This window comes from Nuphar pumila, chromosome 4 (assembly GCF_984573655.1).
Source record: "Nuphar pumila chromosome 4, dmNupPumi1.hap1.1, whole genome shotgun sequence".
Classification (NCBI taxonomy): domain Eukaryota; kingdom Viridiplantae; phylum Streptophyta; class Magnoliopsida; order Nymphaeales; family Nymphaeaceae; genus Nuphar; species Nuphar pumila.
This window is the reverse complement of record NC_143252.1, coordinates 143,360,200-143,432,288: the sequence shown is the minus strand read 5'-3', so window position 1 is coordinate 143,432,288 and position 72,089 is coordinate 143,360,200. Positions and strand designations below refer to the sequence as shown.

The 72,089-nt window shown below is 35.9% G+C and overlaps 2 protein-coding genes across 2 annotated transcripts; both read left to right on the top strand.

Annotated features, from left to right (window-relative positions):
* The first annotated feature begins 24,139 nt into the window (after window positions 1-24,139).
* On the top strand, window positions 24,140-25,141 carry LOC149841441 (uncharacterized). Its single transcript, XM_090005263.1, has one exon. The coding sequence runs from the start codon at window positions 24,140-24,142 to the stop codon at window positions 25,139-25,141; it is 1,002 nt and encodes a 333-aa protein (XP_089861389.1).
* Window positions 25,142-47,250: 22,109 nt separating this feature from the next.
* LOC149841440 (plant UBX domain-containing protein 2-like) lies at window positions 47,251-71,747 on the top strand. The gene is made up of 3 exons (XM_090003837.1): window positions 47,251-48,487; window positions 49,011-49,289; window positions 71,203-71,747. The coding sequence occupies exons 1-3, from the start codon at window positions 47,591-47,593 to the stop codon at window positions 71,443-71,445; spliced, it is 1,419 nt and encodes a 472-aa protein (XP_089859963.1). The 5' UTR covers window positions 47,251-47,590; the 3' UTR covers window positions 71,446-71,747.
* Window positions 71,748-72,089: the final 342 nt, after the last annotated feature.

Genomic DNA, 72,089 nt, shown 5'->3' with positions numbered 1-72,089 from the left:
CAAAAAAAATATTAGACTTAGATTAATGGATATGGCCCTAAAAGGCCAATTACTCGAACCCGGCCTGACCCGGCACAGTGGGCAGGTGCATGCGTGTGTGATTACCATACCATCTCCTTGTTCTTGAAACAACTGATTGAATCACCAGGTAGGATATAAACTCCACCACAATTTTGTGATTCATTAATATGGGATTATTTTACATCATCAAAGTCTAAACAAAAGTACCCTATAAGAGGAGTGGTCCCCAAATTATTTTCATCTTTAAATTACTTTTCGCATCTCTTTTGCGAAAACAATGACAATGTGCATGCATGGTGGATGCCCAACGCAAGTTCATTTTGGTCATGAGCCCACGCACTACTCTCTCTCTCTCTTTATATATATATATATATATATATATATATATATATATATATATATATATATATATTCTGTTAGGAATCAGCATTGCTGAGAAAATTACAAAAAGACTCATCGTGCAACCTGGATGAGCAGATCACCAGAAATACTTTTTTTTTAATATTTACATGAAGAAACCACCCCTAGAATAACAGTCATGTTGGCTTTATCTGCCGTACTTATGATCCCAGCCCTAACGTAGAACTCTGGGGGCTTACCTCTTGCCCCAAAAGAGTCATCATGCTTCTGTTTGTGCAAGAGGCGACACCCATAGGATTTGAACCTAGACCACCTCCTTAGCCGCTTAGGTCCCATCCCAATACGCCAAACCCCTTTTGGGGCGGACCACCAATATCTAGAAACACAATAATTAAGTGATCATAAAACTTGTGTACCATAGCCAATGTGTGGTTGGTTACGGGGGTTTTTCTCTTGGACATGTAGACCTTATCGGCCATCATATTTAGTTTAAGTTCATTTGGTGAACATTATTTCTCTCTTTTTCTCGACAGAGAAAGCTGGGGTTATAAGGCAGACCTCTATCATTTGTACAATCGTACCTAGGGGTGGCAATCGTGTGGGGTTGGCGGGTTGACCCGACGGGTTGGTGGGTCAGCATACCTCAACCCGAACCCGACCCATTTATTAAACGGGTCGGCTGTGGCAAACACTAACCCGGCCCGTTTAATAAACGGGTAACCCGACACGACCCGCCAACCCATTTAATAAATGGGTTGGGTCGGGTAAACGGGTTCTCAGGTTTGTGGGTCGGGTTGACGGGTTGGTGGGTTGGGTTGGCGGGTTGACGGGTCGGGTTGGCGGGTCAGGTTGGTGGGTCAGGTTGGCAGACGGGTTGGCGGGTCGGGTTGGTGGGTTGACTCACCCGCCTAACCCGTTTATTAAACGGGTCAGCCGGGTTGGCATACCCCCAACCCGAACCCGACCTGTTTAATAAACGGGTTACGCGGGTCGACCCGTTTATTAAATGGGTTGGCTTAAGCCCAACCCGAACCCGCCTAAGAGGCGGGTTGGCGGGTCGTGTCCGGTTTTGCCACCCCTAATCGTACCACTGGGATTCAAACTTGCAACGTTCCAACACAAGGTAACGTGCACTAACTGCTCCTGCCAGACAAGCGGAACCCCGTTGGTGACATTATTTCTCTTTTAACAACACCAGGAAGGCCTCTTGTGGGGTACTTGGCTGATCATTGAATCTGCTCCTTTTTAAGGGGCTAAAGTTTTTTTTATATAGAAGTCTTTTTGGAAAAGTAGTTATTTTTACAAATGTCTTGCTCTTGCAATTAGCGTGCGAATGATTGCACCCTCTTAGCATATTGGTCTTTGTTTATCTATTTGTGCTCAATATCTTGAATAAAAGAGGTAATAAGGAAAAATATCTTGAATAAAGATTAGGTTGGTTAAACTTTAAAATTCATTTTATTGAATCAAATAAGTAAGCATAGTACCTACAAAAATCGGGCACTAAGCTGGGGTTATGCGATCAATTTGCTATGAGCATTTTTTATTGAGATGAAGTAATAGGAATGGTGAGCCCGTTGCATTAATGAGGGGGCAAGGGGTACGCCACAGGATTACACCGTCGATAAAGCTATCATAAGTATAAGTATGGCAAGCTTAGCCAAAGTAACTAGGTCTATAATCCCCAAGGTAGTTTCCCCGTCCTTCATGAAAAAAAAGTAATAAGAATGGTGGCAGTTGTTGCAGTTCAGGTAGTCACCACAAGGTTGAGGGTCAATAGCAGTGATTTTTCTCGCTGCTATTGGCCTACAACGGCGAGAATTCTTGATTTTGAGCCATTGTAAAGAAATATCCTTTGTTGACCAATAACAGTGGCATCTATAGGCAGCCATTAAAAGTGACCCAACATGAGCGAGATTACTCGTCGGAGCTCATGAGCGAGATTACTCGCCGGAGCTAAGAACACTAATAACTGCAAGGTAGCTCATAACGGCGAGATTATTTTAACAGTAACATACCCTATAACGACGAGATCTTTGTATCACCATTATAGGCTACCTATAGATTATAATATTTTTGTGTCACCATTATAGCCTATAGAGACCAGAATTAATTCATCGTTGTAGGCTATAACAGGATAATTAAATCGTCATTATAGGCTGGTTGTAACGACGAGACATTAATGTTGTTGTTATAGGATATAAACCTGCAAATTTAAAAACTACCAATTAGTTTTAAAAAAAAATTTGTATTCAAATGCATACACTTCAAATATACACTTCAACAAAAACTTCAAATACACTAAAATTAATAACGGAATCATCCATTCAACAAAAATAACATTATACTTCAAATATACGCTTCAAATATTCAACTTCAAACATATATCCTCAAACAACTATGATTTTTTTGAAATTATTAAATAGTAAAAATATAAATTTTTAATTAATGTCAATATGAAATTTAAATTACATGTTAAATTACCATTTGAGTAGAGTTTGAGAATTTGTTGGATATGAAGTTAAAATAGACATGAATTTTGCTTAGAATTTAAAGTTAGTTTAATTAATGAATTTGAGATGAATCTCAAGCTAAGAAAATATTTTGAATTGGGTTTTGAATTTTAATTGAATTTAATCTGGATTTAAGTTGGGTTTAATTTAGATCTAGTTTTAGAGTTTATTGCAATTTGAATTTTGAGTTTTAATTTAGTTCGAATTTGAATTGAGGGTGTATTTAAAATTGGAGTTTATTGAAATTGGATTTCAATTTTTGGAATTTAAATTCAGATGTGGATTTAGTTTGGATTTAATAAATACATCTCAGATATTTAATTGGATTTGAAATTGGATTCAAATTTTTATCTAAATTAGGATTTAATGGAATGTCAATTCGAATTTGAATTTGAAGGTAATTAAGAGTGAATTTATATTTAACATTTAATTTAAGTTTTAATATAGTCTAATGTGTATTTGGAGTTGGATTTTTAATTTGGTAGAATTAAGAATATAAGTTCGAGTTTGAAATACACATGAAATTGAACATTGGTTGAATTTGAAATTGGAATCAAATTTGTATTTTTTGATAATTAATAAATAATAATAAAATGAATTTTTATATTTGGGTGAAATGTAGAATCTTAATTAAGGCTAAATTGATATTTAATTTGTGTATTATGGAGAATCAAAATTAATCAAGGGTTGAAATCAAAATTAAAGTCAATGCAAAAAAATGGATTTAGATTATAATTCATTTTAATCAAATTTGCATTAAGAATTTAATTTAATATAAATTTAAGATCTGTTTGGATTATTATTTTGATATGAATATAATTTGGAATTTCTTAAATAGATTTGAATCTTGATTGGAATGGAAATCCAAAATGAAAATTTTAAATAAAAAATTTTATGGAATGAAAATTTATAATTTAATAAATTTATAACGTGTAGAAGTTTCGTAGGGTGGGACATCCACCTATATGGACCCATCCTATGTGGCACTTCTACATGGTAGAGAATTTTGAAAATTTAAGAAGATATCTACTTTAAAGCAAAGTCAACATAATTAAGAAATTTTTTATAAAATAAATCTAGGCTAAAAAGAAGAAAATAAAAGACCAGCTAAATAGAATTTTTTTTATTGTATTGGTTAAGAAAGGAGACTCCCAGGGTGGGAGACGTCCCACCCTAGTGGGCCCTCCTAATGTCTCTGGAAATCTACTTTTCAAAAATATAATAAAAAACAAAACTTTCTAAAAAAAATTTAATTAAAGCTAGAGGGTAAGAAACATGGATTTCTTAAAAGCATTTGTTTTGAAAAGTTGAAATAAGAGGAGACGTCTGGTCCGAGTGGGCCCTCCTTATTTGGCTAAAAATCTGCCTTTCAAAAAAAATTAGCAAGATTCAAAACTTTATAAAATAAATGAAAATAAGCTAGAGTGTTAAATCAAGGCATGAGTTGTAGAGATCAAATTTACAAATATAGTAAGCAATTCCACCTGGACCAAATTACCGAAAGAAAACATAAGTTAATGGAAATTAAAAGGAAAAAGTAAACATAAGAAAAAAAATGTGTCAAAGATTTAAAATAACAATATCATTTTGGAATAGTCTAGAAGAGGTGTATCAGGCTTTAACTCCACGATTGAATGAACGGGAAGACCAGAGTATAAAGAATGAAATGTTGCTGCAACAGATTTCCAAATTTAGCCGATTTCAATATAAGTTGGTTGATAAAGATAAGAACATCTCTGCAAGGTTATTGGCCAACGTGAGCTATCGATGGAAAATTGCACATGGCTTTCAAATCCCAACAACTTGTAATGTTCCTTTTTGGGTTCTTATAATACTTATATTCCATGGTTGGGGTCTGCCTCATCCCAGCTTAATTTAATATATATGTGTGTGTGTGTGTGTGTGTGTGTGAGAGTGATTGAGATTATGCAAGGGTATTATGTGTATAGGAACCAGGTTCAAGCCTTTGCCGATTTCATGAGATCGGTCTTGAAAAGGATCAAAGAACTGATCCACATGTGGATCAGTTTTGATCAGGCTTAAAAATGAACAAGACCAATTCTTTAGTGGGTTGGGTCTATTTGGTTCCAAGAAAAAAAAATCAGTAAGCATTTATTTGTTATTTGGGTAAGTAGACATGCACTTTACTACCGACCACTACCCGGTAAAATGTATATAACTCCCTCAATATAAGAAGTTTTTAAGAATGGTTTGTGATGTATAAAAACTAACAAAAATGTACATGCACGACAAAAAAAAATGAGCTCAAGTCATAATATGGTGACTATTGTAACAAGGCAAATTTTACCTAAACGGGTCCCAAACCAAATACGGGTTGGTTAAGTTATGAGAAGTATAAATCTCTGATGTTAGTGCATAGATTTGAATGCTAAATCAACATACAATTGTAACATGTAGTGTTGTAGTATTGTGTAAATGTATGTTTTAAGTTCCTAATAAGCATGACATCACATGAATTGTTATTTCATGCTAAATGAATGAATTAGCACTACTATTGAGATTTGCATATGCATGTGCATTGTAGTGTGGCATGTGATTATATGTTGATGCATGTTATTAATCATATTCAATGCCTATGAATGAATGCATGAATGAAAAATGAATGTATTATCATTTGCATGTGTGACATAAAAGCATTATTGGCATTAAATCATACACCAAGGTGCCCAAATTGGAGGCAAATCTTAGTGATAGATTTATTATATGTGTGCATGAAAAAATAATAAGGTTGATGTAATTAAAAGAATGTGTTGTAAACAATAGTTTTATTGAGACTTACAATGAAAGGGTAAGTGGTACTGCAGGCTTCATAGAACTAAGTTTTTTTAGCACAGAAGGTTGCTTTTTCCCAATCACGAAGATAGAAGAAAACTCTATATTAGCCGTGGGGTGGCAGGTTAAAGAACTCATGAGTGAAGTCTGATGCATCAGGTTGGAAGTGTTGGGAGCTCTCTCTCGACTACGTCATCCCTCACTCGAGACTAGTAAAAGATGTTGAGTCAGGGTTAAGCCACAACTTGTTTGAATATATCCCTCATGAGGTGTGGTCCTGATCAAGGTTAAGCATGTGTAGTATCTACAGGGCTAAGAAATGAAACCTTAAGTGTATGTGCATTTATATATTCATGACATGCATCACGTAAAAAGAAAACTTAAATAAAGATTATTAAAGTCACTTATGCATAAAAGATCTCTTATTCTGCAATGATAAGTTCATGCATTATCTATCTACTCATGCATAAAGTTGGTATTTGACTATGAATTGATTCATGATATGCAACTGTGATCATGCATCAATTTAGTGTTCATTTTTAATCAATTCGTAATATGCAATGGGCGTTGAAAGCATGTGTAAAATGATTGGTTGTAAAACAAATAAAGCATGTTCATGTATACTGATTCGGTTTACCTGTATTGATATTCTCTACCAAGCTTTCGTGTGTCTGACCTGTTTTATGGGTTCTCAGGTGAAGAAAGATGTATATTGAATGGCGTCGAGAGCCAGTCTTTCTCTTTCCTAGTGATAGTTTTAAAAAAATATTTATTGTTATTTTAGATTGAAAATACTCATATGAATTTAAAATTATTGAGACTAAATTAAATTTTAATAATGAATGTTATTTACATTTTAATTCAGTTATGATGATTGTTCATTTTATAATCTGCCCAAAATGTTTAATCCAAAGCAAAAACTTGTTTTCACTGATTCTAAAAGAAAAAAAATCATGAATTTTTTTGGGTAAAAATTTTGAGGCATTACACAAACACTTCAAACATACATTCAATAAAAACTTCAAATACACTTCAAAAAACATACACTTGAAAAATACAAACTCTTTTCAAGCCTGCAATAAATACACTTCAAATATAAACCCACTACATTATTTTCAAGCCAGCAATAAATACACTTCAAATACAAAGCCCTTGCACTCCATTTCTTCCTCTCCAAGGTTGCAACAAAAATATATAGTTCAAATATACATCCTCAAACTATAAACACACTTCAAACTATTGACATACATTTCAAACATGCATTCAATAAAAACTTCAAATATACTTCAAAATAAATATACACTTCAAAAAATAAATATACACTTCAAAAAATATACACATCAAAAATACAAACTCCCTCCAAGCCTACAACAAATACAATTCAAATAATGGATTTCAAACCCGATGACTCGTCACTCGACTCATCCTTGAGTGACTCGTAACTCAGCCAGGTCAACTCGGTGACTCAACCGGGTAAAGTTAAGTTTTTATTTTATAATATATATATATATATATATATATATATATATATATATATATATATATATATTATAGTATGATATCAATATATTATATATAATATGCATTATATGATGTTTTTATAATGTTTTAATATACCAAGTCAACTCATGACTAGACCAAGTTTTGTACACAAGCGAGTTATACTGGATTTTGACCTAGTACTTGAATGATCTAGGTCGAGTCAACCAAGTCATTGGGTTGACCCAGCAAGTTTTCAAACTATGCTTCAAATACAAACCCTTTATACTTTATTTCATCCTCTCCAAGCTTGCCATAAAAATACACTTCAAACATACATCCTCAAATATTCAACACACTTCAAACATACATTCAACAAAAATAACTTCTAAACACTTCAAAAAAAAACATGCATTTTAAAAAATATATATACTTCAAAAATACAAACCTCCTCCAAGCCTTCAACAAACACAATTCAAATACAAACCCACTACATCCTCTTCAAGCCTACAACAAACGCATTTCAAATACAAACCCTTTACACTTCATTTCATCATCTTCAACCCTGCAACAAACATACACACTTCTGATATTCACATAAATCAAAGTTTACAATTATAGCAAAGAGTTAATTCATCAAAATATATACACTTCATATATAAGCAAAGAGTTTAAAAATTTTAGATCTAGGATGGGGGGTTTTGTCTTTGCGCATCTATGAAGGTTTGCATCTCTTCTTTAAGTTTCCTAGTTGCTTTTTTTTTGTATCATTTCATCTCTTAATTGTTGGACCTCCATTTGCATCGCTTTCAGCTGAGTAGATAGCTGCAAAATTTGGGTATGGCTGGAGTAGGATGGTTTGGATGGAGGAAAAAATGCTTTCATTCCCCTCACATGTATGTATTGCTCTTCGAGGATCTTGGCAAAAACATCTTGTTGCATCATTGAGATGCTTCCTTGTGAAGAAGATATTGAATTTTTAATCCCCACAGCTATGTATGTACGTCCTTAATAATTGATTATCAATAACTAATGATAATATACAAAATAGAATGAATGAATGCGGCACTACAAAGTGTGAGTTACTTACAAAAGTGTATTTTGCTTCACTGCAGATCAATGTTGTACGATCTGAATGGTGCGCATCTTTTTTTAGAAGGCACCCGTCGTTAGTTTCTACCCATCTATTTCAGTCTACAACTAATAAATTAAGAATCTATTATATTAAACATATTTAGCATTATATTATATAAAAAAAACTTAAGGAATAAGAAACTTACCCTTGTATGATACCTCTAAAGGTACGAAGATGATCCACAGTTATGTTGGACCATCTATTTTTTTTTTTAGTTGTCGATTTTTTCTTCAATTCTCGTTGTTAACTAAAAGAAGATTAATTAGTAGACAAAAATCTAAAAATTAAAATATTTATTTACTTATAAATATACATCCAATATTTATCATCCAATAGTCTCCGGTCAAAAATATGCAAATCTCTTTCTATAGTTCAGAGTTGTCTCTCTCAGAAAGATGTTGTTTAGCTCTACCGTGGTTATGAAACTTCTGCTGATGCTTATAGAAACTTTCTCATACCCTTGATTATGATAGGTGAAGTTGCTTCTCTACGCACTAGTGATATTAAGGTATATCTTTATCTAAATTAAACTCTTCCTACACCAAATTATCAAAATATATTTACTAACACTCATTTTATAGATTAATCTGTTTATTAAAATATAATTAGGCAATATACTTAAATTGTCTCACACAACACCATCTTCTCATCATTTGGGACCTTCTTCCGCGAGTTGTGAGTGAGTATAGCCTGCTTCCTGATGGTGCACGAAAGCCTCCTAGAGAATACGGAGAAGCCCTTGCTCATGACTCCTTGCATCCCAAGCTTGATAGTTACTGACATCTTTCATTGCTTTATTTACCTTTGGTGAGCTACACATTTATTCTTTTCATATTTGCATTAATTTATAGTAAAAAATAAAACAAATATTAATAAGAATAATAGTAATAAAATTTTAATTATAATAAAAAAATACTTGATTAATATGTACCTAAGGTAGCTTGTGGTGTGTGGGGGGTCACCTCTTCCTCCCTTGAAGTATTACCAACCTGTGATATAAAGTCGATCTTGGCTAGGAGTTCACCTTAGCTGACAGGTGGTGAACTGATCCACGGGGAGGAAGAACGCCCACCTTCTCGTCATGAATGATATGCCGACATCTGTTAATTTTCTACAAACCATATTATATCAGACTACAGTGTAGAAAATTAAATCATACAATAATATTTATTATCCATAGGTAGATGTTCAATTGTGACCCTAGATGTTTTGTTAACATGCACTTATATTACACTTTCTTTGTAACCCCAGATGCTTTGTCAAATCTTCAGTAGGTAGATGTTCAATTGCACTTATAGAATTTTCAGGGTCTAGCCATGAGTCCAACTAATTAGGAATTTTTAGCAACAAAGGATCTTCCTTCTTCGCTTGTGATGGAGAATGTTGTAGCATTTACGAATCTCAAAACAACACATGTGCCCTACTAAAGAAAAGAGCAAATATTTTTTTTGAAAGAACAAAAAATATATCAAATCATATCGTCAAGTTTAGGGCATCTAATTTAGTGAATGTCCTCCAAGGAACAGTGGCAGCTTACCACTAGAATTTTATCATTGGAAAGTGTTGCTTAAAAGCCCTGATGGATCAATCTAGTGAGTTGACATTGCCTTGGTCACAAGTCAAACCTTAAAATCACTAGGATACACATGTGAGTAATGTGTTCCTTAGGCCCCCTTTTTCATTAAGTCTCGTAAGCCCCATTCAAAAATTATAGTTTTAAGTATTTTTTTCTCACATCTAACACTGTAGATGTGATCTATAGGTTTTGTTTAGTAGAAACCAACTTTTAGATCGTTGGAATCTGACCTGTATACATGTTTTTTTGGTGATCCAAAATTAATGGCTATGAAGGTACCAGTTTTTGATACCTCATAAAATCATGTTTCTTTGTCAAAAAAATGTGATCCAAAAGTAAATTCCTACTAAATCGATCATGTTGAACACATCTAACGGTTTAGATTTATCATAAAACACCTAAACCTATTGGGCAGAAGGAGAAATGGGGCCTAATATGTTCAGCTCTCTCTCTCTCTCTCTCTCTCTCTCTCTCTCTCTATCTATCTCTCTCTCTCTCTCTCTCTATATATATATATATATATATATATATCACCACTTGCTTGCATCTATCACATTTTAAAGGCCTTCAAAAACCAAAAGAACACAATATATCATAATAAGTTAAAAAAAGTCCAAAGCAAAACACAATCACACTAATATAGTGACATAGTAACAATATCTTTAGCATTTAGGATAAAAAAAATCCAAAGCAAGTTGCCATAATGAACTAGGATAAAAATCATGGCTTTAGGACCTAAATATACTTAGTATTTTGGTTATTGTATTCGCAGTCTTTAGGTCAGAATATATATATATACATATATATATATATATTCATATATATATATATATATATTCATCAAGATTTGTGTCTTATATATGTTCTTGTGTCATGGAAAGACCAATATTCTTTAGCAACATAAGGTTTCAAAATGAATAAAAGTATTAATTGAACAAATTTACTGCAGTCTTAAAGAAAAACGTTAGGGGACAATTCTCGTTCACAATCAAAGTCCGTAAGCATTTTTTACAACGTTACCTACTAAATTATCAACTCTTTCAACAACACCGACAGATAAAGATTTCATAGTACATGCAATTTGGTGCAAAAAAATCTTTTCTTAAATCAACCTGATGCTAAATTATGGAAAACAGACACCATATACATTGAAAGTGATCTTCAATTACATTACATAAGCCTACTTTTTTCCAGACAGATAACATTGTGGGCAAAAAATTATAACTGATATAAAAAACGTGTAGGGGTCTGTGCAAGAGAAGAGTGATGGCATACCTGGAGCGGCCATGTCGAACTGCAAACAGCTGGTAAGTGAACCTGAATCGGCGACTATGGGTTGTTCGACTCCTCAGCCAATCGCCGCCCTCCAATGAACGCAGGCAGCTTCAACGATGGTGAGCAGGATCTAATCCCAGCATTGGAAATCATGTATGATTTTCCTGTATTTTTTCTGCATAGGGGTCTCTCATCAACAACCCTTTTTATTATAGCATTAGTCTTTATTAGGTAACAGTTACGTAATTGTTTCCTTCCAAATTTGTGGGTCTTATCTGATAAAGACACCTTTACGGGAGTCCTTAATGTGGGTAACGTCCACATTACATAGGTGACTCCAATATTCTTCCACTTGTCCCAGCGATAAACCCTCGATCGAATACCTTATGAGAATCGCTTGATGAATAGATTGGCCTTGAAAATCTATTCTACAGGTCCTTAGTTAAATCTCTAATCCTTATAAGATTAACAACAAACAACCATAATGAGAATCAAAATTGTATGTGATCACGTTATTTATATGTATATGTCAAAAAGAGTTTAACAAGCTCATTATTAATACATGTTCGGAATACAATCTCGGTGTTAGCCCTTTAGTAAGAGGATCAGCAATCATATTTTTGGTATCAATATTAACAATATGCACTAGATGATTCTCTGTCTTTTCTTTAACAACAAAGTACTTTAATTTCATATACTTACATGACATAGTACTTTTATTGTTATTCGAAAAGGACACTACAACTTCATTATCACAGTAGACCTTTAGTGGCTTCTCAATGGAATCAACCACCTTTAACTGTGATATGAAGTTCTTCAACCATATGGTCTGCGAAGTAGTCTCGTACAATACTATAAACTCTGCCTCCATGGTGTGAGCAGCAATGATCGTCTGCTTCTCACTTCTCCAAGAGATCGCTCCCCCATTAAGTAAGAAGACATACTCAATAGTAGACTTTCTATTATCAAGGCATCATCTTAAGTCGCATCTGAGTAATCGTTGACCTCGAGGTGATTAACCTTATGATACGTCAACATATAGTCTTTTGTCCCTTGAAAATACCGCAAGACTTTCTTAGCAGCCTTCCAATAGGATATGCCTGACTGAAATCTACCAAGCACCCCTACTGCGAAAAAGATATCTAGATGTGAACAAGTCTGCATGTATTGCAAGATGACAATAACTACTGCATATGGATAAGCACTCATTTGTGCTTTATCAATTTCGTTTTGTGGACAATCCATTAGGCTCAATTTGTTATCTTTTGATATGGGTGTTATATTAGGAGAACAATTCCCCATCCCATATCGCTTTAATACCTTATTTATGTTGGATCTTTGGGAGAGGCCTAGAAAACCCTTTGCTTTGTCTCAGCGAATCTCTATACCAAGTACATAAGCAACCTCACCCATATTTTTCCTAGTAAAATATGATGCAAGAAATTGTTTTGTCTCTGTAAGTAACTTTATATCGTTGGTTGCAAGCAAAATGTCATTCACATACAACATCAATATAATGAACTTACTCTCACTTTCCTTAAGGTATATACATTGATCAATAATGATTTTTGTAAATCCGAAAGTCATGATGACTTGAAAAAATTTAATATACCACTATTGAGAGGCTTGTTTAAGATTATATATTGATTTATTAAGCTTGCAAACCAAACCATCATCTTCAGAGAAACCAAGAAGTTGTTTCATGTATACCTCTTCATTCAGATCTCTGTTGAGGAACGTTGTTTTTACATCCATCTGACGTAGCTCTAAGTCATAATGAGCTATGATGACTAAAATTATCCTTATTGACTCCTTAGTTGAGATAAAAGAGAATGTCTCATTATAGTAATACCTTCCATCTGGGTGAATCCTTTAGCAACCAATCTTGCCTTATGTCACCTTTAGAGTCTCTTTTGGTCTTAAAGACCCATTTACACCCTATGAGTTTTACTCCTTTAGGTAACTCGACCAGATCTCACACTTGATTCTTAGCCATAGAGTTCAACTCTTCTTTCATGACTTTTATTTAGTGCAAAGATTGTTTGGTTTCAACAGCTTCTATAAAAGTCAACGGGTCATCATCTATATCTATGAAATCATCAGGCTCCTGAAGATACACTATATAGTTAGGATGTATGACAGACTTCTTAATTCTTATGAATCTCCAAACAGATCGTTCTACGGGTTCAGATTGAACATGTCCATCATGTTCGTGCTCTTCTGCATTATCCACAATAGGTTCATTTTGTATTTGTGCATCAACAAGCGGGTGATCAACCACATCATCATTAGGGATAACAATATGGTATCTTTCGGTGTTTTCCTTAACAGGTAGTGAGATTGGATTTTGTATTTTCTCAAAACTAAGGTTTTGAAGTGCACTTAATTTTACTGAATCATCTTTAAGAAATTTTGCCTTATCTGTTTCAATAATTTGTGGTAAATGAGAAGAGCAATAAAACTTGTATCATTTTGATCTCTCTGAATAACCAATGAAATATTCACTCATTGTTCTTGGATCAAAGGCTTTAATGTGGGGGTTATACAATTTAGCCTCTGCAAGACATTCTCATATGTGCATATAAAACAGTGATGGTTTTCTACCTGTCCACAACTCGTAGAGAGTTTTAGGCACAAATTTTGTAGGAACCTTATTCAAAATATGCATAGTAGTCCTTAAGGCTTCACCCCACAACTTCATGAAAGTGTTGAATAATTTAACATGGCCCTGACCATTTCTTTAAGCGTACGATTTCTTTTTTCATCTACACCATTCTGGTAGGTACTACCAGGCATGGTATACTGAGGCACAATGCCTTCCTTTTTTAGAAATCACGCTAATGGTCCTTTTCTTTGCCTCATCTCAGTAAACCTAACATAATATTTGCCACCTCTATCAGACCTAACTATTTTAATAACTTTATCGGTTTGTTTTGCTACTTCTTTCTTAAATTTCTTAAACATCTAAAAAATATTAGATTTTTTGTAAATCAAGTAGAGATACATATACCGTGAATTGTCATCAATAAATGTGACAAAATATTTTTTGACTGTGTAACAGGGGGTAAAAGGTCCACATACATCCGTGTAGACTATCTTCAATATCTCACTATTACATTTGGCACTCTCTTTATATGTGTTTGTATGCTTAGCCTTTATGAAATCAATACACGGGTCATTATCGGTAAAATCTAAAGATTTCAAGATCCCTTCATTTATGAGTCTCTTTATTCTCTTTTCAGAGATATGACCCAACCTTCGATGTCAAAGCATATAGGATTTATCATTAATCATGTTACGTTTATTCCCAACCAACGTGTATTCAGAAGTCAAAGAATCTTGAGTTTGGATCTTCACATTTAATTTGTACAAACCATCATAAACTAATGCAAAACCAATTTCAATTGAATTTGTGTATATGAATAACTTGGAGTTTTCAAATTTAAAACAATATCCAAATTTATCGAACCTTGAAATTGAAGTTAAATTTTTACTATATGATGAAATATAAAAGACATTATGAAGATCCAAATCTATGCCTCTATCTAAAGTGATCATGCAGGTCCCAATAATCTTCACATGCGAACGCATCTTGTTCCCTGAATAGATGTTCTTCTCATGCATTGTTGGTTCCCTTCTGTTCAGGAACGATTATAGACAGTTGAAAATATGAACAGTAGCACCAAAGTCAATCCACCAGCTATTTTCAAAAATTTGTAATAAATTACATTCATGAGAAATAAATTACCTTTTTTTTCTATCCATTTCTTGTACTTTATGTAATCTGCCTTCTTGTGTCCCTTCTTCTTGTAAAAGAAACACTTTATGAAAGTAAAATCGGGTTGCTTGCTCTGAGATGTCTTATCTCCTGCTGACTTCTTCGTAACATTTTTCTTAAATACATTCTTCTTTGGTCCTACCTTAGATCCATGAGAAGCCATATGTGCACTTTGCACCTTCTCTCCTTTCAATCTCTCTTCTTCCTTAACACACTTGGACATAAGTTCATTGAATGTTCATTCATCATTATGTGTGTTGTAAGAGATTTTGAAAGGTCTATAATCCAAAGGTAAGGACGCTAGAATCAAATGCACTAAAAATGAGTATGAAATGGTCAGCTTCATGTCATTCAGCTGAGACGCTATGTTCTTCATTTCCAAAATATGCTGACGAATGTTACCACCTCCAGAATATTTCATAGTTATGAGTTTCAACATTAGGGTACTAGCCCTGACCTTATTGGAACTAACAAACTGTGTCTCAATGGCACTCAGGAATTCCTTCATTGTCCTGCATTGTGGGATAACACTGTGAATATTCTTAGCCACCTTAGATTGTAAAAGCAATATGTTAAGTCTATTCGAGTGCTCCCACTTCTCAAAAACACTCTTTTGTTCAGCAGTACTTTAATCTGAAAGGGTAGCAGGCTCATTCATTCTTAAGGCCAAATCCAGATCCATATACCCTAATGTGAAAATGATAGTTTCTTTCCAGTCACTAAAATTAGATCTATCAAGAAAAGGAATAGAACTTGAGTCATCTAGAATCACAGAGCTAGAAACTACATGACAAAAGACATGTATCAAAAGAAAGCATGTACGAGACAAATCTGATAGAAAAAATAATAAATAAAAGGCTCTGAATATGCTTATTTTCAGGTGGGTGTAGGGGGTCATCGGAGTCCTACTTTGGTAAGAGCTCTGACATGCGTAATCACTACGACTACCAACCATAGTTGGTAAAACTAAGGCTCATGTGAAGCTAGACCAACAACACATAGTACCTTTGGATACAAATGTGTGATGTATCTCAACACATTTACCTCATTTTACCCTACCTAAATTCCAAACACAATAAAACTACCTTTGAGTCGTTTATCATTTCATAAATCTAAGTACAACAGTAATATTGGCTAAAGCTATATCATAGAACAAAAAAATTGACAACATATGTGCATTCAGTTACTTGTGTGGCAAGAATTCACTAAGTCATCTTGCTATCCTTAATGCCAATATTATACATTTATTTATGTATGCGTAATTACAAACAAAATGCATGAACAATAACGAAAATCAATCTTAAATGGGTAAAACCTAGGGTCCATAACTAGAAACTTGTCTGAAAACACTCTGAACCGGTCTGAAACAGCCCTGAATTGGTCATCCAAGGGTCAGAACTAGTTCTGAACCTTATGAACCGGTGTCAAGTATGAATAAAAGTTCATAAAAACCTATAATCGTGTGCCAAAATCCTTGTATTTTTTTATATTTACAAAAAAAGGGTCTTAGCATCTCGAAACTGGTGAAAAACTGAAAAGAACCGGTCAAAATGGTTTTGAATCGATCTTGAAAAGAGTCAAATCAGTCACAGATTCGGTTCAATTTCAAATAGTGTCAGGATCTTGATCTGGTTCATATTAGATTCGGGTCTTACCCGGTATAAGCTAGATTCGGGTCTAACTCGTTCTTTACTGAATCTGGGTTTGACCTAGTACAAACTGAATCTGAGTTTGACTTAGTTCTAACCGGATCCAGGTCTAACCTGATATAAACTGAATCTAGGTCTGACCTGGTACATACTGGATCTGGGTCTGACCCGGTTCTAACCGGATCTGGGTCTGACCTGGTACAAACTGAATCCTGGTCGGACCTGGTACAAACCAGATCTGGGTCAGATCCGACACAAACCGAATCTGGGTCTAACCTGGTACAACCATAATCTGGGTCAAACCTGGTATTTCCGGATCAGACCCAGACCCGAAACCATTATGGGTCCGGGTTCGATCCAAGGAAAATGGCAGACCCGATCCACCCTGAACGGGTTTGGATCGCGCCTGTCACCGGGTCAAAAATACCAGACCCGATCCGGTTCCAGCGTTAAAAAACATAAACTCGGTCTTTGTTTACAATTCTTGAGAAACCGAAAGGGTTTCTCTCAGGATTCACAGTGACCCATGTCGCCTGAGCAGCGACCCACGTTGCCTGAGTGGCAACCCATGTCGCCTGAGTGGCAACCCATGTCGCCTGAGCGGCAACCCACTCCGCCTGCCGGCAACCCACACCGAAGCCATGTCGACGATGCTCCTCCCACCTCGCCCGATGGTAGAGGGGAAGCCAAAAAAACAAAAAAGAAAGAGGGCTTTGCTGCCCTAGATGTCGCGTGACGCCAGACGGACCACGGCATCGATGAAGCGGACGGCGAAGGCCACCTCTTCCCGATGATGCACCCACGGAGTCCTGCAGACGTCGACGAGAAGGCCCCACTGCCCGACAATAGATGGAACAAAGAATGGTAAAAAAGAGGGGGGTTTTAAAACCCTTGTTGTTGCACGTCACCGGACGAATGTCGACGATCCAGCGAAACCAACTCCCCTCCGGCGACAGTCTGAGGCAACCCCGGTGCTGGTCGGCCTCCCTGCAACCCAACGACGCAGGTAAAACCCCAACTCTGCATTTTTTTTTGTGTCCAATTGTCGCTGCCTGCGACCAATGTCGCCCCATGGTGACTTCGTACCGCCAATGGCCGAATACCGATGAAACATATCGCCTTACGGTGATGGGCTGCCAGAAAACATTGTCGCCCCATGGCAACAGTCGTTGAAAAAATGTCAACAGGCCTGTGCAGTAGAAAAGTGTGGTGTGGGCCCATAACCCAATGTTGGGGCCTGCGCAAGAGAAGAGTGATGGCATACCTGGAGCGGCCATGTCGAACTGCAAACAGTCGGTAAGTGAATCTGAATCGGCGACTCTGGGATGTTCGACTCTTCAGTCAATCGCTGCCCTTCAATGAGCGCAAGCACCTTCAGCAATGGTGAGCAAGATTCAATCCCATCAATGAAAATCACATATGATTTCCTTGTATTTTTTTTTGCACAGGGGTCTCTCATCAATAGCCCCTTTTATAGCATCAGTCTTTATTAGGTAACAACTAGTTTTTCTTCCAAATTTGTGGAGCTTATCCTATAGGAACACCTTTACAGGAGTACTTAATGAGGTAACACCCACATTACGTGGGTGACTCCAACAAGACCGACACAAGAGTTTCCTAACCCTATCCAAGGAGCATGCTATGACTCCTTAAGATTCTCACTCGGGTCCAAGAATTAAATAGCTTAGGAAAGGTTAAAGTTGTTCACAACCACTTATATCATACACCTCAAACATCCATCTAGTGGACTAACTTCAGAGATAGCTAGCAAGCCCTTTAACTAATCCATGCAGCTCAACATATAGAAATTAGTTGTCCAAGCACTAGAATCATGTTGGAATAGTAAGCACTTAGAGCACATGGACATTACCAAACACAAAGACAATATACAAATAGAAAAAACCCAGAACAAAAAATATTCAGAAATATTTAGCAAAACACGCGAAGATGCATTGGCAACCAAAACTACTCGCAAAATTATGAACCCAATTGTTCCTTTCACAACTAAAGCTAATCTAATCGGTCCCCAAACACATAAATGTGGGCATTTGACAAAACCCATGACGATAATAAAACACCTCAGCAAACACATCAACCCCCATAAAAAAGCATCTCCAGAAAACCACAAAGAGTGGAATTAAGGTTTGCTTGGCTGATCAAATGGCTTCTTCGCAGATGCAGAGAGATTGATGAGATGACGACTGACGAGAGGTTCGCTCGTTGGATCTTCGGAGAGAAACCTACCGTGAGGAGATGAAGGAGAGAGAAAGGCTTCTTTGCATATGCACACAGAGAGAGGGAGAGAGATTATGAGTGAGAGAGGGAGAGGGAAAAAGCTCAGAAAACCCACTGTGCGAGAGTTTGAGGGAAAAGGATTGGACGACAGTCCAGCGGTGGTCCTATAAGATAGTAGAGAGAGCGAGAGAGAAAAAGAGAGAAATATAAAAAAAAAGGATCCATGAGTTTTTTTTAAATACACCTATAATGGTGACATAATTGTCGCTGTTATAGAATAAAACCCTTATAACGGCAACATCTTTGGCTCGGGCAAGGCATTCGAGGCCCCATCCAGCTCACTGTTATTGATGAAGCAATAACGGTGAGATTCATGGCCTTAGTACAATAATAACAGCGCGATATTTATGTCGCCGCTATTACCTATCAAATAGTGTAGATAAAACTTTTGCCGTTATTACTTGATCAATAGCGGCGAGTTTTTCTCTCGCCGTTAAAGAGTCGCCACTATTGACCCTCATCCTTGTAGTGGATGGTTGTGATGAGAGGAGGTAGAGGTGAATTTGGTGGTGGGATTTTTAAGAAACTGATTGGCTCATCCCCTATTTTCATACCTTGATTTTGTAGTGTGGATAAGGTGCAATCACATTGCACACCAAAAGTATACCACTACACCTGACCTCCCTTCATCTCACTATTGGGCCTCACAGCTGACAAGCTTGTACCCAGAAATGGAGGGCAGTTATGTGCAGCAGCAGACTTTTGCGATGAGTTTGACTCACTGGACCAATGCCATCTGGACACACTAAATAGTGTTTGTCCAGAACCTGTGTCCCTCGCCCTCTCTTAAATATCAAGCAGCCGGAACCAATGGATCTCGGCCTGGCCAGTTGGTTCCGCGCGTATCAAACGTGGGACTGCACCCAGGCAGGCACCCATTAATCCCCTTTCGGGTGCAACCCACTATTCAAACACGCTTTTGGTGTGCAATGTGATTGCACCTGATCTACCCTCAATTTCATGCCCATGCAGAATTTCACAATTGTAGGTTGTTTTCATCAAAGCTAACCCTGTAGATGTGATCTACATTCTCTATTAGTGAAGGTTGGTATCTTCGATGCTGAAATCCAACCTGTCTGCAGGTTTTTCAGGTGTAAAAACAATACATTTTTATGAAAAAAATCATATATGTTTTGTTGAAAAACATGATCCAAGAGTCACTTCCTATCAAACTGACCGTGATGAATTCATCTATTGTTTCAGATTTTATGAAACGACTCGCAATAAATAGATCTCACAAGGGGTATGACATTAGGGTATGAAGTTACGATTAATTAGCGGATCCCATTCTGTTTAATTTTCATCTCTGTTTCAAAGATACCCCTGCTCTTACAATCAATCATTTTACTGTTTATGCAATACCGACACAGATCTAAGTGGATGGATCCATCCATATTTGTTCTGGATTGATGTGACTAGGACTGGTAAACTAGCAGAACTTGAAGTGTTCAAGCTTGGCTAATTTTTGTGCCAAGTCAACCTGAGTTCGAGCTCATAATGAGCCTGATTTGAGCGGACTTGTTTATAGAAAAAATACGTTCGTTTAGAGCTGGAAGAAATAGCATTACAAGAAACATACATGTAAAATATATCTAAAATATATTATTTAATACCTAAAAAATACATGTAAACTGGTCTTGTTTGGTTAATGAAGTGTATCCCTTGCATCGCTTGCAGAGAGAAACAAGTGCTACCTACCTCTCACTAGTCCACAAAGCAATTTGCTTTCCTGTTTCAGAAAGTTAAAACGGGAAGTATAATAGTCGTTGCTTGTAGCAGTGGAAAATAGGCAGAACCAGTGTAATTGATCAGATCGCCTATAACTTCCAAAATTAAGCAACATGTATGGCGATCCTGAAGAAATGTCCTTGAAAAGGGTCAAAGTTTTTGCTCCTCTTATCTTCTTAACTGTTGGTGAGAGAACAGGAGCTTGGTCTCAGGCCCTAGCCTGACCCATATGACACAAGTCCACGCAAGTAGGTCTAGGGATGGATAGGCGTACTCAAAGTTAAACCTGGACCCTGCTTGTGCTAAGTCTACCTATTGCTTGACAAAAGAACCATAACTGGAGGGCTCCGCTTATCTTGTAGGGGCGACTCATGAATGTCACTGAATCGAAGAGATGTTTCGAGTTTGAAAACCTATATGTGCATGTCCCTTGTCCCAAGGCCGAGGCTGGGTGCACGCCATGCATGAGAGAGAGAGAGAGAGAGAGAGAGAGAGAGAGCTTGCTGATCAGTCAAATATTTTTGTCAAATGGGATGCGGATATGCCCACAAGGGCTTCCCTGAACTGGTAGGGATGACTTATGAATGTCACCAAGTTGACGGGATGTCACAAGTTTGAAATGATCCTCTTTCTTCATATCTCCTCACCATGGATCAGCTCTTAGAAGATCTTTGAGGATTGTGAGCCGACAAAAGAGGTGGAGGGGACGAAACTCACAGGTGGCGTACATCCCTATCGAAGCTGGGTGTACTCCCCTGTTGGCAGAGGGGGCCTCGAGAGTTTTACCAATTGGAGGCCAGCCAATGTGCAGTCGGTGATGAGAAGTTTTTCCCTTGGATTATCCAAAAGAAAAAGGATGCAGATATTGTTTTGATTTTTTGCTACCGAATCCTAAAATATCCGAAATTGATGGATATCTGAATATAATAAAAAAAACACGAATATGGTATGTGTGTTTTTCACCATCTGAATCTGAATCTGTTTAACCAACATCCGATTAGTTGAATATAGTATTGGTCACATCTGATCCGAATCCAAACTGTTTACATCCCTAGTTCTCAGTGGATAGACCGAGAGGTATAGCTAATACATATTATTTGGGCAAAGGGGACCTCAGGTTTTATATCCAATAAACTTGATACCAAGGTAACTTTTTCCCAGTTATCCAAAAAGTTATAGTGCATTCATACATATATCATATATACATATGTTCTACCTTTACTTTCAAGATGACATCTCATTACTTTCTTTTGGATTGCGCTGAGAATCTTTACCTAGTTCTGCCAGTCTGCTATTGTAATACATGATTTTTTTTTTCAGCTAAGTTTTCACTGCCCCCGAGTCTTTCAAGCGTACTCTCTTAGGAGACATCTTCCACCTGGTTAGAATCCTACGAGGATCCAAGGATGTGAACTGGTTAATAGCTCTGTTTCGAGCTGATTCCTCTTCTTATTGGTTGAGTCCTCCTCAACCTAAGACTGTATTATCTATTTACTATTAATAAAAAATTTCTTTCTCTAAAAAAAATACATGATTTTCGTTGCTTTCTTTCAAAAATAATATTTGGTCAACTCAACCTAATTAACCTTCCTACTTATCTGAATATCATAAGTACTGGTTGTCTTTACTCGATCTGACCTTATGTTAGCGTCGTTCTTATTAGAGATCACACATTCAGTCGTTAACATAACTATTAAATTGTAAAAAATTGTACACTAAGAGCCCGCCCTTGATTTAAAGATCCGGAAAAAGCTGTAATACGTTACGCTACATGATCTGAGATAAGTTATCTTGTTAAAAAAATCATGTAGATGATATCTCTAGTGTCTGATCCTCAAGGAACTTCTCAAAAAATGAAAAAAAAAATGGTTTGATGCAACGCCTGATTTTTTTTTTATATATATATATATACCATTGAAATATGAGAACTAAAGTGTAAACTAGGCATTTTTTATACTTTGTTTTTTCTTAAATCCAACCCTGCAGATGTGTTCAGCATGGCCCATTTGCTAAAAATCAACTGTTGGAATGCTTTTCCAACTAAAAAATATAATTTTTGGATGCATATTTACGGAAATTTTGAGCCTTTGATTTTTAAGCCTTAAAAAAAACTTATGCATTGCAATTGGATTATTCAAGAGCTGATTCATTTAAAAGCCAAACATGTAGATGACATTCGTACAGAGATAAAAAAAACTCATGAAAATCTTGGTTCATAATATAGTTCTCACGTTTTCAATTCTTATATTCTAGAGGCTATATATACATCTGAGCTAAATGAAATATGCTAAAATGGGTTTTTGAGGGGTTTTTTCACAGTTCTGACCCATAAATGTGTTGGGCATGGTCGACTTACTATGAATCCACACTTGAATCATGTATTTTCGCTGAAAATTTTGATATTTGGAAACTTGAAAATTTACACAAATTTTAGACCATTGATTTTTTGAACCTTATAAAAGCCCACCCATGTGTTGGAATCCAACACTTAAAGAGTTGATCCCTATAAAATTAAGTACGAACATAGCTCGCATATGTACAGTGAGAATTTTAAAATAAACCAAGAAAAGCTCGAAAAAAACATTTAGCAAGTTTAGTTTAGCATATTTCATTTAGCAAGTTTTCTATATATACATATGAGAGGGTGACCGTCCAACCAAAGAAGGTCCAAAATCTACAACCAACACCGATCGGACTGCTCTCTTATCCAATGCTGGATCTGTCCTCATATATTTGTTCTTTATAATTTTATTTAGTAAGCAATATGTTTTACACGAAGACTTTACAAAATATAGCCATGTTTTTGGAAACGTGAAAAATCAACAACTCACAATACATTTAAAACTTTACAATAAAGTATTGTGGGCCATTGATTTTTAGCAATTTCAAAAAAAATATCTAAATATTGAAAATTCATAATAAAAAACATGTCGCTCAATAAATGAAATCAATGAAAAAGTCAATCCTCATCAGTTATCATGAATTTTAGATTTTAAACTTTATTTTGGTTGGACGTCTCTCTCTCTCTCTCTCTCTCTCTCTCTCTCTCTCTCTCTCTCTCTCTATATATATATATATATATATATATATATATATATATATATATATAATATTTTTTGTTGTTGCTGTTAATTAATTAAGACAGCAAGCTAAATGATTATGACAAGTCTCTTGGTCCGTGTGGTTCACCCTATTGACAAACTCAAACTGCCGTACCTCCCAAGACACTCTTCACTTTGTTGCCTTGCATCCAAATTTTCAAGGTAGCACTTGGGGCCAAAATGGGGCCCAAAAACAAAATTAGAATAACTTGATCCACCTTAGGAAGTGATTCTTAGAATACGAAATAAGATGAAAAAAAAACTATTGATGTGATGGTCAGCCAATCTCAGCTTTCTCTTATCTTGCAAAAGATTGCAAAGAAAGTGAAGCCAAATGGGGAGCATAAGTCACGCAAGTCTCCTTGAGACATTGCATACAAATCCTTTATCTTCTTGAGAGTCTGCTTCATCCCCATATTGACTTTCATCTCTCACAATGACAAGGTGGCACAGCAATCTTATGTCTCACCTGCTCAAGGGCAGAAGTTCTCACAATGGTGCACCTTGTGACAACATGAATGTGACCAACTTCTATTCCTTCCTCTCACAAGGTCTTGGTAGGCTTGAAAATTCCCTAGTGGAAGACAATTTCCTAACACTAAGTTGGTATGGGGAAGCCATGAATCTGCTCAAAACCATGCAGTCTGAGCTCTTGCTCCTTGTGGAAAAACTGAACCTCCCCATTTCCCCACAAGGTCAGGAGTGGCTTGATCAATACATGGATGAAACTGCCCTCTTGCTAGACCTGTGCAATTTGTTGAAATCTTCCATCTCCTTCCTCCATAGGTACAGGATGATGGTTGAACTACTGGTTTTGGGAAACAAATCTTCTGATTCACTGGCATGCAACAGAGTGGCAATCAAGAGGTTTGAGTCAGAGAAGATCAAGTTTCTTCAAGGTCTAGAGGGATGGAAAGATGGAAAAGGAGGCACTGATAGTATGATGATGAAGGCTTGTAATAGAAGAGTACCAACAACCAATAACAAATCTCTTGAGCTTACTAGTTTTGCTGGTGCAATGCTTGCAGTTGAGAATATTACTCTTGTTATATCATCATTTCTTCTCTCTGTGCTTGTTTCTCCACTGGCATCAGTTGACATGAAGCAAAAGCCTATGGGCTTGGAGTCCCTTGCATCTCTTGGGCCAGCGTTGGTTACATTTCAACAAGGGCTACTAGAGAAAGGAAGAGGGAGCTCCATATCAGGATTAGCAGAGTATAACATGGTCGAAAAAGCGATTTGTCAAGTTAAACTTGAGGTTAATGATGAGGAAAGTAAAGATGCAGAGAAATTATCCAAGAGCATTGATTTGTTGAAGCAAAGCTCGTTGACACTCAAGGAAGGGTTAGAAATGTTTGATTATGCCGTTAATGATGTCTTTGTAGAGGTGATTAAGGGAAGGAATAAGTTGCTTCGTACATATAGTGAAAACATGTAATGGGTGATTAAATGTTCTAATTAGCATCTCTCGTTTTTCTTCTTCTTTGGTCTTCCTGTTGTCATGGTACGTTTGGATGCCAGCAAAAGTCTAAAAATTCCTAGCTCTACAAATATCCTACTAATATCATTTTCTGATTTTCAAATTGATTAAATCCAGTACTTATCCTCTTCTTCATCTGTTATATTAGTATAAATAATAATAATAATAACCGTATGAAAATTGGTAATAGAGCATTAGTAATTGTTGGTTAATAGTGAAAAACTCAGAGAACGAAAGAAAGCTACATGCAGAAATAAGGTTTTTGTATCAATAGTTTGGCCAAAATTCTAGCACAGACCTAAATTCCTATTTCCATTGTATACAATGACCCTTCTGTTAGCAAAGTTAGACATACCACGTGGCTGCAGATGTGCGGCTTTGGATAGAAAAGTGTCCAAGGCATTGTGGGTACCGTTCATCAATAAAATGAATGGCACCCAAAGCATAATAAAGGCTTCTTGTTTTTGGACTAATTTTAGCCATCCATTTTTCAGCGGTTGATGCCCTTCATCTAAGAAGTGAATGGCATCAAAAATTCTTGGGATTCTCATCTAGTTGAGTAGGGATGTGAATCAGTCGGATCCAGGTTTGAGAGATTTGAGATTTTTTTATGCTCCAACCCAATCCAGATCCGGCTCTCCCATCTATTTAGTTATTCTGGATCCGATCTGTTTGCATCCCTATAGGTGAGGACAAATACTTTCTGTGTTGTTCCAAGGTGTCTTGAACAGAAAACTGTCCAAGGCACCGTGGACCTAAACCGCTCTCTCAGGAGAGGGCTCTCATGAAAATGAGAGCCACTATCCGCAAGGAAACAAGGGCTTGTGGGTTAGATATCCAATATATCTAAATCCACTTGGTCAGATTGGAAAAGGAATCATCATCAGATTGATAACCGAATTCAGTTTAGTAAGCTTGCATTTGAATTTGCCCCAAAGGAGTTTAAGAAGTGGGATGGGGCTGTGGCTGACTCCCTGGGGGCAAGGGGGGTAAGCCTATGGAGTTTTACGCTGCTAGGACAGTGATCGTACGACATGCCGAGCCAGTGCAGTTAGCTCTATGATCCTAGTGGCGGTTTCTCCTTGTAAATATAAAAAAAAAAAAACTTGCATTTGAATTTGAATTTGAATCTGAATCCAAACCTTAATGCAACTGAAGTTCCTATTAGGTTATACAGCTTATTGGATGTGATTCGGTAGTAGCTTCTTTCATCTAAATCCCACATTATGACTCTGAATCCAGTTTCTTTTGCTTTTTCTTTTTTTAGAAAAGGCCAAAAATCTATTAATCATTAAAAGGTGAGGGAGATACAAAGCATGTGAGAGTCACCACATAGAAGGAGCCGAGGAGGAGTTGGCAAGCAAAGAAGAAAATAAGGACCAAAACGCAGAGAATATGGGTTTGAAGCAAGCCAAGTCAAAATGAGGCACATGCGGGTTAATTGAAGGCTCTTTCTTTTTATATTTACAAGGAGAAACCGCCCCCGATGAGAGATTTAACCACGCTGCGTCTGTGTGCTGTATTTATGTTCACTGTCCTGGCAGCGTAAACCTCCGTGGGCTTACCCCTTCCAACAAAGTTTTGAAATGAGCTTGTATGTCGTTCATAGGAAAACTCGAGCGAAGCATTGTGATCTGGGCGTCGGTCCAGAGCCCCAGATGCATTCAGAAGGTTGAAGGCTCATGACAGGTGTTGTCAATGAAGTAGAATGAAGCAATAGAGAAAGACCCTTCCACCAAGCATAACCAGCGCATTGGGGTGAGGGAAGAATCATTTGCTAAAATTCTATTGTGAAATTCCGGTGAAACCTTGAGCCACCCCAGCCACAAAGGGCAGTGAAGGTGGCAGCTGGGAGTGTGGCTCGAGAAAGAACTCTAAGGGTCCGTTTGCATGTCACGGAAAACGATTCATCATCAAAGAAAACAAATCTGAAAAGACTTTAAATCCTTTCATTTCATCTCTGCAATGATTACAAATACCCTGTTCGTATATGGATGTGATTTCTACTATTTGCCTATGCATCATAAAAAATGTTTTTCTGTACACTACTAAGCTCATAAATATGTAGATCCAAATATGCATTAACATCTAATCCAATACTCAGCTCTCTCTCTCTCTCTCTCCCTCTCTCTCTCCTCTCTCTCTCTCTCAGATGACCTAGTAGAAGCAGCTGAAGTAAATGGCTGTACTCAAATACGTTCTGAAACAATAACAAAATTGTAAATCAATTGAGACGTGCAAAATATGAAATGGACTCAGGACAATGGTTATGACCCAACAAGACTGTTGGTATATGGGTGCAAGTTAACGTGATGTTGAGTGTTGGGGGCTATTGAAATTGCCTAATCCTAAATGACAAAGGTTTCAACCTTGCTTTTTGGCATGTGGCATTTGATTTCCACAAAGAGGTGAAAGGTTGAAACTTGGATAAAGTTGGATGATACAAAAAATTGGCAATCATGACAGACAAATACATCAAACAAGTTGGAAAAACAGACTTAATCACCCAGTTATGTTATAAAGCCTCTTATATATATATATATATATATATATATATATATATATATATATATATGCATGCACCAAGCTTACCTGATCAAGTCTTACCATGAAAAGCAGATGGCCTATGAAACTTTGATAACACCTCAATTGGATTGTCAAAAGAAAAGTGTTGGTTCAGTAGTTTAGGCCATACATATCACCACCTGAATGTATGAATATGATAAGGAACAAAGAGCAGTTGATCAACATCAAAAGTCAGAACCTGGATTGTATTTAAAATCGGATTACAAAAAGCTTAATAAAAGGGGGGCAAAGATAAAGAAATGCATCACACGTTTATAACCCGGGCTTGCTTATGGAAATCACCATGGTAAAATAGCTCGACATAACCCGGGAGAACGACTGCATGATGGCTTCTAGAAGCATGGTCAACTATGGGGTTATGATCAAAGTTACCGGAAGCGCCAATATAGTAGGGGAAGCGCGCTTCCCCGATACGCATTTCGAAAGCGCAAAACGTGGCTCTTCTGAAACACACAGGGAAGCACGTACCCCTTCAATGGGGTACGCGTACCCCATCACCCCATTGAAGGGGTATGCGCACCCCCATTAAAAGGGTACGAAGGGGCGATTTTACAGATTTATCCTTTTTTAAACTTTTTTTCCAAAAAAATTTAAAAGAACGAGTTTTTTTAAAAGGGCAAAATAGAGATTTTGAAAAACCCGTGAAAACAAAACCTGAAAGGGCTTTAGGGTTTTTTCACGCAGCTCAATCCGAGTCTCCTCCCTTCTTCTCTCCTCTCTCTGGCAACCGATCGGCGAAATCCAAAATTCGGCGACATTCACCGACGTCCGACGACCTCCACCGACTGACGATGAATCCATTCAAGTACGTACTCTCCTCTCTCCATCTCTTCTCTTTGTATCTCCCACGACCTCTCTCTTTCCATCTCTTCTCTCCATCTTTGTTCTCCCTTTCGTACCCCTTTAATTGGGCTCCAATAGTATGGTAGGAGCAGCTAGAGAAGGTCACCTTGTGTTGGGACGTTGCAGGTTCAAAATCTAATGGTATAGTTGTATGACTGGTAGGGATCTAAGTCCTGACTAACCCCATCTTGCCTCTCAAAAAAAGTACCAACAGTGGCTTTGCGTGGTTGGTATGAGCTGTCAGTACACGTCTCTTTGTGGTGGAAAGTTGTTGGTTCAAAACCCAATGGTACTTTGAAGTTCAAAATATTTTCTGTTTTAATATCTGGGTTTATTACATGCTAGATGTTAATATTGGTCAGAAAAGAAGGTATAGGACACACCAGTAGCACCAGCCCTTCCTGTTTGGTCAATCCGATGAACATAATCCTCTAGCAGCAACATCTGTGGCAACTAATACCGGAGATCTGCCAGCACGAAACTCATTCAGCACCCAATCTCTCTCACCTTGAGACTTATCTCCATGAATAGCAGCTGCACGAAAGTCTCGTCCAATGCTACGAGCAAACTGGTTACATAACCTCTTTATTGAAAAGAAGATTATGTTTTCTGTCTAATTGCTTTATTTGTCTTTATTTATTATTTGTTGAGAAATATATGTCTTGACTCTTGTCCTTAGAATGCAAAACATACTAATGCATGTTATACTTTCACCATCAATGCTGTGTCTATTAATATGTTTTTTGTTCAGGAATTAACGTGTGATTTTTGTAATCTATAACATCCTAATGGATATGTTTCTTGTTTGATAATTTAGCTTAGCTTTATAGATTTTACCTTTGACTAATAACATAGTTTCAACTTTCATCAGCCTTTTACATGTCCAATCCTCTCTCTCTTAGATAAAGAAATCATTTTTTATTCATTTTTTGTGAATTTGTGCACAGATTTTCTGCTACTATATACTATATATTAATGTGCATACATTTGTGTATATAAGCAATGATTTGTGTTCTTCACTCTCCATCCATTGTTGTTAATAATAGCATTTTTAAAGTGTTCTAAAATGATTCTTATACTTTTATGATGCAAGTATATTTGTCTGTTCTTTGCTTCATTAATGACCATCACAAGCTATGATCACGATAATTATGATGACGATGATGATTCTTTGTACAATTTGAAGCATGAATCATCTACTGGTGATGGGAATGACAATGCAAGAAAAGGCAAGAGGTCTTCTGATTGTCCATATCAGTTTGAGAACAGAAACGAAAATTGTTTTGATGAGAAAGATGAAGAAGAATATGACTTGGATGACTACTATTCTGAAGATGACCAAGATGATGAACCATCTAGCATGCATAAAACAACAATGTTATGGCGCCATGCATTGAAACAAAAGAAGAGTGGGCAAGGAAAGCAAGGTGGAACCCAGGTTTTTATGTGCAGGCACTGCAAAAATATTTATCATGGGTCATATACTTGAGTTTTTGCACATCTCATGGGATCTCCAACGGGACAAAGTGTTGGGATTGTCTTTTGTCCTGTAATTGCAAAAAATGCAGAATTGGCAAAAAAAATTAAGAGGCAAGTTCGACGAGTGGAGGTTTCATCAAGTACATTTGAGTTGAGGAGATCAAGAATTGATAAACCGAAGACGCCTATTAGTATGACTACATCATCTAGTGGAGGCCGAAAAACAGTTGATATTCGTGATACCTTTAAAAAGGTAGAAAGAGATGATGTAGATCACAAAATTATCAGATTTTTGTGTGCAAATGGCATACCTTTCAATGTGCTTCAATCACCATATTGGGAAGAGATGATATCTGCAGTTAGTAAACTGCCCGGATATAAACCCCCATCATATGAAAAAGCGCGAACAATGTTGCTTGATAGTGAGAAAGAGTGTATTCACAGGGAGTTAAATGAATTTTGAGAAAAGTTTGAGGAGTTTGGAGTTTTCATTATCTAAGACGGTTGGACAAATATCAAGAACAAACACTTGATAAATATACTTGCATCAAACTGTTTTGGCTCGATGTTCTTATATGCAAGCGATTTTTCTAATGTGCAACAATCAGCTGCAAACATTGCCGAGTTTTTGAAGACGGGATTTAAACTTGTGGGGCCTTCTAATGTAGTGCAAGTGATTACAGACAATGCAGCAAATTGCAAGTTAGCAAGTGAAGAATTAAAACAAACGTATAAGTATATTTTTTGGTCACCTTGTGTTGTACACACACTTAATTTGATCTTTAAGGATTTGGCACATGAGTTTCATTGGTTGGGAGAAACATATTTGCAGAGTAAAAAAATTGTGAAGTATATCACAAACCATTCAAAAACACTAGCAATCTTTAGAAGCAATGAAAAATTAGAGTTAATAAAGATTGCAAAAACAAGGTTCACATTATACTACTTTGAAACGCTTGCTTGATGTGAGGGAGAGATTAAGGCTCACAGTAATTTCAGATAGATGGAGCGATTGGAAGCAATCATGCACGGATGAAACTATGAAAAAAATGGCTATTACAACAGAAACAACTGTTCTTAATGAAGAATATTGGGATTTTATACGTTTAGCATTATTGATTACAAAACCCATATATAAGATGATTAAATTTTGTGATCAGAAAGGCCCTATAATTGGTGAAGCGTATGAAGGCATGGACAACATGTTGGGGGAAATCAAAGACAATCTAAAAGGACAAGCAAATTTGTATGAAAAGATTCATAAGATTGTCTCAATCAGATGAGATAGAATGAATGTGCCTCTCCATAGTCTAGCCCACATGTTTACTCCAAAATATTTTGAGTTAGAGTATCTCAAGATCCCAGTAACAGAAGAGGTCAAACGAGTTTCTCCTGGTAAAAAGTTTATTCTATCTATTTAATAAAGTTTAAAGTTTAATGATTTAATTATTTTATTATTTCATTTGCATTTTCTTGTTATAGTTATTAAACATTTTTTTTTGCAGAAAAGGATAATGATATCTTAGACGGTGCAATGCTTGCGCTTGAAGTCATATTTGCTGAAAATGAAGAGCTATCTACACTATCTAGGTTACAACTTGTGGCTTTTGCATCAAGAAGTGAAAAATTTAGCCAAAATGCAGCAAGAATAGATGCATTGAATCCTACAATGTCGGTGCTTAATTGGTGGCGTTTTTATGGTGGTGATACACCTGAGTTGAGAGCATTAGCCATTAAGGTTTTATCTCAACCTATTAGCACATCTTCTGAAGAAAGAGTGTGGAGCACCTACAGTTATGTTCACAATCTTAAAAGAAATAGGCTCAATGAAGATCGTGCTGATACCTTGGTGTATATTCACTCCAATCTTCGATTGATTGACAGGTATAATTAAACTGTGTTGTACTTTTTTTTTTGTATTTTTTTCTCTTTTTCTATCATTGATTGTTTATTAGCATTCATATTTTATATTCTTGTTATAAAAAGGTGCAACAATCGCAACAAAGAAGGACCTAATCGAAAATGAATATCAATCCAGAACTTCTTATTGTAGAAGAAAATACATTAAGATTAGAGGACATGCGTTGGAGATATTTGGATGATAGTGCACAACAATCAAGCACTATTTCTAAATCCAAATTCAAACTCAAAGATGCACAACCAAGAGCTTCATTACCTCCAATAATCATACGTACAAATGAAGTTGAAGAGGATACAAATCAATCTAACAGAGCTAGTAGAAATGCAGATATACAAGAGCAATCATCTGTTCCTCAAGGCCGGATTAATCATTTTTTTAGCAGAAAACCTAGGCAAAGTATGTTGATCTTGTATTTTTTTATTTTTACTTTTTTCTATATATGTATTTTTATATTTTAAATTAAGGTTTTTGAATATTTTCATTTTTCAGAAGGCATGGTCGTGAACAAGAAGCACGTGATGATGCAAAAAGTTCTCAATCTATTGTTGACTTGAAGGGGAAGAGAAAAATGACAGATTAATAAACTTTTGAATTCTTAATTATTCTTTTGATGATGTAGTTGGAGTAACCCAACTTAGAAACTTTTATATTATTTTTTTTGTCATAGTCTTGTAATATTTTGTTGGTTTGATATGTACTTTTATTTTGAACCTTACATGATGAAGTGAAGTAGTGGATTATGTTAATTTTAAGTTTATAGTTTAGAACTTTATATCTTATAATTTATAGTTTAGAACTTTATAGCTTAAAAATTTAACCATATCTCTATGTAATCTTTGAATTTATTGATTTCTCATTTTCTATATTACAGAGATCACAAGATTTACAACAATCACAACATAAAATAATAAATCATTTGATTCTTTCATTGAAAAATGTACGTTTTTTAATCATATTTATTTATTTTCTTAATGTATTATTTAGTGCTTGCATGCATTTGTTAAATGGTTGCAACAAGAATGTGAATTATGATCTTCTCTTGATGTATTATTTTTTAAATGCTCGATCGTTGCAATATGATGCATTTATTAGATAATTGCAACTTATATTATTTATTGTCTTAGATACATGTTTTATATTGTCAATGATGACATAAATCTTATTTTTTGATAAAATAAAAATATATAATTACATTTTCGATTATTATTCGTTTTCCTTTCGCTTCTCACTCGAATCATATGTTGCTTCCTTTTTTACTTCTTAGGTCGCTTCCGGTTCACTTCTTAGGTCGTTTTCGAGACGCTTCCTAGGTCGCTTCCGAGATGCTTCCTGGTTCGCTCCTAGGTCATCCCGCGCTTTCCGCTTCCTAAAATATTAGAAGTGCCTCGCTTCTCGCTTCTGATTCCCGTATCGCTTTCCGCTCCCGCTTCCTCGACTGGCAACTCTGGTTATGATCATATGGTTGATGCATATGAATACCTCGTTGCACTAGTTCCCACCATGCAAAATCTGATAGGTGGCATAAATAAAAGTTTAATCTGCAAATTCTGATCCTGAGGTTATAACCTCTATCTCTTTTTTGTGATCAACTACAAAATTTTCAAGTTTTCTTTTGGGACAACTGCTCAACTTTGCGACAAAAACAATTCACATAAGCACCATGAACACAGAAATAATCGAATTACCTTTATACACATACAACTTATAATCATATTCACACCATAATATCCAAACCCGATATGCATTAATAAGATTTAGATTGCAAACAACTAGTGGTTCTTTGGAGTACATCAGTTAGCAAATAGATGAAAAATGAGACTACATAATTATAATCTATACAAATTACAATTTCTTATCATAAATTGTCCAAATATAACTAGAAAAGTTGCTTTCAAGCACTGCCAAAGCTTTATTACTCAGGTTGACCTGCGTGTGTGACGTCCATGTTGCTTGCAAATGATGAAATTCATGTTAGAATTTGTTCTACAAATGATATCCAACAGTTAAATTATTTTTCACAACCTATTACCTGCAATCATCTTACCACATCTAATTTGCAATATTAAGGCATAATGGGTTATTACTATGACGACGACGCACTCGACTATTGGCTAATAAGCCATCATCATCACAATTGTCATTATCATTGACTTCTGCTTCTCTATCACATTCTTCTTCAATTCTAAATTGCATGGCTTCGGGATTACAATCTAAAATGAAGTTATGCAATGCGCATGCTGCAAGCACTATTTTCACTTGAGTATGAATCATGATATGGATATTGTATTTGTGATTTTAACATTAAAAATCTAGTTTTTAACAAACCAAATGTCCGTCCCACAGTAGTTCTTAATGATGAGTAACGAAGATTAAAAAGCTCCTCATTTTTATCAAGGCAGCGAGCATTAAGGCCATAAAATTCTTGCAAATGAAAATGAGTTGAAGGAAATGGTGTAAGAAACCCCTCCATATTTGGATATCCTTTATCAGCAAGATAATATTTTTCTGCACATAAAATGATACACAAAAAATAAAATTTGAATAACAATATATTAAAGAAAATTTGTAGTAATGCATGTTACCTCGAGCAATTGTGAAGGATAATCTATATTATCAAGTGTGTTGTATAGAATCCTCGAGTCAGATGCTGACCCTTTCCATCCTACAAGTACATAATGAAACCTCATATTGAATCATATTGCTGCCATTACATTTTGGAATAAGTAACCCTTTTTATTATGAAATTGCACTTGTGAGGCTACAGGTACCCAAGCTCGGATATGAGTTCCATCAATAGCACCAATACAATCCTATAATAATAGTGAAAAATAAAATAATTAAATATATGTTTCAATGTAAGAAAAAGAACATAAATGAAATATATTATTACCTTAAAATACAGAAAAAATTGAGGGTCATTGTTGATCTTAGGTGGAATTCTATTGTCAAGAAATTGTATGTAGTCTTTACCCAATTCACATATTGCATCCAATACCAAATTGAAATATTTGCTAATTGTTCGACATGAATGCTGAAATACATATTGTGCTACCTTGTTTCGCTCATTTTGTCCTAATGTGTAAAAGAATATTGCAACCTTTTCTTCGAGCATCACTTGGCATGATGTTAAAATGTAATATGTAATATATATATATATATATATATATATATATTATTTAATATTATTATATTTTCTTTTATTATTTTCTTTTTTTATTTTTTTATTTTTCTTTATTTTCTTTTTTAGCATCTAGTTCAATAGAAACTAGATATTTGATCCAGTCAAGTTCCTGTTGGAACTTGACTGTGCAAATAGCTGTTGGACTGTAGTCCAACAGCTATAATAAATGTTGTTGGACTACAGTCCAACAGCTATAATAATAAATGCTGTTGGACTGTAGTCCAACAGCTATATTAAGAGACGTTGGAATCCAACGTCTCTTTTGGAGATCTCAAAATGAGCTCTCCTCTCTCCCACTTTTTTGTATATATAGGGGTGAACCCCTTCAATGTATATGACTATGCTTCTTAAGCATTTTGTTCATGAATAAAGTATTATTTATTTTTCAAGTGTTCTTCCTTTTATACCCTTTCAAGGGTCATGCTTGTAGTGTCTCCAATAGACACTTGTTTGTGAGTTATTTGTGCATTTGTTGAAGACCACCATTTCATTACATGGTATCAGAGCTACGAAATCCTTAGATCTTGAAGTGCTTCTGCCTCGATTTCCGTGCCACATTTACAAAAGGTGTTTCATCACCTTGTTCTTGGCTCAAGAAGATTTGTTTAAAGAAAGGCGAACTTGTGCTACAAAAAAATTTTGGTTTTGTATCCTCTCTTATTCTTTTGTCTACTCTTTTTCTTTTCTTTTTATTTTTTTCTCTCTCTCCTCCTATTTATTCCTCTCTTACCCTTGTAAAAGATGGATGACAATGATAAGATCACCATCATTCCTATGAAGCTAAATGATACTAACTATGTAATGTGGGTTTCGATTATGAAGCACCACATTTGGGGAAAAGGTTTATGGGGTATAGTGGATGGTTCCGATTTGGAACCTAAACTATCTCTTACCAAGAAAGAGGGTGATAAAGAGGTTCCTCTAACGGAAGAAGAGAAGAGTAAGGCGTTAGCCACTTATGAAAAGAAATGAAAAGAATGGAGGATAGGGCATGCAAAAATTATGTCATGGCTCATCAATAGCATAGACATTAAAAAATGCTCTAGTCTAGCTAAGTTTGAGCATGCCGATAAGGCTTGGGAATACCTCAAAAACATGTATTCCCTTAAAGATATTGCACATGTATGCAATTTACAAGATAAAGTTCGGACAATGACTCAAAAAGATAAAACTATTCGAGAATATTATAATGAGTTGTCCGAACTTTGGGAAGAGTTGGCTCTTCTTGAGCCCAAATGGCATTGTGCCGAAGACATCGAGCTTCGCCAAAAGCAACTCGATATGGAACATTTCTATCAATTTGTGAATGGTCTAAGGCCGGAGTTTGAATCCACCAAATCGGCCCTTTTACATCGTGGAAAAATTCCTTCTATTGTTGATACTATAGAAGAGCTCACTATGGAGGAAAATAGACTTAGAAAAAGTACTCCAAAAGTTGATGATGACTCCGTTTTAGCTGTATCTAGACCGGGGAATCATACTCGTACTTACAAGCCGCCTCATTTTGGAAGGCAAAATGGCGACTTTGATAAAAGAAAAGTTATTTGTCATCATTGTCATGAACCGGGGCACTATAGGCCTCAATGTCCAAAGTTAAAAAGAAGAGAAAAAAAAAGAATTGCATCTGTTGAATCTGAGTCAAAAGATCAAGATGCACCTGTGTTTATGGCTCAACTGATGGAAATCCTTCAACCTCTTCTCAAAGGGGTATCCTCCTCAACCGAAGCCTCAACTGGAGCGGCAGTTGCATCTTTCTCCGGTCCAGGTAACTTTCCTTGGCTTTTAGATTCTGGTGCTTCTTTTCATATGACCCCAAATGTTAATAGTCTATCCGAATGTCTTAAAAATAACTCAAGTGTGTCAAAGGTTTTTACAGCCGATGGCGCATCTCTCGAAGTAAAAGGAATAGGATGTTTTGAAAATCTTCAAAAATCCAAAAGATTTTGTATCCCAGAAGTTAGATATATCCCTAAACTTAATTTGAATCTCTTATCTGTCTCGCAAATATCTGATTATGGATGTAATATCTCCTTCTCTTCTCATGGTTGTTGGGTACAGGATCGCCAGTCAGGGAAGCTGATTGGGGAAGGCCATAGAGAAGGAGGACTTTATTACATGGACTTTTTGGAATTACCCAAGAATGCATTTTGTTATAATATTCAGAAATTAGAATTGGATTTATGGCACAAAAGGCTTGGCCATCCTCATATGTCTAAAATTCAATATTTTCCAAGTTTGGAAAAATTTTGTAATTCTGAAAATTTTTCTTGTAAAGACTGCATTCTTGGCAAAATGAAAAGGTTACCATTTCTTAGTAGAACTTTTGTTTCCTCACGACCACTTGAGTTAATACATTCGGATGTTTGGGGCCCCGCACCAGTAATTTCCAAAGGTGGTTACACATATTATGTCATTTTTGTTGATGACTTTTCTAGACATACTTGGATTTATTTTCTTAAACATAAATCTGATGTCTTTGCTAACTTCCAAATATTTCATAAAATGGTTAAAAATAAGTTTCAAAATGATATTTCTATTTTTCGCACTGATTCAGGGGGAGAATTTATGTCCAACGAATTCAAAGATTATCTCAATTTACATGGTATTACACATCAAAGATCATGTCCACACACTCCACAACAGAATGGCCTAGCCGAACGCAAACATCGGCACATTATGGAAACTACTAGGACATTGCTAATTGCAAATCAAGTTCCAAAAAGTTTTTGGGCTGAAGCGGTCCTAACTGCCACCTACCTCATTAATAGGATGCCATCTTCCTCATTAAAGAATACAACTCCAATAGAAAAGCTTGTAAACTTAACTTCAGATTATTCTAGATTAAGAGTCTTTGGATGCAAATGTTTTGTTTTCACCAACAGAAATGACAAACTCTCTCCTCGTGCAATCACATGTGCCTTTTTAGGATATGCTGATAATCAAAAAGGCTACAGGTGTTTCGATTTTCAAAATGACAAATTATATGTGTCAAGAAATGTATCTTTTTTGGAAAAAGAAAGCTTCTTTGAATTTGAAAAATCCAAGGATGTCACTGAATACTCGTTTTTAATTGATCCAATTTCAAAATCCAATGAATGCGATGTTGGATGTGACCTTGACAATGATCAAAGTCCTATTGCTGTTGAAAATGATGATAATGAAGAGCAAATCCATAGGGATGTTAGTCTACAATATTCAAGACGTAGAGAGCAAAATCTTCCATGTGCATTACAAAAATACTCTGAAGTCTCACCTAGAAGAACGTCTAGAATCTCTAAACCTCCAGAAAAATTTGTGTCTTATGAATCTTTTTCACCCACGTATAGGGCCGCCATTACATTAATACAATCATATGTTGAACCATCATCCTATTCTCAAGCAAAAAATCATATAGAATGGATAGAAGCCATGAAAATAGAATTGGATGCACTAGAAAAGGCCAATACTTGGACGATACAAGATATTCCTCCGGGTAAGAAACCTATAGGTTGTAGGTGGGTATACAAAGTCAAAACCAAAAGTGATGGGACCCTGGAAAGATATAAGGCCCGTTTAGTAGCAAAAGGATATGCCCAAGAGTATGGCATCGATTATGAAGAAACATTTGCTCCTGTGGCCCGTATGACCACTGTTAGAACTTTAATAGCCTTGGCCTCCATTAGAACATGGCCTATCTTTCAATTAGATGTCAAAAATGCTTTCCTGAATGGGAATCTCGTTGAAGAAGTATACATGGAAGCCCCACCTGGTATTAGTATCCCTAAGGGTAAAGCTCTTCGTCTAGAAAAAACTCTTTATGGTCTTAAACAGGCTCCAAAAGCCTGGTATGATCGATTTAGTCATGTTATGCTTGATATTGGTTTTCAACCTTGTTTAACTGACACTGCTTTGTTTGTTAAGAAATCTGATGCAGGCATCATTATTCTTCTTCTCTATGTAGACGATATGATCATCACCGGAGGCGACAAACAGGGAGTTGCAAATATCAAATCTCTTCTTAAAACTCACTTTGAAATGACCGACTTAGGTTTATTAAGATATTTTTTAGGCATTGAAGTTGTTTATTCCCCTCGGGGGTATTTGATATCTCAATCTAAATTTGCTCTTGATATCGTTTCCAGGTCTGGAATTACAGATGATAAGAAAGTAGACACTCCAGAAGTTGTCAATGTTAAAATGAAAATTGATGATGGAGAACTTCTTGATGATCCTACTCCTTATAGACAGCTTGTTGGAGCTCTTTCTTATCTTTCCATTACTAGGCCAGATATAACTCATGCAGTTCATACAGTCAGTCAGTTTCAGCATACTCCCACCTCCGTGCACATGGGAGCGATTTTGCGTATTATTAGATACTTAAAATCCTCTCTTTCACGAGAACTTTTCTTGTCTGCTTCATCTTCATTAAATTTAATTGCATATACTGATGCTGACTGGGGAGGTGATCCCAATAATAGACACTCAACTACTGGTTTTTGTGTGTTCCTAGGTGAAACCTTAATTTCGTGGAGGTGCAAGAAGCAGCAGAAAGTCTCTCTTTCCTCCACCGAAGCTGAATACAGAGCCATGGCAACTACCACTATGGAGGTTGTTTGGCTCAGACGATTGCTAGCGGATATGGGAGCTAAAGCAACGCAAGCTTCAAAGATGTGCTGTGACAACAAAAGTGCGATCTACATTGCAAGCAACCGGACATTCCATGAGCGCACTAAACACATTGAGATGGACTGTCACTATGTCAGAGAGGAATACTTACATGGAACCATTGATCTGCCATATGTTACATCAGAATATCAATTAGCAGACTTCTTCACCAAGCCTCTCGCTGCTCCCAGATTTCACTTCCTCTTAGACAAACTTTCGCTCATTGTACCGTAAGTTTGAGGGGGAGTGTTAAAATGTAATCTGTAATATATATATATATATATATATATAATATTATTATATTTTCTTTTATTATTTTCTTTTTTTATTTTTTTATTTTTTTATTTTTCTTTATTTTCTTTTTTAGCATCTAGTTCAATAGAAACTAGATATTTGATCCAGTCAAGTTTCTATTGGAACTTGACTGTGCAAATAGTTGTTGGACTGTAGTCCAACAGCTATAATAAATGCTGTTGGACTACAGTCCAACAGCTATAATAATAAATGTTGTTGGACTGTAGTCCAACAGCTATATTAAGAGACGTTGGAATCCAACGTCTCTTTTGGAGAGCTCAAAATGAGCTCTCATCTCTCCCACTTTTTTGTATATATAGGGGTGAACCCCTTCAATGTATATGACTATGCTTCTTAAGCATTTTGTTCATGAATAAAGTATTATTTATTTTTCAAGTGTTCTTCCTTTTATACCCTTTCAAGGGTCATGCTTGTAGTGTCTCCAATAGACACTTGTTTGTGAGTTATTTGTGCATTTGTTGAAGACCACCAATGCTAATGTGTAAAAGAATATTGCAACATTTTCTTCGAGCATCACTTGGCATGAATCATGTACTAAACCTTTTATCCTTAATTTGTTACACAACTCTTTGTATAGTTCTGAGTTCATGCGTAATAAGTCGAAACTATTTCTTCGATTTTCATGAAGGCAATCATGAACAAAATCTCCTCTAGCGTGAATTGAGTCATATACAACTTCTTTGGATATTCTTCTTTTATAATAATAATTAGTTACTATAATAAATATCACAAGTGTTGCTAGGATAATTATATCCATGTTAAGCTTCATGTTCAAACAATTTGAGTCCCTATTATATTTTGCATATATCAAAGTAATAAATTTAATTAATCAATCATAAACAATGCACCAAGAAGACTAGAGTACCTATCATTTTGTACAAGAATATAATTGCCTTGTAAGCATCATGCATAGAAACTATAACAATAAATAATAGAAATGATTGTCATTCAAAATATACTAAAAGATATAATTCACACCATTAATTTTGAAACACGGGTTCATTGTTGTCACTCAATAAAGAAATATGAACTCATCAAGTACAAAATATGTGGGACAACAATTAATGGCTTCTAAAATTGTTAGCTACATCATGCACAAAATGAAGCCAACAAATTTACCACCTAACCAATCATATAACAACATTCAAATCTAACTTTCAACCCTTTAATCACATCATGTATGTGAAGCCAATTATCTAGTCAAGTACATAAATATCCACATTTGGCTTTTAAATCATTGATCTAATTATGCACAAAATTGAAGCTAACACATGATTCAGTTACATCCATATCTAAACATCAGGAAAGGATCGGATCCACGTGCTCTTAATTTTTCAACCAGCCATATGACCTTTATATCATCATCGATCAGTAAAAAGATTTTTGCCATTTTTTCATCATAAAGAAAGATCCATGGCTCTCATCTTTGTAAAGCCATTAATCTGTCCACTTTGCTCCATGTCTTTTAGTACAAAAATATATTTTTCTAACTTCGACTATGTTCTTGATGTGTACTTGCAAAGTGAATCAGCAACCTTATCAAGTGCATCATAAAATTTGTCAACGGTTCCAAGGCACTTTCGAGGGTCATGATCTTGTTTAACTCTCTTTCATTGATTGGAACCTGAGGCTTCTTCAAGTATAGCATCTATATCATCTAAAGGTGAATAGTTATCCCTCATTAGAGTTTGCTCAAGTATTGGAGGTTCTTCCAGGCATGTCTCTTGTGTACCAAATAATGGGCAGGCATCATGAAGTTTCTTGCTAAATAAAATAAATGCTTCATTTCCAGTAGCACCAAATTCACAAAAAATAATAGACAGTTCTTCATACCAGATCCAACCTTCTGTTTTATACTTCTTTCTATCTGGATACCTCTGTATAAAACAACATTTATATTAGAGTATATGTTGCCAAACAAAAAATTATTAACCAAAATTTTGATGTACCATGTACTCACTTCAATATACGAGTTCCATATTTCATCTTCAACATCTAAACTTTTGGTAGCTTCATTTCACCCCATGCCACTTGTATTGAGAATTTCCTTTAAAACATTAAAATGCTTTTTAATTGTCTTTATGTGATTCTTTAGTTTGACCTTCTCAAACTCCTTGTCAAATTCTTTCATCATTTGTTTGCTCATTTCTGTCCACCCCTTTGTACTAAACCCACCCGGAATTGAGTATACATTCTGACATGCATCTAGCATGCAATGTATGAAATATTTGTCATGTATTGCCAACCACTGCATATTTCTCTTTGATTTATCCTGAGATGGAGTCATTCCTATGATAATTCAATAAACTAAGTAATTTTATAAAAAAAGAAACTTAATACTAACAAGATTAAAGCCAACAACACGTAATTTAAAACAAATTCATAAGCTAATGATGATATGAACAACTATATGAGTGTGTGTGTATATGTGCATGTTTTGTGTGACTGTGTTTGTTGTGCCAACAATGAGCATTGAACATGAGATAGCATGCCTCTTCCATTTCATAAGAAAGGGACCATAATAGAGTAAAATAATCTAATCAAGAAGGGGATCACAAGATAAATCAACCTGGCAAACCAAAATATAGAATGAAAATGAATCTAGGTTGCAAGTAAGTAGTTGACATGCTAAAGAAGCAGCAGCCAAAGAATCATCTAGCAAGATTTTACCAAAACATGCGCACCATAGGCAAAAACCGACCATACCATTGTCGCTCTCTCTCTTTTTCAATCATCTCTCATCTAATCTCTCTTTCTCCACTTTACCACTGTCATATTCTTTTCTATTCTCTCTCCAACCACTTTTATAAATTATTATTGCAGTTCAGTTTGAGAAAAGGACCAAGACAAGCATATTCTTCTGCATAAAACAACTTTTATTCTTTGTAAATCGTGTGTATAAGTTGTAAAAGATAGAATGGAAAGAGTTTTTTCATTCTGCCCTAGTGATCTCTCTCTCTTCATCGACTCTTCTTCTTTCCTCCTCTACATTTCTATCATTGTTTTACTTTTACCTTATCAGCACCTCAAAGTGGCTCAAAGAGAACCAAAATTGTGGTGTGAGAAGTACCAACAGACTGTAAGACTTGCAACAATGCTATAGACATAATGTTGATCATGTGGTTCACAAATGGCCTTCTAGCCTATAAAATCCAGTCTTGTGCTTAACATATTATTCCATTCAATTAGGCATCTTATCTTACAAGATGAATGGTCTGGAAGGCAATATGGGAATACATATCTGCACACTTAAGACATGGTCAGAATTTAGCTTAACAAAATTCATGTGGATAAAGAATGGTTTCCCAAAATCTAAATGAACTCTATTTTTTTACAGTTAATACATATCTGCACACTTAAGACATTGCAGCAACACGGCACTTCTTTCCAAACTGTTGCCATCTATGCCAAAAATGTAGACCCACAATCACTTGTTTTTCACATGCACTTTTGCCAAAAAAATGTGTAGAAAGCCTTTTTCAAGAAATTAAGGAAATCAAGGTACCTACGATGTAGTGGAAGAAGAATTGAAAGTGTTTTCATAAAACACGACTACAAGTGGTTAGATGTGTTTTAGAAATATCTTTTAGCATAGAAAACGTCAACAATCAGGAAGAAAGTTTGCCACAAAGTTATGGACTATATTATAAAGTATAAAAAATGAAAAATGAGATAGAACACTTGCTATGAAGTGTTTGACCAACCCTTCATGTTTGTCTTCTGAATGCATTTCCTAATTATCCTAAGGTTTAGGCATATGAAGGCATTATGAACCTCTATTCAGTCATTTACCTTTGATAAGAACACATCATACCAAAAAAAAATACCTCCATGGAACACAAATATCATAGGTAAAAACCCACCACCACCATACAAAATAAAAAATAAAAAATCAAAGATTAAGAAAACCACCTCCCCAATCACCCAAAAAACGACATAACAAGAGAATGTTAAAGGGAAAAGAATAGTCTGAGAGAGGTCTTCATAGGAAGAGAGAGAGAGAGAGAGAGAGAACAAACCTGATGGGGGCTTTCTTCGGTTCTGCTCAGCAGCAAAGGAGAATATAGGGGCCTTCTTCGATTCTGCTCAGCAGAGAAAAATGGGTTGCAAAGGAGAAAAAAGGAGAGAAAATATAATGCACGGATTCGTTTTCCGACGGGGGTGGTCGGGAAACGATTCCATGCATTTTACCCCTTTCATAGAAATGAGATCCTCAAATGAGTTGAGGATTTCGTTTCTTTAGTTTCTGTAAATTACAGAAATTACATGTGTGTTTTTTTATTTTGCACAGAAAATGAGTGCTTTCCGTGACATGCAAATGGACCCTAAAGAAAGGAGGATAGGTGACTTCAAAATGGCAGATTCTTAATGAAGGAGATGGGAGAAAGCCCAACCTTTAATAACACGGCCGAGGTCAGCAAGGAAACGGCAGTTGATGTTCTGAAAGTTTTCTAGAAGGAAACCGCAGCAATCCAAGAGAGAAAGGAGATGTAGGAGGAGGGGAGGAAGAGGAGGAGCTCTCCTACAGGTTGCAACAGTGCAGCGGCCAAACTGAGTATGTAGACCAGAGGGATGACGAGAGGAACGGACACCAAAAATCTCTTTGCGAATAGCAGGAACGGCGGCGTCTAAGCTCAGGGGGAAGAAGCGGGTCAGAACTGAGGAGCAGGAGGGGGGAGAGGAGCCATCACCATCAAGTCTCACCACAGTTCACTATATTTTAAACAAAGACGTTGAAATCAGGTTAGTCACAGCCATCGTTTGATTCACCTTTCTTGACAACATTAAGGCATAGAAGATCACGTGTACCTTTCTCCTCTCAATCTTGGGAAGATTGCATTTTGATACATTAACCATATGTAAATAGAGTGTTTTAGCTCATCATTGACTCAAAACAAAGAGATGGAATTCCTTTTTGAAACTTTATCTTCAGCTTTGGAGCATTAACAAATTCCAATCAAGCAAGGTGAGGAAAAATGAAATAATAAGTTGAACTGTCAAGAAAAATTAACCATAAAGAAATCAAAATGTACCTATCCACAAGTTAAAGTAAATGCTTTGTTACGAGTTCACTTCTCTGATCATAGTTATTGGAAAACTTGTTGCTGATGAGAGATGTGTTCAGCCTTATAGCAAATACACAAAAAACCTGAAAAGTGATTAAGGTGCATAAAATCAAGTCCTCAAAGCATTATGATCCTCACCATAGTTACATTGGTACTCTATACACCTTAACATATCATGTATCAGGTGTACCGGTATTAGATACTGATACAAGACTTAAAAACCATAGCCAAAAGTATTAAATGTATAAGAAGCTTGCCTTATTTACATAAAAAATGTATACCATCTTATATAGAAACATGTTTTTATTACATTATTAATAAGTATCAAACCTATTTCTATTGATATTTTTGCATACAAACAATAATTTTAATTTAGAAAAGCATTATTTTTATTGATACTTCTAAATATTATAATTTATAAAAATTTATTATGCAATAACAATTGCTTACATATGTATATTTAATTATCATAAGTTGTAGTCATCTTTATGAAAATATATACTTGGTATCAACTTTTTAAAAACGTGTATCAATTCTTTTAGAAATTGTATCAATGTTTATTCAAAACTTTTTTTTTAAGGCAAACATGTCATTAATGGAGTAAATTGAATCATACATGTACTGCTGTCAATGAGAGATCAACAAGCAGGAAATTCAAACTTGTATCAATGGTTTTAGGAATTGTATCAATATGCATTTTAAAACAAAAAAAAAAGTACTTGAAACATGTTAAGCTTTCACGTACCTACAATCGATTCTGACAGCTATGATCCTAGCAATCCATCACATTTTGCAGGTGAAGTCCTTAATTAGTCAATTTCTCTGGTTTAGGTAGCCCTTTTTTAGGACACCCTTTTCATGAATCAAACTTGAGGTACAGTGGTTGCTTTGATGCTAGCCTAATCAATACACCAAAAATCCTTACAGTAATTAAAGTGCATAAACTCAAATCATTAAACTACCTAATCTCCTAACATTGTATACTCGTGGGTTTTGAACCTCATGGCATCTCGTGGGTAATGCTCACAAGTCATGGAAAAACCACCACTACTTTTAGAAGTGGGCAATGGGCTGGCAACCCCAAGGCCAACCCCGCCCAACCTGACACAGGCTGGGATTAGGTCTATAAATTAGGCTCAAGCTCAACCCGAACTCGACCTTCATGGGTTGGGTTGCGGCCTAGTTGGGCCTAATATATATATATATATATATATATATATATATATATATATATATATATATATATATATATATATATATATATATATATATAAAAGCTCAGCTCAACTCGATTTGACCCACCTTGGATAGGGTTGGACATTGGGTCGTGCCATACTTGGGCGAAGCTTTTAAAGCCTCGCTGGGCCCAGATTTGGGCGATCAAACAAATGTTATCCCTTCTGAATCGGTTATTTTTTAATAAATATAAAAAATACTAAAATTAATTTTTTATATTATTTTAATAGTTTTAACATGTGTCACGTTATGATTGACACATAATATTTTTTATTATTTTTATGCCGATACAGAACGATTCAGTTGAGTTTTGGCCAATACAACTGAATCTGTGGCCAAACGATTCAGGACCCATAGCGATACTGACAACATTGGATCAAACACGTTCGGGCTGGCACAGGTGACCTGGCCGGAGTAAACATGTATCTTACTGACACTCAGCTCATGGGCTTAACCGACAGGCTGCGGACTGGTATTCAATTCTTGACTCGCTCAAACCAGGCAGGACTTGACTGAGCCCAACCTGTCAACAAGCCTAGTGGCCCGTCCAAAGAACCTGGTCAGGGTCAGGCTGGTGCCAGGCTGCCAGCCCTAGAATTGGCTGTGACTTGGTCAAAGCCAGATAGGCCCGACCATGAACAGTTTGCAGGTCCGGCCAGGGTCTGTTTTTTGACTGGGTTGCACCGAAGCTGGGTCAATGGCAAGGCTCAAATACCTGGCCCCTAACCCGGCCGGTCAACGGCAAGCCCGGCTCGATGCCCAGCCTTACATTCAGCACCCTAGAAACTTCCCTCTCCAGCTCGTTCGGGTCGTCTTCCATGTTCGTGAATCCTCGCAGAACGTTCGTCTAGCACCAGGTACTCTCGATCGGATTGACATTCGAATTCCTAGAATTCTTTTCCCTAATTTTTTGTGATTCAACCAATCGATTACGAGGTCGAACCTTAGAACCGTTTGCTCTTGTTGTGTACTTGGAGAAATTTACCCAATTGGCGTTCTTTTCTTCGTGTTCTTCTTCATTCAATTGATGTTTTTACGGAATTGGAAGTGATTTCATTGTTTGGTTGGGAATTTTGTATCGAGTTTCTGAATAATCTGGGGAGAATTGGTTTCTGAGATTGGTTTGAGTTGTAGACATGGATGAAGTGAAGGATAAGGTGAAGGACATGATGAAGAAGATGAACAATCCGTTCTCTTCTTCGTCTTCGTCCGGGAAATTCAAAGGCCAGGGTCGAGTTTTGGGGTCTTCGTCCGGTGGCACCTACCAGGATCGCCTAGATTCTTTGCAGAACGGTGTGAATAAGCAGAAAACGGTTTCTGTTAAAGGCCCCGAGACGAAACCTCGATTGCCACCCATGAAAACCAATGAGTCCGTGACGGAACCTTCGAGCAAAAGCGGCATTTTTGGTGCCAAAAATGATTATTCTGAGCACAATTCGGGTAGTTTCGATCCCTTCAGCTCGATTGTTGCGTCCGGGAGAGGCCTCCGGATCGGTAACTCAGCGAATGTTTTCGAATGCCCTCTTTGTGGCAGATCATATAATTCTGAGGAGGAAATAACGGTCCATGCCGAGAGTTGCTTGGGTAGATCAAGTGGCAATGGTGAGGTTGTTGCAGTGGCAAGTAATAGCGAGAACAGAACAGAGCTTAGAAACAAATGTCTGAGTTTTGTTGGCGCGTTCGTGTCCGGAGATCCATCTAAAGAATCAGTAGTGGTGGTGCTTAAGCTTCTTAGGAATATCTTAGGCGATCCAGGTAATGCCAAATTCAGGAGGATAAGAATGGCGAACCCTAAGATCCATGATGCTGTTGGTTCTGCTGTGGGGGGTATAGAGTTGTTGGAATTTGTTGGTTTTAGGTTTCAAGAAGAGAATGGGGAGCTGTGGGCCATCATGGAAACGCCTCTTGAGGGCCAGGTCTTCTTGATCGAGGAAGTCATCTCGTTGTTGGAACCTGCCAAAATGAATGAATCATCTCCACCCGCTTCAGTTCCACAGAAGACTACAACAGAACAAAGTAAAGTTGATAGACAGGTGAGTTTTTTGAGTGAGCTCATTGACAACGGATCTCTTTCATAAAATGTTTCTTGAATTTGCATGAATTATTATTTGCCGTGTCATACTTCTGCAGGCTTGTCGATCAGTTTATTCTCTGCCCAAGATAATATTAAATCTTCTCTTTTTATTTCTTGGGGAATTTATGTATTATTTGTATCCTTTTTCACTTCTATGTGCTCGTAACTCAGCTCTGTTCAGCTTGATAATCAGCTCTTTTTGGCTTGTAAAATAAGCTCGTATTGAGCTTTGCATGAGTTCATCATCTAATGAACCGAGCTTGAACAAGAATCGCTTCAACTAGGCTTGTCTAGGAGAGCAGCCAGCTTGGGCTTGGGTTGAACATATGATGGGATGAGGTTGGCTTTGAGCTCAAGCTCGTATTGACCAAAACAAGCCATGCTTGAACATAGAAATCTCGGCTTGTTCAGTTCTTTTTTCAACCATAGCTACATCTTTTCTATGTAGTTTTATAACATCTTAATAGTTTGCAAAAATGTAGGTTCGGGTATTCTTTGCTGTCCCAGAAAGCGTAGCAGCAAAAATTGGTCTTCCAGAATCCTGCTATAACCTTACTGCTGAAGAGCTGAAAAGAGAGGTTGACCTTAGGAAGAAAAAGATTGCAGAGTCTCAGTTGCTGATTCCCAAGTCATACAAGGAGAAGCAGGCAAAGGTTGCTAAGAAGAGATATACTGTCGCTGTCATTCGAATCCAATTTCCTGATGGGGTAGTGTTGCAAGGTCTCTTTCTTACATCAGAGGCAACAACAGCACTTTATGAGGTCAGTACCTGGGTTGATATTGATCCATATTATACTTCATGCTCAAACGAGATCATGTTGAATACATTTTTCTGTCATCTTGAAATGCCTGGTGTGGATAGTCCATCTTTCAGTTTATCATTTTTTCTGCCATCTTAAACATAGTCAGTGTGGCTTAATTATTCTACAAATGAAGCTGCATATTGCATGTCTTAAGGTTCCTGAAAGGCTTTGTAACACAATCTTTTCCACTGATATCCAAGGCAGATTAATTTTTGTTTCTAAAACTGAGAAATCAAAGTTTTAATCCATTTTGCCGTCGACATGCATTCACAAATCAATAGCCCCCTTAGGGAATGGTATTCTTCTGTTTATTCTTGTCCCATCAGGTGGAATTAGTTTCTGGGAGCTTGTATTGGAGGAGGTGTTCGTAGGTTCTATCATGATAATCTATTCTTAGTTTCACGCTTGAACTAAATCAGCTGAAAAAGTACAAAACTGCAAGTCACATAATAGTATAATGTCCAACTCAATTTTCAATGTGGAAACTTCAAGTGGCATAGTAGCGTAATCACCAGTATAATTTTCAGCATAGATGAGTACAATAAATTCATATGTAAATGGCTCCTAGAGAGACTTTCATGTTGTTGCTGTTAGAAAATAATACATATATTCTTGTAATTTTAATTTGTTATCTTCTGTAATTTTAATTTTTCATTTTATTTATTTTCCTTTTTTTTGGACTTTTTCTGTACACCGTTAGTGTTAGAAAACAAAGGGTTCGATAATGAACCCATAAATGCACACTTAAGGTGCAAATGCACAAACCCACTAAGGGGCAACCAAAAGCACATAAAGTGCTAAACCCATAAACCCACAAAAGGGTTAAGCCAAAAGGCTAAAAGAATATCTCTTTATTATGAAAAATAGAGTAAAAACCCTTTTACAATGGAGCTAAAGCTCCCTAAAGAAAAACAAAATAAAGGGGAAGTCCACTATTTATTACACCTTAGAGGCGCCATATAGGGGGCTCCCAAAGGAGTCGTTAGGAGCCCCCAACGGTCACATTTGTGATCGTTGGGGGCTCCCCAACGACTCTTTTGGGGAGCCTCCCTAGGTGGTGCAAACCACAAGAAGAATAAAAGAAAAGAAAAAAAGAAAAAGAAAAATAAAAGAAAAATTACAATCATATTCGAAATGAAATATGTGTAAAAATAAGTGAAATGACCAAACTACCCCTACGACTAATAATAAAGAAATATATATTTTATATACATAATTAGGAAGATACATATACATATATACCATACATGTATATGTATCATCCTTTATATATAAAATATATATATGATTACAATGATTGAAGAATACATTTTAACACCCCTCCTCAAACTTTGCGTGGGGGAACGAAAAGATTGAAGAATACAAGAGGAAGAATCTCAAGGCTTCAAGAGTATTCAGTATGGATGCCATTGAAATTTGCAAATGTCTTCCTCCAATTGTTTTTAATGGTGAGCATCTTTCATGATCTATCCAAGGTACTTCTTTTCATCTTATCTTCAAGATCCTGTGGAACAAACCAAGAAAAGGTCCAAGTAAAAGATATCTTTGCACTTTAATCAAGTGAAATATTCCAAACAAGATGAATCAATCAAAACCATATCATATGATTCATCAAAAAAACAATGGTGCAAAAAGATATTTTATGCATAATAGAAGCATAATTATTTTATTTAAAACACAGGATTCGTCAGGACAAGATAATTACTTATGCATGCAAAATGTTTCTAGAAGACCAACTTTAAAATCATATCCTCGAAAATAAGTAAAAGTGAGAAAATTTTAAAGTGTATTCGGAATGTATAATAAGGATGCTTAATGCATTTGCATGGTCCAATAATGAACAAACAAGAAACCACAAGGGGGATAAAGAAACAGTCCACGAAAGAACAACACAAGAAGCCTTCAAAGAGGCAACACATAAGAAAATATATGAATCTTAATTGAATGAGGGATTAAAAAGCCATTGTGAGCATATGCATACGATATCATGTAATGAAATGAATCAACAACTAAAAAGGTTATTTAATGAACCATGTGAGAATATCTCAAAAGAGATAATCTGCAAAATAAGTACCACCTCCACAAAAGGATATATGCACAAAGGCACTAGAACACTTAGAACAAAATGTACACAAGGTACAAATGGAGAACACAAATGCCAAAATATAAAGAATTTTATTGAACAATTGGAGAACAATGCTCCAAGCATTCTTTAATCAAGTATATTACTTGAGCTTACAAGACGAGAAAGACAAGTGTTATTGAATTGAGCAATTCTCTTAAAGGGGATTTCACAAAAGAAATGCTCAAGAGCATATAATAAAAAAGAGTGTATAAAACACAAGAGTTCAAAAGTTTTACGTTCACTTATGAGACAAAACAATCAAAATATATTCTTTAATTCGAAAAACATGTGCACATAGCAATTGTGCTATAAAATGAATATGAATTAGAAAATCTCATATCAAAACTAAATTTCAAATTCCCATAAATATGGGATTTTGTAAATCTCAACAATAGTCTATCCACTACAAGCAATCACCTTATTAGACCTCCAAAAACCCTCAAATCAAGTGTATAAGCTACTAGAAGAAGAACATAAATATAATGCCACCAAAGGGCTTAAGACACACACGAAGGTGTATATAAACATCTCTTGTCTACATATAATAATACTTGAAATGAGTGTATCAACGACTAGAACAAGAGTACAAATGCCAACATGGACTAAAAATCACACATAAAATGTGAATAAACAGCTCGTCTACATATAATGGCACTCTAAATTAAGTATGTTCAGTTACTAGAACAAGAGTACAAATGCCAACATGGACTAAAACACACACTAAGGTGTGACAACACATCTCTTGTCTACATAAAATGACATTTGAAATGAGTGTATCAGCGACTAGAACAAAGACACAAAAGCCATCCATGGGCTAACATCACACACAATGGTGTGAAACAACAATCCTTGTCTACATATAATGACGCTCAAAACAAGTGTGTTCAACTACTAGACCAAGAGAACAAAGCCAATATATTTCTTGTCTACATATGATGACACTTACATAAGAGGCATAAGAGGAGAAAACACTTGAGATAAGGAAGCTTGTAATGGAAATACAATTAAAGAACATCAATTTTTCAATATACCTTGAAACACTATGATTTAAAACCTTAAACATTCATCATAGGTATACATAATTAAAAGCATTCATAATAAAATCAATGGCAAAAAACAAACGAGTGACACACTCATAATCAGATATCACATAACATGTCATTTAGAGTCAAACTACAAGTTGACAATCTAAAATGACATAACACAAAGTGCACATAACTCACCCCAACAAACATCTCTGTAATAACATGGCCAAAAAGGATGCATTATATAACAACTTGTGATGGACAATATAAGAGTGCCATAAAAGGTAAATAATATGATTTAAAAACAACATTCTTTCGAGTATGCAATGCTATGTGAAAGAACCATTTTGGGATAATCAAGACTAAAATCAAGCTTAATATTCTTTGATTCTGATGAGATATGTGGGAACATAAAAATGCTACAAGCACTTACAATGTTCTACAATGGACAAATAAAAGAGTCAATAGCCAAGTCCACTAAAGGACAATACATACACAAGCCTTGAGAAATGCACTAAAAAATAAAAGTCACTTTAAAGAGTATTCAAACAAGCACTAATGCTTTCACAAAAGATGTGCACGAAGACACTCAAACTACACTTGGAACAAATACGCACAAAGGCGTAAAATAAAGTAAACATGCACAAATGCATGTAATACGAATATATTGAATAAAAGGAGAGAGGCTTGAGACTCTCAAGCAACAATTATGCAATTATATGCTCAACAAATGTAATTCAATGTAAGAGAATGAGAACATATTACGACCAACATAAGCATCTTTTAATAAAAGTGATATAATCAAGAGGTTTGGAGTCTGGACATCTCATGTGAAAAACACAAACAAACAAGTTTATAAACTTGCACCATTAGAGAAAAAAACAAACTAATGAAATCTTTTATGCCAAAAGATCTTATTATGCAATAAATACAATATGAAATTTTAATACTTACCACAAAAATTTTCCAGGATTTTTTAAATAAACCCAAAACATTGAAGGACTTTTACAATCCTTCTTTTCGCAATGATCGTGGCATTCTCACAAATAGTTATCATTAACAAGAACCACTTAGGGTTCATACAAAAAAAATGAAAGACAAAGGCTTAATTCAAATGTGAGAAATTTGCATTCAAGAATTACCAAATTCATATATCAATTTTTCACAAAAAGTGCACTAAGACACACAAACAAGAGAGGACCTCAAAACAAAATAGGTTTCGTATGAGAGACAAGATTATTAGGCAAAGACCAATAATACTTATTTAGCAAGAAAGCATATATAATTTTAGAAGTTAACTTATAGGTCAATCATGAAACAATTATGTAAAACTCATCAATCTCACACAATTGAAGACAATTTTGAAAAACATAAATTACTATTATATGTGATGGGTAATCGATGAATGCGTAGAGAAGTATGTGAATTATCGCAATCCTTCATATACTAAAAATTTCAATCTCATCCAAACTTTCTTTAAGAACTTTCTACACATACAAAAGATTTTTATCACAACCATGTATGTTCATTTATGTAAAAATCTCTAAAAAATATTTGTGTATAAACACAATGCTAAAAACAAGAAGTGTGCACCCACAAGGAGAACACTCACAAGTGCACAAAGGCACGGATACACATGCACAAAGACATGGAAAATATGAACTTCAAGCTTTTAATACTTGAAGCCAACATAATAGAAAACTCCTAAAGCCATACGAGTTCAAGTAGGATTGACATCAAATTTAAAAAATATGATATACGACCCATTTTTGAGCAATCATATATTTGGAAAACAAACAAGTTTACCAATTCTAAAAGGAAATATTTTAAAACATGCGAACAAGTGAAATGTGATATGTGAAAAGAAAGGATTCAAGTATCATAAACACTAAATATTTGGAAAACAAACAAGTTTACCAATTTTAAAAGGAAATATTTTAAAACATGCGAACAAGTGAAATGTGATATGTGAAAAGAAAGGATTCAAGTATCATAAACACTAAATGTGCAAAATATATGCAAGAAAAATAGTTTCATAATGCATAATTCTTTAAGAAAAGGGATACATACTGAATAACTTCAAAAAAGAGAAGAAGAACAATGAATACTTCACCATTTTTTGAGTGACACGCTTTTCGATGCACCAAAAAGACAACCCGATCATGACCTTGCTCTAATACCATGTTAGAAAATAAAGGATTCGATAATGAACCCATAAATGCATACTTAGGGTGCAAATGCACAAACCCACTAAGGGGCAACTAAAAGCACATAAAGTGCTAAACCCATAAACTCACAAAGGGGTTAAGCCAAAAGGCTAAAAGAATATCTCTTTATTATGAAAAATAAGGTAAAAACCCTTTTACAATGGAGCTAAAACTCCCTAAAGAAAAACAAAATACAAGGGGAAGTTCCCTATTTATTACACCTTAGAGGAGCCATATAGGGGCTCCCAAAGGAGTCGTTAGGAGAACTCTCACAAGTGCACAAAGGCACGGATACACATGCACAAAGACATGGAAAATATGAACTTCAAGCTTTTAATACTTGAAGTCAACATAATAGAAAACTCCTAAAGCCATACGAGTTCAAGTAGGATTGACATCAAATTTAAAAAATATGATATACGACCCATTTTTGAGCAATCATATATTTGGAAAACAAACAAGTTTACCAATTTTAAAAGGAAATATTTTAAAACATGCGAACAAGTGAAATGTGATATGTTAAAAGAAAGGATTCAAGTATCATAAACACTAAATATTTGGAAAACAAACAAGTTTACCAATTTTAAAAGGAAATATTTTAAAACATGCGAACAAGTGAAATGTGATATGTGAAAAAAAAGGATTCAAGTATCATAAACACTAAATATGTAAAATATATGCAAGAAAAATAGTTTCATAATGCATAATTCTTTAAGAAAAGGGATACATACCGAATAACTTCAAAAAAGAGAAGAAGAACAATGAATACTTCACCATTTCTTGAGTGACACACTTTTCGATGCACCAAAAGACAACCCGATCATGACCTTGCTCTAATACCATGTTAGAAAACAAAGGATTCGATAATGAACTCATAAATGCATACTTAGGGTGCAAATGCACAAACCCACTAAGGGGCAACTAAAAGCACATAAAGTGCTAAACCCATAAACTCACAAAGGGGTTAAGCCAAAAGGCTAAAAGAATATCTCTTTATTATGAAAAATAGGGTAAAAACCCTTTTACAATGGAGCTAAAACTCCCTAAAGAAAAACAAAATACAAGGGGAAGTCCTCTATTTATTACACCTTAGAGGAGCCATATAAGGGGCTCCCAAAGGAGTCGTTAGGAGCCCCCAACGGTCACATTTGTGATCGTTGGGGGCTCCCCAATAACTCTTTTGGGGAGCCTCCCTAGGTGGCGCAAACCACAAGAAGAATAAAAGAAAAGAATAAAAGAAAAGGAAAATTACAATCATATTCCAAATGGAATATGCATAAAAAAAAGTGAAATGACTAAATTACCCCTATGGCTAATAATAGAGAAATATATATTTTATATACATAATTAGGAAGATACATATACATATATACCATATATGTATATGTATCATCCTTTATATATATAAAATATATATATGATTACAATGATTGAAAAATACATTTTAACACCCCCCTCAAACTTTGCGTGGGGGAACGAAAAGATTGAAGAATACAAGAGGAAGAATCTCAAGGCTTCAAGAGTCTTCAGTATCGATGCTACTGAAATTTACAAATGTCTTCGTCCAATTGTCTTTAATGGTGAGCACCTTTCATGATTTATTCAAGGTACTTCTTTTTATCTCATCTTCAAGATCCTGTGGAACAAACCAAGAAAATGTCCAAATAAAAGATATCTTTGCACTTTAATCAAGTGGAATATTCCAAACAAGATGAATCAATCAAAACCATATCATATGATCCATCCAAAAAACAATGGTGCAAAAAGATATTCTATGCATAATGAATATTTTTGCACTTTAATCAAGTGAAAAATTTCAAACAGTGGTTTTATCCTCTCATATTTATGAATACAGTGCATTTGACGCACTTTTTTACTTTTGTAGTGTGAAGCATTTGAATGCTATTTTGTGCTAGCATATGTTTTGAGTATTTAAAGTATCAAGTTATTTGAAAGCTTGATTGTTTGTAAGGCTTCTTCACATGGTATAAGTGCTTGGTGTATGATCAATCGTGCATTGATGGGCTATCTCGAAAAGCGTGTGTATTCTCCTTCGTGGTGGTGATTTTTTTTCTCTCTTTTAATTCACCATGGGTTATTTTTTCCCACACAATACAAGCAACTCCAACTTTATTACAACAACAACAACAACAACAACAACAACTACGCCTTCATCCCAAAACAATTGGGGTCAGCGATATGAACCAAAAAAGAAATTCATTTTGGGTCTTCCACATGAATCCTTTTCCTCCAATCATTTCTATCCAACGCCATGTCCTCGGTGAGGTTCAAAGCATTCATATCCTTTCCTATCATCTCCATCCAAGTCTTCCTAGGCCTACCCCGACCTCTTTTAACTAATATATTTTCCCATTTCTCCAACCTTCTAACTGGAGCATCATTAGGCCTTCGCCGAATATGTCCAAACCACCGTAAACGATTCTCTCGCATCTTATTTTCAATGGGTGCAACACCTACCTTCTTACGTATCTCTTCGTTCCGAATCTTATCTTTTATTGTATTTCCACACATCCATCTAAGCATCCGCATCTCAGCTACACTCATTTTTTGAATATGATGTCTCTTGGCAGCCCAACATTCCGTACCATATAGTAAAGCGGGTCTAATAGTCGTCCTATAAAACTTTCCCTTCAACCGCAATGGCATTCTACGATCGCACAGCACTCCAGTAGCACTTTTCCATTTCATCCACCCAACCTTTATCCTATGATTTACATCTCCATCAATTTCTCCATACTTTTGAATGATGGATCCCAAATATTTGAAATAATCATTCACCGGTATATCTTGCTCACCAAGCTTCACTACACTCCCATCACTACTTCGTTGCTTACTAAACCGACATTCCATATATTCAGTCTTACTCTTACTCAACTTAAAACCTCTAGCTTCCAATGTCTGTCTCCATAATTCTAACTTAGCATTAACCCCAGCTCTAGACTCATCAATCAAAACAATATCATCAGCAAACAACATACACCACGGTACATTTTCTTGAATTGATCTCGTAAGCTCATCCATCACTATCGCAAATAGGAAAGGGCTTAAAGCAGATCCTTGATGTAACCCAACCGTTATCGGAAAATTGGTTGTCACCCCTCCACAAGTGCGGACATTGGTTACTACTCCTTCATACATATCTTTAATTATACTAATGTACTTGAGAGAAACACCTTTCTTCATCATTGTCCACCAGAGAACGTCCCTAGGTACTCTATCGTATGCCTTCTCTAAATCAATAAAAACCATATGCAAATCTTTGTTCCTCTCTCTATATCTTTCAATAAGTTGTCTAAGAAGATGTATAGCTTCCATAGTTGATCTTCCAGGCATAAAACCAAATTGATTCTCCGATATCATGACAACCTTCCTCAACCTAGACTCAATCACCCTCTCCCAAAGTTTCATAGTATGACTCATGAGTTTTATACCACGATAGTTTGTGCAATCTTGTATATCACCCTTATTCTTATATAAAGGCACCAAAGTACTCTTCCTCCACTCATTAGGCATCTTATTTGTTCGCCAAATCAAGTTAAAAAGATTTGTCAACCATTCTAAACCTTTCTCTCCCAAGCATTTCCAAGCCTCGATAGGTATACCATCTGGGCCAACTGCCCTTCTTGATTTCATTTTCTTCAAAGCCTCTGCAATTTCTTTCTTTTGAATCTTGCGCATGAAGTCACGATTTATCTCATGAAAAGGAATGGAGAAGTCTCCAAGATCTTGAGCATGACTATCATTAAATAGCTTATCAAAATAATCTTTCCATCTCTCCTTAATCTCCTCATCTTTGACTAAAACCCTTTGCGTTTCATCTTTGATACATCTAACCATACCCAAATCCTTCGATTTCCTATCTCTCATCTTTGCAAGCCTATAAATATCCTTCTCGCCTTCTTTGGTATCCAACTTGTCATAAACCTCCTTATATACCTTAGCCCTCGCGTTTCGAACAACTTTTTTAGCTTCCTTCTTTGCTATCATATACTTCTCCAAATTCTCATTATCACGACTCTTACTTAGATTTCTATAACACTCTCTTTTAACCTTAATAGCTAATTTGACATCCTCGTTCCACCATGATGTATCCTTACCTAGTGGTGCACCGCCTTTAGACTCACCCAATACCTCCTTAGCTACTTTTCTCATACCACCCGCTATCTTATTCCACATTGATTCTGAATCCTCCTCGAGACACCAATCAACTTCCTTAACTACCTGCGCTACAAACATTCCTTGTTTAGCTCCTTTCAGTGCCCACCACTTAATTCTAGGATCTATCCTATGTCTATCCCTTTTGCGGCATTGTCTAATTCTAAGATCTAAAATTAAGACTCTATGTTGTGTAGCTACACTTTCTCCTGGTATAACCTTACAATCGATGCAACAACCCCTATCACTCTTTCTAAGTAGGAAAAAATCTATCTGACTCGTATTAACCCCACTTTTAAATGTTACTAGGTGAGACTCCCTCTTCCTAAACCAAGTGTTTGCTAAGATCATATCATAGGACAAACAAAAATCTAAAATCCTTTCTCCACTTTCATTTCTTTCTCCTATACCATAGCCTCCATGGATATTCTCAAATCCATCCCTACTAATGCCTACATGTCCATTAAGGTCACCGCCGATGAAAAGCTTTTCTCCATAAGATGTCTCTTGTACTACTCCATCTAAATCTTCCCAAAATTGATGCTTAATGGAATCATCTAAACCTACTTGAGGTGCATAAACACTAATAATATTAATAATATCCGTACCTAATACTAATTTAATAAGTAAAATTCTATCACCCTTCCTACGGACCTCAACTACATTATCTATAAACTGACGACTCATAGCAATCCCTACTCCATTCCTATTCCTATTTATTCCTGTATACCAAATCTTATATCCCCAAGGTTCTATCACTTTAGCTTTCTCACCTACCCATTTGGTCTCTTGAAGACATAAAATATCAATCTTTCTCCTACACATAACATCTACTAACTCTACCAACTTACCAGTTAAAGACCCTATGTTCCAAGTGGCTAACCTAATTTTATGGTCTTGGACTAACTTCTTTACCCCCACCCGTCCAACAAAGTGAGGGAACCCTTGCCTATTTGACACCACACCCGGGCGCCGGTGTGACGCGTCGCTTCTGGGCGACGACCTAGCAACCCTTGCACATTTATCACTGCCTCCGGGCCTAGAGAGTACAGCGCGTCGCTCAGTAGGGAACGCCCCAACGAAATTCTCATATTGGTTCATTTTCATAGGATATGACAAAGTTTTTATGCTGGCTGTCACAGGCCTACCGCAACCCTCCTCCTTTATCCGGGCTTGGGACCGGCAGTGTATAACTACACAGGCGGCAACTCCAACTTTATTACACCATTTAAACTTAAAGGAAACAACTACAACATTTGGCGGGACACTTGGAGACATTCATCAAGGGTCAAGGTTTGTGGGGATTCGTAAGAGGTACTATCCTTGAACCTACTCTCAAAATTACATTAGGTGAAAATGGGATTGAGATTAGTCTTGACGAAAGAGACAAAGCCATGGAAGAATACTACAAGAAATTGGATGAATGGGAAATGAAAAACGCAAAAATCCTTTCATAGATGCTAAGTGTAGTTGAGACAAAAATTGCTTCAAACCTATTATGTTACAAAAAGGCAAATGACGCATTGGAATATCTTAGAGGTATGTTTATGGAAAAAGATATGGCTCACAAATATTATCTTCAAGAAAAAGTTTAAAATATCAAACAAGGAGATAAAAATGTAAGAGATTACTTTATGGAGTTATCTTCTATTTGGACTCAACTTGCCCAATTTGAACCCAAATGGGAAGGTAAGTGTATAGAAATGCGAAGAATTCAAGTTGAGGAAGATAGACTCTTTGCTTTTCTCTATGGTTTGAGACCCGAGTTTGAACAAACAAGGGCCTCTTTGCTATCATCTTCATCACCTCCTCATATTCATGAGATTCTCACTAAGCTTAGTAGAGAAGAAACTAGGCTAAATATAAGTAAAAATGTTAGTGTACTTGCCACTTCTAGCAATGGCTCAGAAGAGGATTTTGCACTTACAGCATTTAAACCAGGACATTACATCAAGCCATATAAGCCTCCTCATTTTAGTCTATGTTCTTCAATATTACAAGGGACCGCAAGAACATTTGGTCCTTGTTTACATAAATTCATACGAGTCTCTTCACCACTTAACTTGGTGAGAACATCTTCAAGAGAAGGGGGAGAGAAAGAGGAGAGAAGAGATGACCTTATTTGCTCAAATTCGGGCCTTAGCCCATTCAAAAAATTGAAGAATCGATCTTCTGCAAGTTGCTTATGACGGAGCTCAATTGCCTCTCCACTCCATTTTGGTTCAAGCATTGCAAGCTCATCCCAAATAGAGGAAAGATCGGCAAAGTACTCTCTAATCGTCATTTCACCTTGGGAGAGAGAGATAGCCTTCTTTTGAAGGTAATACTTATGAGAGAGATCCCTGGAGGAGATACATTTTAACACCCCCCCTCAAACTTACGGTGTGATAACCGCAAGTTTGCCAAGGAGGAAATGAAATCTGGGCGAACATAGAGCTTTGGTGAAGAAGTCAGCAAGCTGATACTCAGACGTTACGTATGGAAGATCAATGACCTTCTTCAAGTATTCTTCTCTGATATAATGACAGTCCATCTCTATATGCTTTGTTCGCTCGTGAAAGGTGTGATTCTTGGCAATATAAATTGCACTTTTATTGTCACAGCACAACTTTGTTGGTTCTCGGATAAACACTCCCATATCTTCCAAAAGACTTGGAATCCATACAATTTCCATGGTGGTAGATGCCATTGCTTTATATTCGGCTTCAGTGGATGACAGGGAGACCTTTTGTTGCTTTTTGCATCGCCATGAGATCAAGGATTCACCTAAGAAAACACAGAAACCAGTGGTGGAGTGACGGTTACTAGGGTCACCTCCCCAATCTGAGTCAGTATAAGCAAGCAATTTCAATTCAGAGGATGAGGATAGAAACACTCCCTTATTTATCGTTCCTTTCAAATATCTAATGATGCGGAGCACAGCACTCATATGAGTGGTTGTAGGAGCATGCTGAAACTGACTGGCGATGTGTATAGCATGTGACAAGTCGGGTCGAGTAATGCTAAGATACATTAAAGACCCTACCAACTGCCTGTAAGGAGTAGGATCGGTTAGAGGAACCCCGTCGTCAATCTTCATTTTTGCTCCCACAACTTCAGGAGTTCCGCATACTTTGTCATCAGAAATACTTGACCTGTCAATAATCTCGCAGGCAAGTTTAGATTGAAATAGAAAATAACCACGTTGCGAATAGGCAACCTCAATTCCAAGAAAATATGTCAGAAAACCTAAGTCTGACATCTCAAATTTTGAAGTCAAGACGGACTTAATACCCTTGACTCCTTGAACATCATCATCTGTTATTAACATGTCATCAACGTAAAATAATAAAATTACAATCCCTGCATTAGATTTTCTAGTAAACAAAGCAGTGTCAGTATAACACGATGAAAAACCATTTTCCAACATTACACTGGTAAATCTATCATACCAGGCTTTGGGGGGTTGCTTTAAGCCATAGAGAGCCTTACGAAGACGAAGAACTTTATCCTTAGGAATTATCATGCCTGGTGGGGCATCCATATATACTTCTTCGTTAAGATCACCATTTAAAAAAGCATTTTTAACATCCATTTGAAAAATGTTCCAATTTTTAATAGATGCAATAGTAATAAGACACCTAACGGTAACCATCTGAGCTACAGGGGCAAAGGTTTCTTCGTAATCAATTCCATACTCTTTCCCATACCCTTTAGCAACTAAGCGAGCTTTATACCTTTCTAGAGAACCATCACTCTTAGTTTTAACTTTAAAGACCCATCGACAGCCTATAGTTTTCTTTCCTATAGGTAGAGTTTGAAAATCCCAAGTTCCTGCCCTTTTAAGAGCATTAAGTTCACTTTGCATGGCTTCTTGCCATTCTATACATTTTTTAACTTCTTCAAAATTTCTTGGTTCGAAATAAGAGTGAATGGCACTAAGACAAGCCCTATATCGGGGTGAAAAAGAATCAAACGATACAAAGCGAGTTGGAGGTCTTCTATTTCTTTCAGATCTTCTATGGTCAAGAGGAGTGGAAAGCTCACTATATTGATCAATAGCACTTCTAAAGGTGTCTTGGTTTCTACGAGAGTATGTAATAGGCTCACTTGGAACTCTACTTTCTGGATCATTATGTTCACCAAAATCTTCATCTTTTTCCTCATCATGGTTTAATGATACATCATCATCACTGGATATGTCATCATTACTAGATAACAAGTCGAATAAGAATGAGTAATCAAAATTTTCTTGTTGAGAAATATTTTTTTCAAAACCACTCTCATTTTCTAAAAAGGTTACATGTCTAGAGACATATAGCTTATCCTCTCGAAGATCGTAACAACGAAACCCTTTTTGAGTTTCGGAATAACCAAGAAAAGCACAAGGGATAGCCTTGGGTGAAAGCTTGTCATTCTTATCCGTAAGTATGAAACACTTACATCCGAAGACTCTTAACCTATTATAATCAGGTTCAAGCTTATGTAATATCTCAAAAGGAGATATTTTACCTAATAACCTAGATGGTAGACGATTTATTAAATAAACAGAAGCAAGGGCTGCTTCGGCCCAAAAATTTTTAGGAATATTTTGAGATATAAGAAGAGTCCTAGTGGTCTCAATAATGTGCCTATGTTTTCTTTCAGCCAACCCATTCTGTTGAGGTGTTTTAGGACAAGACCTTTGGTGAATAATATCGTGATCCTCAAGATATACCTTAAATTGATTGGAGAGATATTCTCCCCCAGAGTCACTTCTAAAAATCTTTATGTTGCTATTGAATTGATTCTTAATCATTGAGTGAAAATTTTTAAAACATGAAAATACTTCATGTTTAAACTTAAGAAAATATATCCACGAATATCGGGAAAAGTCATCCACAAATATTACATAATAAGAAAAACCTCCTTTTGAAACAACAGGTGCGGGTCCCCAAACATCTGAGTGAACAATTTCGAAAGTTTTAGAAGAGAACATAGTTCTTTGCTCAAAAGGTAAGCTTCGCATTTTTCCGAGAATGCAGTCATTACAAGAAAAGGAGCTTTTACATAGGTTTTTTGCAAAATGTAAATATGATAACTTGGTGATATTAGGATGACCAAGTCTTTTGTGCCATACATTTATATCCTTATGTCGGGCAACATTACACAAAACTTTTGGAACTTGAAGAGATTCCATATAGTATAGATCTCTTCTTCTAAAGCCTTCCCCAATCAATTTCCCAGACTGGCGATCCTGTATTAAGCATTTATCACAAGAGAATTTAATATCACAGCCATGGTCCGTGAGTTGAGAAACAGAGAGGAGGTTTAAGTTAAGTTTAGGTATAAATCTGATTTTTGGAATAGAAAACTCTTGAGTTTCAAAATTACCTATTCCTTTAATTTCAAGAGAGGTTCCATCAGCAGTGGAGACATAAGATGGGGAACTGTTTTTCAAATAATCGAAAAGTGACAAAAAGTTTGGGGACATATGAAAAGATGCACCAGAGTCCAAAAGCCAAGAGATTTTACCTGGAGGGGAAGAAGAGGATACGGCCGCACCGGAGGTAGATCCCTTGAGGAGAGGTTGAAGGGCTTCCACTATTTGATTTATAGAAAGGGTCCCACTCGAAGATGCCTCGTCCTTCTGTGGTACACCAGTGGTAGCCATAGCTAGAAGTCTCTTCCATTTAGGACATACGGGTTTGATGTGTCCCGGTTCTTTACAAAAATGACAAATAGTTTTGCTATAGTCCCTTCTTCCTCTTTGACCACCATTTTCACCTTGATTTTGAAATTTAAAATGAGGGGGACGATAGGTTCTTACATTGTTTCCGGGTTTTGATACGGCATTGACCTCACTATGTTCTTCAATATTACAAGGGGCCGCAAGAACATTTGGTCCTTGTTTACATAAATTCATACGAGTCTCTTCACCACTTAACTTGGTGAGAACATCTTCAAGAGAAGGGGGAGAGAAAGAGGAGAGAAGAGATGACCTTATTTGCTCAAATTCGGGCCTTAGCCCATTCAAAAAATTGAAGAATCGATCTTCTTCAAGTTGCTTATGACGGAGCTCAATTGCCTCTCCACTCCATTTTGGTTCAAGCATTGCAAGCTCATCCCAAATAGAGGAAAGATCGGCAAAGTACTCTCTAATCGTCATTTCACCTTGGGAGAGAGAGATAGCCTTCTTTTCAAGGTAATACTTATGAGAGAGATCCCTGGAGGTGTACATTTTTTCAAGATAATGCCAAGCTTCCGATGCCTTTTTGAATTTAATAATGTTGGCATTAATCTTGGTTTCTACGGATGAGAAAAACCATGAGAGAATCTTGAAATTCTTCATTTCCCATTCATCGTGTTTCTTGGAGTATTCTTCAAGAGCTTTGGTTCTTTCTTCTCCCTCCAGAATCTTGATTTCGCCTTCTTTTACTATGGTAATCTTGGGTTCCGGTTCCGGAATTGTGCCAAGAACATATCCCCATAGGCCTTTCCCTTTTATATGAGCCTCCATATTTCCGGCCCAAACATGATAGTTGGACCCATTTAATTTGAAACCAAGAGCAAAATGGGACTCTTTTCGCCCATTAGAGAGAAAAGAGATAGAGAAAAAAGCGTACCAACACAATATTTTCAACACCACCTTTGCACAAGATTCTTCTAAAATATTTGAGAAGAAAGATCCACCACTCCAAACTTCAAAGATCGGAAGGCACGTTTTTCGAGGCGCTCGAAAAAAGGAGAATCCCACGATCTTCAATAATCAGCCTTGCTCTGATACCATGTAAAATTGTCTATGAAAAGACAATACACATACGAGCACAAAAAATATAGAAAAGATGTGCACGAAGGCACTCTCACAACACTTGAACAAATACGCAAAAGCGTAAAAATAATAAACATGCACAATGGCATGTATTTTATAGAAGGAACCGAATGCTTGAGACTCTCAAGCTTAGGAAAAACAAGAGGGGATCACCCCTATTTATACAAGAAGAAGAGGGTGCAAAGGGGCTCCCAAAGGAGTCGTTGGGGAGCCCCCAACGGTCACTTTTGTGACCGTTGGGGAGCCCCCAACGGTCACTTTTGTGACCGTTGGGGAGCCCCCAACGACTCTATCGGGGGATCCCCAATGCACCTTTTGTGAAAAGGTGAAAAGAAATAAAAATAAAAAAATAAAAAGGATAAAAAAATAAAAAGAAAAGATACAACATATTCCTATTGGAATATGCGCAAAAAGGAAATTTACAATAATACCCTTATCGGGTGAACAAAAAGAAAATAATATATAAATATATATACTTATATATATAGAAATACATATACATATAAATATTATATGTATATGTATCTCTAAGTATATAAGTATATATATTTATATTTACATCAACGATTTTAGGAGGAGATACATTTTAACAGACATTACATCAAGCCATATAAGCCTCCTCATTTTAGTAAAAATAAAAGAGAATAAAAAATCATTTGCCATAATTGTAATGAACCTGGTCATATTAGGCCTCAATGCCCTAGATACAAATATAAGCTTCAAGAAAAGTGTGTTGTCGTTGCACCATCAAAACAAGATGAAGATACTCTGAATCTCAAAGACCTCACCAAATCATTATCTCAACTGACGGATGCATTGCAACCATTACTCAAGGGATCTACCTCAGGAGCGGTCATTGCATCCTCTTCTACTCCTCCTCTTCTACTCCTGGTATGTGCTATTGGCTTCTTGATTCAGGAGCTTGTTTTCATATGACCCCACATAAGTCTATATTATCTGAATGCCAACCTAATTCGAATGCATCTTTTGTTTTCATTGTCGATGGCACTGTCTTGGAAATAGAGGGTGTTGGAATTTTTAAAAATGAATTGTCAAAATATAACAAATTTTACATTCAAAAATAAGACTTATACCAAAACTTCATCTTAACCTACTTTCAGTTTCTCAAATCTCGGATCATGGATATGATGTCATTTTCTCATCAAGTAAATGTTGGGTGCAGGGTCGACAATCCGGAAAATTGATTGAGGAAGGTTCTAGGCAAGGCGATTTCTATTATATGGATTTTTTTTGTATTCCAAAGGAATCTTTTTGTAACACTGCCCAAACAAAAGATATACGGACTTGGCATCATATACTTGAGCATCCAAATATAAGGAAATTAAATTTTATACTTGTTACTAAGAATCTTTGTAAAGATAATTTTGAATGTAAAGAATGTTTACTTGGTAAAATGACAGTCTTGCCTTATGGTTAAAGAACTTTTTATTCTTCAATGCCTTTTGAAGTAGTTCATTCAGATGTGTGAGGTCCTGCTCCTGTTGCCTCTAATGGAGGAATCTCCTACTACGTTGTGTTTATCGATGACTTCACTAGATATTGTTGGATTTACTTTCTTAAGTTTAAATATGATGTATTTGTAACCTTCAAAACATTTCATAACATGATAAAATCAATTTGAAAGTAAGCGCAAAATTCTCAGAACTGACCCTGGAAGAGAATATTTGTCAGATGAGTTTAAACAATTTTTAGAAAACGAAAGAATTTTACATCAAAAAATCGTGTCCTAGAACCTCACAATAAAACGGAATTTCATAAAGAAAACACATACATTATGGAAACTACAAGAACCCTTCTTATTGTTAGAAATGTTCTTAAAAATCTTTGGGCTGAAGTTGCATTAACCGCAGTGTATCTCATAAATAGGATGTCTTCAAAAACTTTGTCAAATGGAATTCTCTTTGAAAAATTATTCAAATATCAACCTGACTATCAAAGACTGAGAATCTTTGGTTGTAAATGTTATGTTTTAAATGATAAAGGAGATAAACTATCTTCTAAAGCTATCCCATGTGTGTTCATTGGCTACTGTGAAACACAAAAAGGATTCAAATGCTATGATATCAAAAATGATAAACTTCTTGTCTCAAGAAATGTTAATTTTGTTAAAAATGAAAGTGGATTTGAAGGAAACACATCACAAGACATAAATTCTGATTATTCTTTCTTGTTTAAACTATTGTCTAATGATGAAAATAGTTATGTAGAATCTCCTATTGAAGATAGAACAACACTTGAACCAATAGTATACACTAGAAAAAATCAAAATGCAACCAATGAAAGTGTAAATCAAAGTAACCATGAAACATTAGAAATTCCTTCAGAACAAACTATCATTCGTAGATCTGAACGAACCTCAAGAATTCCAAACAAATTTGTGTCTTATGACTCATTCTCTCTTAAACATAGAGCATGTCTTATAGCTATATATTCATATTTTGAACCCTCATGTTATAATAAAGCAAAAAAATTACGTATGCATATAGAATTAGATGCCCTTAAAGAAGCTAACACTTGAGAAATTCTAAATTTGCCCATTGAGAAGAAGACCATAGGATGTAGATGGGTCTTTAAAGTAAAACCCAAAAGTGATGAATCATTGGAAAGGCATAAAGTCAGGCTAGTTGCCAAAGGATATTCTCAAGAATACTGAGTGGATTACGAAGAAACTTTTGTTCATGTTGCCAGGATGACCACTGTTCGAATGCTTGTAGCTATTTCAGCTATTAAAAATTGAAATATATTTCAAATGGATGTTAAAAATGCCTTTTTGAATGAGAATCTTAACGATGAAGTATACATAGATGTTTCACCTGGATTGATAATTCATTTTGGTAAAGTGCTTAAATTAAAAAATGCATTGTATGGCCTCAAATAAGCACCTAAAGCTTGGTTTGATACTTTTAATAATGTTATTATAAGATATGGTTTTAATCATGCTATACTGATACAACTTTATTTATCAAGAATTCTTCTGCAGGTATTATAATTTTACTTTTATATATTGATGATGTGTTGATTACAGGTAGTGACAAAGAAGTAATCAAGAAAGTTAATCCGTTTTTGAAAAAATCTTTTGAAATGAGAGATCTTGGGTTCCAAACATACTTTCTTGGTATAGAAGTATCATACTCTAACAGAGGGTACATATTATCACAAACCAAGTTTGCTTCAGATATTATTGACAAGTCAAGACTATCAGATGATAAAGTTGTTGATACCCCAGAGACTGTTGGAATGAAGATACGAGCCGATGATGAAGTTCCTTTAGACAATCCAACTCCCTTCAGACAGCTCGTGGGATCCCTTATGTATTTAAGTATTATAAGACCAGACATAGCTCATGTTGTACATATAGCCAGTCAATTTCAACACGCTCAAACATTAGTTCATATGATTGCAGTCATGAGAATTATCAAATACATTAGCGGCATAATAAATAAGAGAGTTTTTCTATCATCTTATTCTTTCTTAGATCTTATTGCATACTCTGATGCTGATTGGAGAGGGGATCCAAATAATAGGCGCTCAACAACTGGTTTTTGTGTTTCTAGGTGAATCTTTGATTTCATGAAAGTACAAGAAACAACAAAAGGTGTCACTATCATCTATAGAAGCTGAATATAGAGCAATGGTGATTACTACCATGGAGATCGTGTGGCTCAAACAACTAATTTCATATATGAGAATTCATCTTCAGAATCCTACAAGATTATGTTGTAACAACAAGAGCTCTATATACATTGCCCGAAATTCATAAAGAATATTTAAAGAAGACTATTGATCTTTCCTATGTGACATCAGAATATCAACTTAAGGATTTCTTCACCAAGGCACTGTGCTCACCAAGATTCAACTTTTTACTTGACAAACTTTCGGTGATTTCACCATAAGTTTGAGGGAGACTGTTAGAAAATAATACATATATACTTGAATATATATATATATACTCTTCGTAATACAAGAGTATATATATATGTATAAGTATATGTATATAAATACATATTTTAGTATATATGTATATTCTTGTAATTTTTATTTGTTATCTTCTGTAATTTTAATTTTTCATTTTATCTATTTCCCTTTTTTTGGACTTTTTCTGTACAGTCAGTAGTTGACTATGTGCAGTGCACAACAATCAGCCACTGACTGTTGTACACAGTCTGGACATAGAGCCGTTGGGCTGATTCCCAACAGCTCTAATTAGAGCTGTTGGGAATAGTCCAACGTCTCTTTTTATATTAGATGCTCTCTATAAATAATGGTGATCAAACCCATTGTAAACAATTAATTGAAGAAAGGGTTTTATCCCCCTCATATTTACGAATACAGTGCATTTGACGCACTTTTCTACTTTTGTAGTGTGAAGCATTTGAATGCTATTTTATGCTAGCATATGTTTTGAGTGTTTGAAGTATTGAAAGCTTGATTGTTTGTAAGGCTTCTTCAGAGTTGCTTGTACAGAATAAGATATTGTATTTTCATGAAGCATTCAATGTGTAACAGCAAGGATCTTTTCTGCAGTAGTTGTGAAAATATCATGTTGCATGAACTGAGAGCTTTTGGACCGTTTTTCATGCTATGCTTTGGTTGTTCCACTTTGTGTTTTGCTGCAATCTGTTAGACCTTGCAATGATTTAACTAGCATTGGTTGTTTGTATTTGAAAATCAAAGTTGTTCTGAGAGATCTATTCATACTGAAAGTGTTCAGATTTTTTTCCCTCCCTTTTTTGCTATTAGGATAAGCTGATTAAGTTTACAACAGGCAATCATGAAATATGAAAGCCTTGTTTATCAAGGAAAAGACTTTACTTTAAGCTATTGCATGTTGGACCAAAGTTCTTTATCATCAACCGAAGTTTTTATATTCTTGATGGGTCTCTCTTCCAATTTGATCTTAACTCATTTGTGGGATTAACAAGTGTTAAAAGTTGTAATCTCATAGACAATCTCATATGTAAATACCCCATCATATGTAATCTTTTATTTGTTTTGCAGTTTAGTTACATTAGGACAACTAGTTAGTTTTATTTTTTTGGTTTTTGGACTAGTGTAAGCTTATGCTTTTTGACCAAGTCAAAAAGCAAAAAGCAAATAACTTTGGACATCCTTTAGACTTTTGCTTTTTGATTAAGTAAAAAAGCAAAAGCATGTAAGAGCTGTTGGACTCTCCAACTGCTCTAATTCTAGCCCCTTCTTTTCATGTATAAGTATGGGGCCATACCCCATGTATTAAGTATTCTTTTTGGAGTGGGTTTTCCCCACTTGAGTGATATATTTATCCTTTTTTCCTTCTTGGTATATATACTCTTTTGAGTATTTTTTTGTGGTTCTTGTGAGTGTATCGAATGAACTCTTGTGTTCATTAAGAGATCCTTTGTGAGCTTGTCTTCAGAGTTGCTTTTGAAGTTCTATTTCCTTACAACAAGTCATGTAACTGAATTGTGTGGTTATTAGGTTGGTTGAGGGAGTTGATAATTTGATGCAAAGTAACTCATCAGTTACTGATCTAATTTGGTTTTCTCAGTTTGTGAGCTCGTGTCTGAAAGAACCCAGATTAGAATTTGAACTTTTCCAGTGGGCAATGCCTAAGAGTAGATTGATACCCAGAGTTGTCAATGCTGAAGGACGAGTACCAACCCTGGAGGAGGAAGAATTGGCCCCTGCTACTCTTGTCAAGTTCAAGCCAATTGAGACAGATTCTTCAGTACTCTTCACTGGTTTACGTAATGAACTCCTTGAAATTATTGAACCACTTAACGCTGGCTGAACTCTCTGAAGGATCGGTGTTCATCAGACTCATTTGTTCTCGAAAACTTTCAGACTATTACAGTTCGTCTGTTACACAAAATTCTTTATTGATTTGCAGATTTAAGGAATATTCCATGGGTGATAGGCCACATAGAGTGAGTGGTTACCTAGATTGTTCATGATAATGAAATTCAAATTATGAAGCTTATGCACAAACTCTTGGTTTGTACAATTTTTTTGCAATTGTAGCTTAAATTCAGAAAGGGTGTCGTAGCATAGACATCGCCTACTATTAATAAATCTTTTGCTGCAATTTGCTAACTGAGATTCATCTTCATTTTTTTTTCTGGGGCTTTTAGAGATTAGAATTAGAAACATAAAATTAACGAGTAAATCTAAGAATAGGATATACAAATTATGAAACACGCCCATGAGCACACAGCCACACTGTCGAGTGCACACAAAAGCACATGAAAGATGGAACATACTAAACAAGTCGAAAATACTCTCCAAAGATTTGGTTTTAATGCATTAATCATGCTACAAGGTCAAAGGGGAGTACAATGAATTTGAAAACTGGGAATCTACAGTATAACATTTTCATTGGCTTACAGTGTTTTTTGCTTTTTGGATATTCTTAGGTTGTATTGTAATTATTAGAAG

What these genes read in the sequence shown, in the direction of transcription:
- LOC149841441 (XM_090005263.1), top strand. Translation starts at nt 24,140, where the DNA reads ATGACAAGGTGGCACAGCAATCTTATGTCTCACCTGCTCAAGGGCAGA.
- LOC149841440 (XM_090003837.1), top strand. Translation starts at nt 47,591, where the DNA reads ATGGATGAAGTGAAGGATAAGGTGAAGGACATGATGAAGAAGATGAAC. An exon ending in AAAGTAAAGTTGATAGACAG is followed by an intron (nt 48,488 to 49,010) that starts GTGAGTTTTTTG and finishes GCAAAAATGTAG; the next exon opens with GTTCGGGTATTCTTTGCTGT. An exon ending in CAACAACAGCACTTTATGAG is followed by an intron (nt 49,290 to 71,202) that starts GTCAGTACCTGG and finishes TGGTTTTCTCAG; the next exon opens with TTTGTGAGCTCGTGTCTGAA.